A 71,465-nucleotide genomic window follows, 5' to 3' on the forward strand; every position below is an offset into this window, starting at 1 on the left:
TGGTCCAGAGAGACGCCTCTTTAAAATTTCCTACCAAAATCCAAGGCGATGTTTTTAGCAGCAGTACCAGTATTATTTTAGCAGTAGTCGAAGTGAATCTCGCATGGCCGTCCATGTTGCTCTAGACACAATTATTGTGTTTTTCGCGCGTAGCACAATCAACGGTTGGAGGTCGTCTCCGCGGGATCGATAAGTGGCCGGAACGTGCGAATGGGCAAAGGCCACGGCCTTTCCTCCTCCGTCTTTTGCTCCCGATCGAGAGGCTACTGCTACCAAGTAGTATACGCACTACGGCGAGCACGGACAGGCACCCCGTCGCGGTCACGCCCGGCTGTCTGCGGTCTCTCAAAAGCGGTCGACACGACGCTCCTCAGAATATATGTCTTCCACCTCTCCGTGCTCGTGTTCGTGCTCGCATCTGCATTGGCTGTACCGTTCCTTTCGTGAGACTAGTGACAACCCGTCGGTAGCCGATGAACGCCCATCCGTGACACGGATCTCACCAACTCGTGTTAGTGCCGGTGCGTGGCGGAGCGCAGCGGCGAACAGAGAAGACGCGCGCGTGTCGCCGCACTGCGGGAAAGGAAAGGAAAAGACACGCGCGCGGTCGGAGCTCGGCGAGAAAGCCGCCGGACACGAGGGGGATGGATGGACAAGCCCTGGCGCGGCGAAGCGTACGCCGCCCTGATCCCCCCCTGTCGCTCGCTGTTCGGGTCCGAACACAACACGCGCAGCCTTGGCCTGCACGTACGGCCACCGCCCCGCTCGGCACCACCACCACCACCACCCCTCCCCGTCGTACGAACCGAGGCGGCCAGAGAGGCCAGAGGGGGGCCGAGTCCTTGCTTGTGCTGTGTCCACTGTCCGTGTCCGGTGTCCACTGCCGCCTTTGTCGTCCTGTTCCGCTTTTCTTTTTTTCCGGCGATGCGCTTTGCCCGGCCGTATTTAGCGCGACAAAGGCAACGGCCGGCAGATCTCTGCTCTCTTTCTCTCTCCCACTCTACCTCTATCCTTTACAGGATCGGATCGGAGGAGCACCGAGAGGGAGGGACAGTGGGATGCATCCGTGCACGCGTTGCGTGGGGGCAGCGGCAGCTGCTCGTCGTGATCACACTACCTGCCACGGCATGGCCGTACAGGTCATGCATCCTCCGGACCGGCCGGCCGCCCTTCCTGTCCTAGCGCTCGCAGATGCATGCCGCTACACCCGGCACACGCGGTGGGCGGCGGCCGTGAGCCGGCCGCGCCACCGCCGCCACATGGCGTCGCCGGCTACGGAGCAGTACAGAAAACACACAACGACCGCCGCCGTTGGTGTGTGTGTGCTTTCCCGGGTCATTAATTGTGGAGGTGTGTTAGATTAGATTCTGCGATTCGGTGGGCGGTTAGATAAGATTAAGCTCAGGTTTACGCAGCCTGGCCATGTGACGACGGTGCGCGAGCTGAGACGACTGACAGCGTCGTCGTCGTCATGGCTGAATCGAATTGAAGAAGCCCTGCTAGGCTGCTACCTCACCAGGCCGGGCGGCCGGCCGCATGTGCCCAAGTTGCGGTTAACATGCACGGACGGCGGGCACGGGCACGCCGGAGCTGGACGGACGGACGGACTATACGGAACGCATGGCAGATATTCCCCTGCCTGCCGCGACGGCGATGCGCGCGCATATGTTAATCGCCCGGTCAGAAAGATAATCCGAGTCAAAGGCAAGATGGATCGATCGGTGAGGGAATTTGCTTGGTCTGGTTGGCTCGCCAGAGATTCGATTCTGCTCCGTCGCCAGCGGAAGGAAGCTTCGATTCACCGACGGCCCCGGCTTGTATATTGCAACATGCTGCAGCGGGGGTTTTGGTTTTCAACCGCTGGCCGGCCGCCTCCCGAGTTTTCCATGCGCGCGCGCGCCGGCGGCTGCTGCGCTGCGGCAGGTGCCGGATTCCTCTTCCTCCGATCCTCCCAGTTAGTTCCTGTGCGCGCGCGGGAGGCGGGATCCGGCACGTTGCACGGACAGCCCCCGGTGCGCCGGCCGCACCGCCCCACGCGCGCGCAGGCGGCGGCCAGCTGCGTGGCATGCGGCCGGCGGTCTGCGCCTGCATCCACAACGCATCGTGCAGTTTGTTCGTGCGATCAGTTCATGAATGCTCGCTCGCTTGGGCGGCTCATGACTTGTCCATTCCATGTGTACTGAATAGTTTGGGGGCATGGCGTGGCATACACAGCATACTGGCGATGCATTATAAATGGTGACCAGTCGCAGGCTATATATATCTGAGCTGCCTTTCTGAGGTGCCGGCGGGTTCATGAATGTGATGCGCAGATGGATCGGTGGAGGGCCACCTTCAAGTGCATACCTGTCGACTCCATGGGCGCTTGCCCCCCTACCTAGCTCGCATTGATTACCTGGAGGTGAGTTCGTTCCATTGTGCCAAGTCTTCTACGAGATATTTTCTGCCAAATAATCCGGTATATACTTTTCCGGACCTCATATTCCTTTCTTTCTACAACTTCTCATTTTATATTTTCGTGGCACAAATATCCGAATCTAGATACGTGAGAGTTAGACGTCATGCACGCCCGTTCTCAGTCCAAAATGAACACCTCATTTTTACTTTGCAACCTTCAGCATTTGAATTGAACCATTGTAGTTGTACGTCACTCTTTAGTGAGGATTAAATGGAACTTTGTGATGGTTTTCCAACCAATCATGGACGTCATAGTATTATCCGCTACTTTTCCACTGTAATTACTAAACTTACATATTTTTTTATTACCTACTACCTACGTTTCGAAAAATTGCAATTCTAAGTATATACTTGGAATTGCTTTCTTTTTGGACGGAGGGAGTATAGAGGGACATGCATGTAACAATTCTCTTTTTACCTTAAATCGAAACAAAGTGCACGGACTATATTTTCTGCCAAATAATCCGACATACTTTTTCGGACCTCTTATTCTTTTTTTCTCTACAACTATCATTATCTTTTCGTGGCACAAATATCTGAATGTAGATACGTGAGAGTTAGACGTCACGTACTTCCGTTCTCAATCCAAATGAACATCACCTCATTTTTACTTTGCAACCTTCAGCATTTGAATTGAACCATTGTAATTGTACATAAGTCTTTAGTGAGGAGTAAATAGAACTTTGTGGCGGTTTTCCAACGAACTACGAAACTTGGACGTCATAGTATTATCCGTTACTTTTCCACTTTAGTTACTAAAGTACATGTTTTTTATTACCTATAGAGAGGAAAATGTAACAGGTTTTTTTTACCTTAAATCGAAACGAAGTGCACCTATATATGTATAGTATGTAGTTTTGAACTTGAATTGAAGAGGCGCGGCAAGGTGCCTCATGATCCCAATATCCATACGCGCATATATGATTGGTGCAGCTAGTCTGTCCGACACTGCCACACTGGACAGGGGGCAACCCCTGACCGTCCGGCGGGCAGTGCCAGTGCCCACCCTACCGCTACGGCGCTACGGCCACGACGCCGGCCGCGGCCGCCCCAGGCACTGGACCGGCGGTCTGTCTGCTCATCATCTGCGGCGCCGCTGCCGCTGCCGCTCGCACGCATCATTTTGCCCATCCCTACCGGCTCGTCAACAGTCCCACTGTTTCCACACAGGCACCGAACAGCAGCAGCTGCATCCGCATTGCATGCACGTACTACGTACGTACCAACGGCTCGGGGGCCCGCGTTTCTCTTCTCTTTGCGTATATAGTGGTGTAACAGGACAGGCCCTGTACAGCATCACTGCATGCTGCTATAGCTGCAGTTTTGCCGCCATCATTTCCTGTGTCGGCACGACCAATCATTTTATCATTGAACCGCCGGTGATGGCTGGTGATGATGATGATGGTAGCTACGAACGGCCGGATGGCGCTACTAGTGATTAGTGAACTCTTGGAATAATTGTACGAGTACATAGAGCAGAGGCGCTACAACTTTAGTACTTTACAGTCTGTCTAGTTTTACCTCAGCTGTGCAGTATGTATCATCACTACTTATGTTGTAATAATTCTTGGGATTTAAGGGTGAAAAAATACATCTTTTTTGGAAAGGTGGACAGCACATAACACCCCCTCTCTAACCCTTATTACCTTTGGGCAGATTTTCGTTTATTAAATATGATTAAATATGTCATCAGTTATCTAGGATTGTTCAAAGCATAAATCACATTTCAGGGCATATCCTTTTTGTTAGTAACGTCCCTATTGGCTATTGCTTAGTGCCTGTTTGGCTCACTAGTGTTAAAGTTTAACACCCATCACATCGGATGTTTGAATGCTAATTAGGAGTACTAAACATAAGCTAATTACAAAACTAATTGCACAGATGGAGTGTAATTCACGAGATGAATCTATTAAACCTAATTAGTCCATGATTTGACAATGTGGTGCTACAGTAACCATTTGCTAATGATGGATTAATTAGGCTTAATAGACTCGTCTCGCAAATTAGCATAGGGTTCTGCAATTAGTTTTATAATTAGCTCATATTTAGTTCTCCTAATTAGCATCCGAACATTCGATGTGACACTATTAAAGTTTAACACCTTAGTCAGTCCCTTTCACTTGCCACCATTTCCCAAATCACTGTAGGCGCTTGTGAAGTGGCAGTGGTTTGCTGCACCCAAAATTGCACATGGAAAGAAATGCAGATTAGACTAGACACATATGGGCCGCACTAAGTTAATCTGTCCTACCACCGTCAGATCAATGGTGCTCTGCCATGTTACACAACGACTCCAGAGACATGTTTCGCCGGTGACTAATATATAGGCAAATCCATTTTAGCACGCATGTTTGTTTGCCTCCCCTCTATGCATCCAACCTGAAAGATTCAGTGTACTACCACTACCAGTTCAGCATCAGGCCTAGTGATGCTGTTGCACTTTTGTCGCATATGTGCAAATAATCCACTTAAGCACAACAATCCACTTAAGAACGCGTGTTTGCCATTTAAGAATATGTGCAGTGACATGCTAATCAGTACTAATAACATGTGGAATAATGTGTCAGCTACTATGGCCAATGGAAAGACCTTCCAGGCTAAAGTTTGGTAATCATAGGCAAAATTTGCTAGAACATCAAAATTTTAGCCTGTCAAGCTTAGACACTTTAATAAGGTACCCAAACCAAACAAATTTTTGGCGTTTGCAAATCTGTACCTCTGGCTAGTCGTGCATCACACCGTATACCGCCATCGTTGTGGTACAATATTTTCTATACCTACGTACATTATTGATCACTTCGCAGTTCACAAACCTGGAGTCTGTAACCTGACACTCCGTATAGTCCATTCTACAACATTTTTTGACGTGCAAGTAGTGCTCCGATGTGAGAGACACAAGTACTAGTACCTGCAGCCCCCTACCAGGAAGCTTCACCCCTTGCCGGTAAACTTTGGGACACAAAGTCTGGCCTTGGGAGTTCGGACCACCATGTGAACCAAAAGGACTTCCAAAGAGGATTTCACCGCTTTGCAGTTACTGATCGAATACTTTATGTGTTATCCATCCCTGATTTGCAGCATCATGTATGGCTGTCATTATTTGTCGCTTATTACGGCTCCGTAAAGCTCAAAACTTCTCACGTGGCTCGCATGCATATTTTATCTACTTAATTACTTGTTTTCTCCTGTCATCGATCAAGTTTCAACACTATGGACCACACGTGTAGTGGAACATTATAGCCAGATCAGGCCATGTAATAAGAAAGTAAATAAATATGTAAAGCATAGTTGAATAGAGGGTACAGGATTTCACCACTAAATAACAATTTAAAAAGAACAATTTGATATTTCTGTTTCATCTTGAAAACCAACTCTCAATTTTTTTTAAATCATAATTTAAAATGGTTAACAAAAACTTTATAGAATAATATATTTTACAGTCACCGTAACCACTGTTATAAAGTTGACAATTTACAAGCTGTACATAAATAAATATGTCCCAGAAGATGGACATCTATTATATATCATTTTAAATAGTTGGAGTAGTGTATACCCATGAATCAATAATTTTGACACAAATGTTTTGCAATTAATAGTTTCAACAAAATATACATGTAAAATTACAAATTTCAACATTTTTTTACAGTTAATATATAGTGAAAAGAATGGTCAAAACAAATATTTATCTAACTATAAGCATAAATGAAGAGATTATCCTAATGTTTTCTGAAATATTTTCATGTTTACAACATTAGGACTTTAAAGTTTAGAATTACAATGCGAACTGAGCGTAGCTCAGCTAGAAAGGTTCCTTGTGGTGGAACGTGACCACTAGGGTTCGAGTCCTCGACTCAGTACTGGTGCTCATATTTTCCTGGATTTATTTTAGGATTTAAGTGGTGCTATTCTTTTAGTGGTGGTGCTCATATTTTCCTAGATTTATTCTAGGATTTAAGTGGCGCTATTCTTTAAGTGGTAGGCGACGTGCCCGTTGATAGCGAGGCGCAATCTTAAGGATTTGCTGGCTTAGTTGCGTGCGTGTATTCGTAGGGACGAGTGTGCGTGTGTGTATGCGAGCGTTTGTACCGTGTGATTCGAAAAAAAAGTTTAGAATTAAAATGATGCAGTAGATATCGCTTTCTTGCTACTATCGATACAAATGTACTCCCTCCATCCCATATTAATATTCATTTTGGAGTATATATGTACTGGTATCGCAATCTTGAGGATTTGCTGGCTTAGTTTTTGAAGGTGCTCATAGGGGTAGGGTTGCGTGCGTGTATTCGTAGGGATGAGTGTGCGCGTGTGTATGTGAGCGTCTGTACTGTATGATTCGCAAATAAAGTTTAGAATTACAATGATGCAGTAGATATCGCTTTTCTGCTACTGTTGATACTAATGTACTCCCTCCGTCCCAAATTAATATTTATTTTGGAGTATATATGTACTGGTATCGGTTCCCCCGCTGTAGATTTGATTTGGTCATATCTTTGGAGAACTTTGTAGTGCGTTATATCTAGCATGCATTACTGCTAATAAGCATCTTAGCAGTATCTGCTTAGAGAGAGATTTTCAGAGGATCGGATAAGCATCTTATTAGTATCTTTGCATGGTGGTACGTAATTTAGACCGCAATCTTTCTGCTTGTAGAGGAAGCGCAGATACCGCATCCGTATAGAAAACGGCGAGATAGAGTAATCAATCACCGATTGCCACGTACGGCTGTTGTTAATATGGCCGATAGCTCAAAGAAGAAGTAACGTTACATCGAGCTGTGTAAGTACGACGCATAAAGGACACGCGAGCTTGCACTTGAAAATGTCAATTTGGCAAGCAAAGCCCTGACACCAGCATGGTATTTTACTTTGGGCGTGCCAAGAAGTAGAGACGGTGATGTAGTCGTCGTCTGGCCGGCCGGTTCGTGTCATGACGTCGCGTGTGTGCCTATGTGCAAGACAAGAGTTAGGTACTGGTTTTTAGTATGTGCTATATCCTTGTTTAGGTCACCGATATCCCTTCAAAATTTTCACACGTCGACATACAGGCCTTGCGTGGATAATGTATTAATCTTAAATTAGGTCGATGGACACTGTTCGTCAACATGGTTAATATGATATGCTGCAGGTCAACAACTAACCACAGTTCATAAACAAGATATCATATACTTTGATGGCATCATCACTCGACAAGGAAGCTTGCAAGATGAATATTGTTGGTGCAGCAGTTATTGACGGCCACGGGATGCATCATGCATGCGTGGAGCATGCGTCGACAGAACCACACCGATCACTTGTTTGAGGTGACACACGTGATGGAATGGAATCCGTTGCACGATCATCCTCACAGTGCAGAACATTACCTCTGCTATGCTCGCCCAGTATGTAATAAGTGGTGCGGTCAATTATTCTGCACAACAAGCGATGATGTGTCATCTGCGTTTGACAATGGAAACACATACCGCCCTCGATGGATCGATCATCGGTGCATTGCATGTGGATGGATATGTGCCTACCTATTTTGCTGCTTCTACCTACTTCATCCGAGTCTCCGAGATGCCTTCAGCCATCTCATCGTCATGGGCGCGCACTAACTTTTTATCTCCTTTTTATTTTTTTACTTTTGTTAAGTTTTTTTTTCCTTCTACGCTGTGAAAAGTGAAAACGACGCACGAGTCGCCATGCCTGCCTGCCGGCCTGCCACCGTGTCGGTCGACAGCAGGCTCGCTCCTTTGCTCACCGATGTAAGTGGCCGATCGTATACATATAGTATACGCATGTTGGAATGTGTAGGGTCGGTGGCAGTGAATGTTGGTGAACAGAAAGAAAGGTGATTTGATGCCCACCACCTTTAGACCTGGAATCAGTTGGAATAATGTGGATATGGAGAGATATAGGTATATATGGGCCTACAAGGGATTGGAATCGAGCTACCTAGCTACTAGCTTGCTACTTGCACGATTTTTCAATCGCATGGGTGTTTTTATTAACTGTCAGTTGCTTTGGTGGTGTGCTTAGTTCAGCTGACGAAGATGATGCACAGGCAGTCTTTTTCAGTCAGCTTGTAGCTCCTTCAAATCTGCAGTGCAGGATGAACGCCATTTGGCTACTTAATTTGGATGAGCTGAGAGCACGCAAACGCACTCCGATCCTCTAGAAAAATCGGAGGGCTGCTGACCACGTAAGAACTGAAGTTTGAAAGGATTCAGAAATAATTGAACTGGTCTATCCCGGCGAGTCATGCATGCACACGCTACCGGGACTTGTCGTAGCCATCCCGTGAAACGGACGATTATTCCTGCAACCTCTCCTTGATCCCTTGTGCTCGATCTGTGACCCTTGTGATGTGATGTGTGTAAGATATGGGCATGTTCCGTGTGCATGGACACCGGCGCATGGCCACTCGTGATCTTTTGCATTATATCGATCGATCCCTACCGCTTTGCTTATTGAAACCAATGCAAGGAGTGAGAGAGTGGGGTGAAAGCACGCAGCTTTTCTCGTGGCTCGCCACGTGAAAAGGGAGAAAGAAACAACAACATGCGCCACACAGTGTGTCAGTGTGTCACCGTGTGCGTGCGTGCATGCATGCAGAAAGATAGGTTAACTGGGCAAGCTAGCCAACAATGAGTTGCATTGAAAGAAAAAACCCAGACACGCCACATGCAGCAACGCTTTCTGCCATCACGTACTGGCACTGGTCCTGCGTTTTAGGGTTCTTCATTCTTGCCTCTCATTATCACTTCTCCGCCGGTTCTCCCCGACACCACTGTATTCATATGCAAAGTTGCCGGCTGGCCGGCCCGGGGTCCTATACTCTAGGGTTCTTCGTTCTTGCCTCTCATTATTCGTGTCATCGTGTGTCTGTCTGTCCGCGTATCCCAGACGGCCTGGCTGGTCTCTGGGAAAAGCAACGGGCCAGTCTCTGATTTACTATACCTCATTACCTCGTGGTCTCGTGGACGATCATGGGTGGCGCGCGCAGTGCTGTGTCTAGCAGAATCCTGCGACATGATCACGAGTAACTAGCTGAGATGAGTGAAGTCTCTTTTGGCTAAAATTATCAGTGCATGCTTATTTGTTTTTGTACGAGCACGTCGATCTCTTTTCTTAACAATGACAACCTTCTGTATCTTGTACAACAGTACAAGCTACATAGGCATGGCAAGCTCTTCACATATCACAACCCCAGCTCATTTAAGTGCATACTTTGAATATGTGGCAGTAAGCCAATAACACGCATATGACTTGAAACCATGGGGGGGAAAAAGGATGATTTCCCAAGGAACACGTGGACCTTATTGCGAGATGCCAAGATGCGTCGTGCGAGATTACTGGATATAGTGATATACAGGGTCAAGTTGGCCTTGACTTGCCCACGTTCTCACTTCTCAGTGCTAGATCTAAGACTAAAACTCACAAAAAGTGAAGAAGCTGAACTGTTTAACCTTTTGCCTTTATGTGAGGGTGAGTGGCAACAGATTTGCCACTATGTGAGAGGGGTTAATTGCACTCCTCACTTAGTGGCAAAAAATTAAATGCCCGAAGAAGCTGCTTAACAGTAGTTGTGGATCTATAAATGTTCATTGACATCGGTTGATACAGCCGGGCTGGTTGTCATCCTCCTAACCAAACACCCCCATGTAATTACCCTCAACTCTACGTTTAGGTTCATTTTGAATGGGTTTGGAGTTGGGAAAGAAGTGCTCCAAGAAAATGAACTAGAGCTCCACCAACTCCATGGAGTTGGGCTGCTTCAAAAATTGATGAAGTTGAGATGTTTGGTTGGGTTCACTCAAGTCAAGTTGGAGTTTGGAGTTAGAGTCATGCGAAACAGTGCCTTATAAATCTTTTTTTTAAGGACATTGACATCCGTTAATCTGGCTGGTTGGCAGGCTTATAATTCCGGAGAAATCAGGCCCAAGGCCGCCAACGCTTGCTTGAATGGACCGCGAGCTCACAAATATTGGGCCGTGAGTTTGTAATTGCTGGGAACTCGGCGGTGAACTCATGAGATCTGGCAAGTAAGGCCCATGTGAGATCAGGAGGCCAAGAGTAAATCTATATCAAGAGTGGACGTTATGAAGACCAAATGTGTTTTCCCCGTAGGTATATCTATATGGTTTTCATAAATAAAGAGTGGACATTATTAAGATCCAAATGTGTTTTCTCCATATGTATATCTATATGTTTTCATAAATAAGAACAAAGAATTACTTCGTCCTTCCTAAATTACTATTCGTTTTAGCTTTTCTACTGCATACATAACTTTTGCTACGTATCTGAATCTGAATGTAATATAAAAGCTACGTACCTTAAAAACTAAAATGAATAAAATGAATAGTAATTTAGGATGGATGGAGTAAAATTTAGATGTTAATTAATCTTTTGCCAAGGATGACCCGGCTCTTCATCAATAGCAACTGCTCCTTGCTTTTTGTGAGCAATGCACTAGCTAATAGGGCGTGACACACACACATATATATACACGCCGGACGTAGGACAAGGACAAGATGACGGACGGCATTGATCTATCGGAAGGATCTTATGTACGCCAGCAGGCGTGACACACATATATATACGCCGGACGTAGGACAAGGACAAGACGACGTTGATCTATCGGAAGAATATTACGTACGCCAGCAGGCGTGACACACACACACACACATATACGCCGGATGTAGGACAAGGACAGGACGACGTTGATCTATCCGAAGGATCTTACGTACGCCAGCAGCCTCCTGCATGCTATAGCTAGCGTAGGTCGTTTTAGCTTTTTTAGTTACATAATTTTTCTACGCATTTAGATATAATGTACGTTTAGATTCATAACAAAATTTATAAATCTATAAAAGTTAAAAAAACCTATAATTTGAAATGGAGGGAGTATCTATTTCTAGTGACATCGAAAGATTGAAAAAAAAAACAGAGAAGGGAATTCATGAGACGACGCGGCTCCAACTTTTGTTCTCCACCAACACGTACGCACGTGATGGATTATTAGAAACTTGGAGGCCAAGGTTGCCAAAACTAACAATATAATTGTGCCAACGACGACTTCGATCGACGAAATCACAAATCAATACAATAAAGCAAAAGGCGGTGGATCTCATATGTAACCTTGTGAACCAAGCAATTGAAAGCTAACTGGGATCGCAGCAGCGACACAAGTCTACAGCCAGCAGCAGCAGAACGAAGAACCACGTCTCGTCAACACTCGTCGTGCACATGCCGTCACCCCTCATGGCCTCATGATCTGCTCGCTGACGCGAGAAGCATGTACGCGCGAGCTACGAGCTGAGGTATGCAAGCGTCTTCGATCTGGATCTTCGCCACGATCTTCTTCTCTAATAGCCCTAGCATGTTAAGTGGATGCATGGACACGATAGTCTTGTGTTTTACTGTAGATGACTTCACGTCACTGACATTAGTTTCACACAGGATTATAAGTAGAATAATGGAACAAAAGACTACTGCACTGCATGCGACGACAAGCACACTCTCGCGACTCTCAAAGGACATGGTGAACCCAGAGTCACAGACAGTGACTACACCAGCTACTCCGAAACAGGGACGTACTCAGTAAACTATTGAGTCAAGGTGAATTTAGATACTTTAGTTTCTCGATCGGGAGGAATCAAAGTGCAAGTTCGCAATCGGATTTGTGGCGGCAATTTACAACCACGCTAATCTTCACAAGATTTGGTAGTTGTATGTAGTTAACGAAGCTTCCGGGTCACCTGCTGTGGCAGCTCCAAGCTGCTAGGATTTTCATGTACGCGTTGTCCAGATTTTTAGCTGACTCTGATAAACCCGTGGGTTCAAAACAAAACGCCATGCGCCAAGGGGCCATTTACAAAAACCCTGATCATTTTAAAAGAAATTAATTCTTAAGACCAATAACAATCGGCCATTTATTACGATAAAAAGGTACTCGTGAGATATTTCGATATTTCGTGAGATAACAATCGGCCACGAGTACTAGCAGTGCAGGTAAATTTACCAGAATCGTTAAACTCTCTGTACTCTCTCCTGGGATTATATTTCCAACGCTTGTCACATTTTCTTCTACATTATCTTACGAGATTCCTTTTGAAGCCTCCATGTGAAAGTCACTTAGAATCGTAGGTGAACGCTCTAGAAAAAGAGAGAAATACTAGAAATTCTCAAAAAAAGCAAAACATCTAGTCATCAATTAATAGACTCAAATCATCATAACCATTAGATTTATATGTTATCCAAAAAATTACTCACCTATGCCATTATGAAAATAGCATAAAGTAACCCCCTAAATCTATATCTAAATTACCCACCTCTGTCATTATGTAAAATAAACTAAAGTAACAGTCTAATCTTTATCTAAATTACCCACTTATGCCATTATAGAATTTTTTTTTCAAATAACCCCCTAAATTTGCAACTAAAGCCCACCAGTAATACTTAAAAAATAACTTAAAATAACCTCTTGATTGGAAGCTCCTTTTAAAGCCTCCAGGTGAAGCCACTTAGGATCCTAGGTGGACACTCTAAAAAAAGAGAGAAATACTAGAAATTCTCACAAAAAGAAAGAAAAACATCTGGCCATCAATCATTAGACTCAAATCATCATAATCATTGAATCTATTATGTTTTCTAAAAAATTACCCACCTATGCCATTATAAAAATAGCATAAAGTAACCCTCTAAATCTATATCTAAATTACCCACATCTGTCATTATATAAAATAAACTAAAGTAACCCCCTAATCTTCATCTAAATTATCCACTTATGCCATAATATAAAATAATTTAAAATAACCCCTAATTTTGCAACTAAATTGGCTACCACTAATACCTCCAAAAATAATCCCTTAAATTTGCATCTATATTACCCACGTATGCCATTATTTCAAATAACATGAGGTAACTCTAATTTGAACCCAAACCACCTTCATTAAAAATATACCCCAATATATACCAACATGTGATTCTAAATTGTCTATTTTTTACACTATTGGTATATGATATAATAATTAAGGTATATACGTGTGATGTGTGTCACATTTATAAAGATATAGAAGTGATGAGAACATAGATTTCTATGTTAAATTTATAGCTAAAACTTAGGATCCATTAAATAAATTCAAGCGCATACATATGATGTTAAGTGAAAGGTTAAATATTATAAATGTGGATGACAACGTTAGAGAGTAAGTACTATTGGATTTAATGACTGGCAGTCCACCAGGGGGTTACCCAGGTGGTAGATTTGTAGATGGGGGAGATGGCAGGACCAAGAGCTCGAATGGTAACACAAGGGCGCAAGGTTTAGACAGGTTCGGACCTTCGGAGAGTAATACCCTACGTCCTGTGTTCTAGTGGGTTGTATTGCTGGTATGAGATGCGAAGAGTTGATGTACCCTTGGGGGAGCGTCCCTAGCCATCTTATATAGGCTCGCGACCTAGGGTTACAATCAGATAGGATCTAATCCTAGTCAGTTGTTACATGGAATGCAATCTGAATCGGTTTACAACAAGTTTCCAGTGATATCTGGGCAGAATTCGTTCGCCCGACCTCCTGGCTTGTGCTCCACGCGTTTTCATGCCTTGGCCCCCACGGCATGGTCGTGCAGGCCCACTTGCTAGGGCCGACCAGTATCTTGATCGGTGGGGACCCGTGGTACTAATTAAAATCTATCACAATCGGAGATAGCTCAAGGTAATAGCTTTGTAGCAATGTAGTCTCATTTTTTTTCCATTGGAGACTCAGCATTAGTTCTCACGAGACACACTAGAAAAAAAGAAAATCCTAAAATTCTCACAAAAATCAGAAACATCAAACATCAATCATGTAAACTCTAATAATCATAGCATTGGTTTATTATAGTTTCTAATAATTTATCCACAACTGTCATTATGAAAATATTCTAAAATAAACCCCTAAACCTATGTCTAATTTCCCGAGATCTGCCATTATAAAAAATAATCTAAAGTAACCTCACAATCCTCATCCAATTTATCCATACATATCATTATAAAATATAACTTAAAATACCATTCTAAATTTGTATCTAAGTTACCACGTATTCCGTTATTAAAAATAACTTAAAGTAAACACTTAAATCTTAATCTAATTATCTTCATGTTCCTCATCTGGAAATATCCAAAAGTAAACTAATACGTGATTCTAAATTACTTATATATGTCTTTGATAGTATAGAAATAATGAGTTAAGGTATATATGAATGATGAGTGTCACCATATAGGCTATTTATATAAGTATGTGAGGAAGATGAACTTTATGCTAAACACAATGTATGAATGGATGATACAAAATGAAAAAAGTGTGAATGTGGATGTAAAAGTGTATAGAGTAAGTACTAATTAAAAATCAATCACAATTGTACAATATATGAGCATTATGTTTCGGTCAAAATATATGAGTATTATGTTGAAATTTTAAAAAATGATGGAGTAGTAGGTAAATAATTTTGATTATTAGCTAGGAGTCTAATTCTAAATAATTTTCAAATATAATAGCTCTTAAAGGAGCACGAGTTGATGGACTATTTTACCCAATGCTAGTAGAATTTTCGCGCCCCTTTTCCCCGTAGTCTTCTTGACGCGTGTGAAAAGATGATACTGAAAATGACCGACTCTCGTTGCCAAGCGATGGACGGCAACTCTGGCAGTTCTTCCTTCCTTCCAAGTTCCAACTGTGCCTAAGAGCTAGTACCTACTACGTCACGAACATGTGTGCACGCGTGTTACCCTCCACTATATAAGGCCCGGGCTACCGTGCCGGCCGCAAAGACGCAGTAGCAAGTGTAGGAACACACGAGCAAGTGCCAACGACCATTTCACTGGGAGAGATCGATCAGAGTCAGAGATGATGGACGCCCTCGCCGCGTACTCGTGGTTCGGGCAGGTCTCGGTGGTGATCAGCTTGGTGGCGGTGTGCTGGACCATGGTGTGGCGGAACCTGGAGCACATCCGCCTGCAGCAGTTCTTCGCGCGCAACTTCAACCGCCGCGCGCGGCGGCTCGCGGCCATCGTCGACCCCTACCTCTCCGTCACCTTCGAGGAGTACGAGGGCGGGCGCATCAAGAGCAGCGACGCCTTCAAGGAGGTCCGGTCCTTCCTCACCACCGCCAGCACCCGCGACGTGCGCCACCTCCGAGCCGAGTCCGGCGGCGGCGGGGACAAGAAGCTCGTGCTCAGCATGGCCAAGGGCGAGGAGGTGGCCGACGCCTTCCGCGGCGCCACGGTCTGGTGGTCCGCCGACTCCGTCCCGCCGCCGCGCGACGCCGTGCCCAACTGGAGCCGCGCGTCCCGCTCCGAGCGCCGCTTCTACCGGCTCGAGTTCCACGAGAGCCACCGCGACCTCGTGCTCAACGAATACATCCCGCACGTCCGCAGCCGGGGCCGCGACATCATGGTCCAGAACCGCGAGCGCCGGCTCTACACCAACATCCACCGCGAAGGCTTCGACGACGGGTAAGCAATTTAGCATAAGAATTTTTTTTAACACTGCAAAGAAGGTACTCATGTGAGTTCACCTGTGTCACTGCAGTTGGTACGAAGAAGTCTGGACCCACGTCCCGTTCGACCACCCCAAGACGTTCGACAAGCTGGCCATGGACCCGGCGAAGAAGAAGGAGATCATCGACGACCTCGACATGTTCAGGAACGGCAAGGAGTACCACAACCGCGTCGGCAAGCCGTGGAAGCGAGGGTACCTCCTCTACGGCCCGCCGGGCACCGGCAAGTCAACCATGGTCGCGGCCATGGCCAACTACCTCGACTACGACGTCTACGACTTCGAGCTCACGTCCGTGAAGACCAACACCGAGCTCCGGAAGCTACTCATCGAGACCAAGAGCAAGTCCATCATGGTGTTCGAGGACATCGACTGCTCGCTCGCCGTGACCGGCAGGCGCAATAGCAAGGAGGAGGAGGACAAGGACGACGACGACGAGGACAAAGACGCCGACCCGCGCCGCCAGAACAAGAAGGACGCCAAGAGCAAGGTCACCCTGTCCGGCCTGCTCAACTTCATCGACGGGCTCTGGTCGGCGTGCGGCGAGGAGCGGCTCATCGTCTTCACCACCAACCACGTCGAGAAGCTGGACCCGGCGCTGATCCGGACGGGGCGGATGGACAAGAGGATCGAGATGTCCTACTGCGACTTCGAGTCCTTTAGATTCCTGGCGAAGATGCACCTCGACGAGGACGTCGAGGGCCACGAGCTGTTGGGCGTCGTCAGGGCGCTGCTCGAGGAGGTGAACATGGTGCCCGTCGACGTCGGCGAGCACCTGACGCGGAAGAGCGTCGATGACGATGCCGGAAAGTGCCTCGCGAGGCTGGTGACGGCGTTAGCGAAGGCCAAGGAGGAAGCCGCGAAGCCGGAGGCGGCACAGGATGAAGAAGAAGATGGGAAGAAGGGGATCGTTGTGCAAGCTAAGGATGCTAATTAGGATGCTGCTGGCTCCGTCATGTTTGTCGTCTCCTGACTCTCCTGTGTGTACGCATAGATTTCTTCTCGGTCTCAGGTACTTGGAATAACTGAATAAGACTAAGCGAGCTATATAGTCACTCGCTGGCTAAAGTAAGGCTTGTTTCAATGCGCTTATATTCAGTCTAGTTATGTAATTAGTATTCCCTCCATCCCAAATTACTATTGTTTTGATTGTTTCTAGATACATTAGTTTTGATATGTATGTAGACATAGTACATATCTAGGTGCATACCAAAAAGGCTAAAACAAATAGTAATTTGAGTTGGAGGAAATACTATTGGTATGGGCAGTTGTAGCTGTAAGCATGTATTTATGTAAATTTGATACTTGTAATGAGTTGGTGCTGGTCACCTTGTACTAATTACAAAATGTAATTGAAGAATGTAGGTCTTCCTAGGATGTTGGTTACAAATTAGCATTGAGGATCTTAGCTGCCGAGAATAAGTAAAATGAGGTTTTAGAAGGGAGAGATGTCCTAGGAGTATTCTTTTAGCAATAGCAAATACCAAATAAGTACGACGCCATACCAGGAAAAATTAGAAGTGCAAAACACAGTGCATTGTTTTATCGAGTACAATATACTTTTCTTTTTAGAAGAATGTAGAACCATGGAAGAGTGTGGAACCAAGGGTTGTGTCTTCCTATCTAGCACTATGAATAGAGGGCCATGACTCCTTTCCCTGATATACCAGAAAGAGGCATGGTAGAGTGAGAGTAAGGTAAAAGAGTTGGAGCCAGGTGATAGGTGAGAGTGTGAAAAAGAGTATGCTATCATAGCCACTAAAAGTATATGCCATGTGTAACAGTTGTGTTGTTGCAATTAAGAAAGATTCCGTAAAGTGTAGGTCCTCACATTAGTGGGTATTAGGTCCACCCTATTTTCAACACAATCTATGTAATTAGCTTTGTTTCTTAATTAGTTCTACTCTAATAGGAGTACTTATGTTACTCTAGGTTATCAAGACTATATGTCTTTTGTTTGTTGAGACTTGTTGTACAACTTGCTCATGCATCCAAATTTGAGTCTTGGACCTTATATTTTTTTAGTCATTCGTTTAGTTCTAGACTATGTGTCTTGTAGATAGCAAAGTGTTTGTGGTAATGTCGTCAATCTTAAAATGTCGCGATAGTCTGTCCAATGTGTTGAAAAGAACAACATCAGTGTTTGTGTGTGTACGTGACATCTACATCTATACTATATGAGAATTGAGATCCTCCTTATCAAATCAACATGACCCTATTAGATCAAGTATATCTTTTTTGAGTGAATCGGCAGGGGAGTTTCCTACCTACTTTTTTCACATATATATAAAAATAGGATATGTACAAAGAATTACAGAGCTCACAGGCTCAAGAGAAAAGGAGGGAGAGAAAGTTTATAAACTATTACTAATATAATCCAATTATCTAAAGCAAGCTTGACCGTCGATCTCGCTCTAAGAGTAACTAGAGCCAATTCACTTCTGTTTTCTAGGGAGGAAGCAGTGAGCGAGAAGAACTTCTTTGTTGTTGAAGCCCCCAAACCAGCGGTCAATGAGAAAAAAAGCAGACCAAGGAGGAATGATGCACCGAACTTCGAGCTTGCTACTGGTGTGAATGTTCGAAGTAAAAGGAAATCAACGGATGCAAAGGTGATGCAGGTTGGAAGTTCAATGCGGCCTGCTCCTAGTTTCAGAGCCCCTCGGAAGCAACCGGGCGGGAACCAGTTGCAGAAAAGATGGGTTACGTAGATATAGATGGTGTATGAGTCTGAGTACCATTGTCATTGAACTGCTTTTAAAGTAGCTTTATATAGATTATAATGTGAGATAACATAGAATAAATGCGATTGGATGTAAGGTTGCTCAATTCTCAATTTTCTAAGACCAAGGGCCTTTACAGGTTGTGTATTTCTTTTATTTCTTTTTCATTGTATTAGATCATGAATACTACGGAGAAAATGAGAGTACAAGGTTTTGAAAATATTTAGGAACTACTATTTCTTGAAAAATGGTAGTTTAAGAATGTTATACTACAATCTTTACACATGCAAAAGTAAGTTTAAGATAATTTGAAAGTATTCATGCAAAATTTTGAAAATCCAAATAAACTAACTAAGCAAGACAATAAAAAGTACAAATCAATGTTATCTTGATCTCGCGTTAGTTATTATTTGCAATTAGAATTGCGCCGGGGCAAATTTGGGTGAGTGAATATGAGGTCAATCTATTGATCAATAAAAGTATGCCACAACATAATTTCAATGTGTGTGACATATATAATTTATGGTGTTTTGTCAAAACATAATGGATGATCAAAAGGTAGGTGCATATGATTTTATGCATCTCTAATGTAGTTTCAATTACCGATTCTTATGTGGATGTAAGTAACTCTTAGTGGGCCTAATAACAAGAAAATGTTGTCAATCAAGAGAGTGAAAACTTATGACCATGAGGATATTGTTGCTGTGGTGTATCATATCTTGTTCCGAAGAAACCGGCGTTCAGCCAGCAGATCGTCCCTCTGGGCCAAAGTTCATAGCACACACAAACGCAAAATAGGAAGGATATAGGAGGCTTCCACATATGGGCTCAAGCATTCAATCTCCCTTTATCTAGACAGTAAACCTCAAACCTCGCTCGAAATAATAAATTTAGAGTTTTGCTATTTATCTGATGACAAATATTTTATCTAAAATCTATCAAATTTCTGGATGTTGGATGTGCTTTCGATTTTTTGCTTTGCTTAGATTGTTGAGAAGTTTAGGAAAAGGTGTAGCTATAGCCTGTAATGACTGATGACTCTTTGTCTCTAGGTTTGTCTCCCACGCTCGTGGCTCCTTTCACTCCTCATGTTTACTCATCTCTCCTACTCACTAATTCCCCGTCACACACTGACACACCAGCTCTATTAGTTTTATATATATTATAATTAAAGTTAAAAATTCTATTTAAATTTGAATTATAACATTTTTTTTGTTTTTTATGGCTTCCTTTTGGATTCATAGTCTTTTCTTTGGCCTTTGTGATTGCAGTCGGTATTCCAATCGATCCCTAAAATGTGGTTCCACGCAGGATCACCAAAACAACAAAGAAAAACTAGCTCTATTAATATTTGCCCACAACTTGGTGTGATGCAACAGGAAGTCGGCGACAATTGCAAGGATAATCTTTAGATCATTCATTTGAGTGGCTGAAGACGATGATGAGTTTGCAAATTGGAGATCCATGGTTGTAGTGAGAGAGCCCGGGAAGCACGAGATACGAGGAGAGGAAAGGGCAATCGAGATCAAGTGATCAAGAGATGAACGGAAGGGGAGCGCAAGGAGAACATAGAAGTAGCTGCCGGTGGAAAGACCGAAAGAGACGAGGTAGATGTAAGATGATAACCCGACATGTGGGATCGGGTGGGAGAGGAAATTTGCCTGGTGAGTGAGGTAGCTCGTCTACTCCATATGAGCGAGGCACGAAGTGGAGGCAAGGCTGCATGCCCGCCTGAGCCACGCACAGATCTCGAAAAATTTCATCAACAGGGAAAAGATCCCTGCCCGGGTCGGTGCTGGTGGGGAACTATTCCCGTGATTGTATGATGAACTTCATTTTAGTTGCATGTGTTTGTTCATGTTATCTACAGTAATTGAGTTTGTCAAAATTACAATTTATGTAGTTTCTACTCCTTTTTCATATAGTGATTTTATTATACAGCATCTTACCATTGCTATCTCAGTTAAAAATCATCCCAATTATAGTTATCTTCAATTGTATTTGTAGTACGTTTGTCTTGTAAATTTCTTAATTCTAGCTATAAGTAATAATCTAATTAATGTTCATACTAGCTTTACAGCAGCTTGTCAGCTTTGTATTTTATACAAGTACTAGTTCACGCAATTAGGAGACCAGCTTGCAATCAGTGTAAAGTATCAAACCAAAAACTATTTGTGGTTTGGAATGATGATACTAATATATTTTTACGCAAAGGATGACAATAATATATGAGAAAAGCAACATTGGTGATTTGGGGAAGGTGATTATTGATGATAATATAAGGTATTTTGGTTTGGTCTAAATCAAACTATTATAAATTTGATCAAGTTTATAGAGAAGAGCAATAATAATATCTATAATATCAAATGTGCATAATAAGTCCATTATACTATATCTTTATAATGTACTTGATGTTAATACTCTTCTCTATAAATTTTATTAAAATTCGAATAGTTTAACTTAAAACAAATCAAATAATTTTATATTTTAGGATGGAGGGAGCATGAAAAAATCATGCAAGGCATGGTCATGTCTTCCGCTAACACCATAGTATATGTGTTCCAACTTCCGACGGCGCAAATCAGCGTCCGCATCCGCTACCACCTCGGTTCTCGTGGATTGTCATACCATGATGGAAAGAAAGGAGAGGATACGAGAAACTTGTAATTTTAGGACTCCAAACAACGAAGAAAGGAGAGGATACGAGAAACTTGCAATTTTAGGACTCCAAACAATGTGCTTCACTATCATAGGACTCTAAACGTCGATATCGCTAAAATGACCCTCGAAATGTTGGCACTTTGTTATACATGACATTGGGTGTTTTTAATCACTTTTCTCAACTAAAATACACATATTTTGTCATGAGAAGACCGTATTGCCCTTCTGCCTAATATCCTGATCGATCTGATCGATCTCCTCGCGCCCGACGTTTCCTATCCCTCGCGACGCGCCGTCCGTTCGTCGCGACGCACGCCGCCGTTCCTCGCGCGTCTGAAGCTTGTGGCGCGCCGTTCGTTCCTTGCGACGCACACCGTTCGTTCCAATATCTAGCCCTAGCCAAAACATTGCTGCCCATGCTTTATTTCATGACAGCACCAAAAAAGATGACTCCAAAAAGGAAGCTACACATTGGATGAATTATTTTAGTTGTGATGAGATGTAAACACATGCTTTATTTCATATAACTTGGATCTCGTTTGGAACTAAATTATGATCTTCTGAGATGAACTTGTTTACGCTAGAATCATGGTTTTATGAGATGACCTCATTTGTGCTATCTAGTGTTTCCATGTAACCCAACCAGTGTCAAAATGCAGGCTGAAGCTTTGCTCAAATTGAACCGTGGATTCAAATTTGTAATTCTGGTGGAAGTAGATCTGACACTCCAATGTTCATGGAAACAATGCTACAGATGTGCATGAACGTCTCTGTCTTTAATTTCTTTGTGTTAACCATCAACCTTCCTTTTTTTCTCTCTCCAAAAATTTTAAATACAGGAGCTCGTATTGCTTGTTTCTGTGGCTGTACAACTGTTGCTAGCAAAGTTGAAAACGTCTGTAGAATCTACGCTTCAGACGCGCGAGGAACGGTGGCGTGCATCGCGAGGAACGGACGGCGCGTTGCGAGCTTCAGACGCGCGAGGAACGGCAGCGTGCGTGGCGAGGAACGGACGGCGTGTCACGAGGGATAGGAAACGTCGGGCGTGAGGAGATCGATCAGGATATTGGGCAGAAGGGTAATACGGTCTTCTCATGACAAAATACATGTATTTCAGTTGAGAAAAGTGATTAAAAACACTAAATATCATGTATAACAAAGTACCAACGTTTCGAGGATCATTTTAGCGAAGTTGACGTTTGGAGCCTGTAATAGCGAAGCGTATTGTTTGGAGTCCTAAAATTGCAATTTTCTCAGAGGATACAGGAGGAAAAAGAGGAATTCATGCGGCACTGCCCATGGTTTCCGATCTGTTCTAAGCACCCTCATCGGCATGTGATCTTTGTTTACTTGGAGCAGGTAGCCAGCTACCCTGTTGCCCCAGTCATATTAGTAACAGGTAGTCTCAGCACTGTTGCAGCAACAAACACAAACCAGCCTCTAGCTCCTAGGTCCGGTTCATTGCTTGCGATAGATTGCAAATCCCTGTGTCACTGCAACTACTGCTCTCCAGGTCTCTGGAGTAGCCCGGCACTTGGTTGTGGACGTTGACGAGGCGCGTCTCCTAGCCGCCCGCTGCTCTGTGGCCATCACGCCTCCACAATCCAAACCTCAGTTCCGCGCCATAAACCGCACCAAACCAAACACGTCAGAGACTACGACACGAGCCATACTCGCCCCTCTCGCCATCGCCTTCACAAGACCACAAACACGTACGCGCGCGGTGCACCGGGAACCCGTCCAACGCTACCAACAGCCCATGGATGACGTGTGGCCGTGGCTGGCCTCCCTGCCCGCTCCTCCTCCCGCGGCCGAGCCCGACGCACCGCCTCCGCCGCCGCCGTGGTCACTCCAGCTCGCCTCCTCGCCCGACGGCCCCTCCATCGTCCTGCAGGCGGACGCTGCTACTACTGTCGACGGCGATGACGGCAGCGAGCCCGCGCCACTCGTCGCTTTCTCCCTCGCCATCAACGGCGCCGGCGCGGCGAGCGCGCTGTGGACGTCCGACGGCTTCGCGGTGTCGTCGCCGGTGCCGGTGCGGCTGCAGCTGCTGGTCCAGCTGCTTAACGACGTGCTTGATCGCTCGCCGTACGTGCCTTGCCTGGGCGCGAACGCCGTTGAGTTCGCCGGCGTGGACGCGTCGTCCGAGGCCAGGGTGGACGCGGAGGTCGTCTCCGCCGTCATGGGGGCGGCGGGCACCGACGCCTTCGCGGCCTTCTTCTCGCTGGCTCTCCTGTTGCGGCTCTTCTGGCTGTGCGCGCTCGACGCCCCCGCGGACGCCGGCTACCTCTTCTTCCGGGACCTCGGCGCCGGGATCGAGCGCGCCCTCGGCGCGTGCCGCCCGGCGCTCGCCGCGTTCCTTTGCTTCGTCGGCCCGGACGTCGAGGAGCGGTTCATGCGCTCGCTCGGCTACATGCTCGCCAAGTGGTGCCTGCTGCGGGAGATGCAGGCCGCCACCGGGTCAGCGGCCAAGGCGGAGGTGCCGCGCCGCCGTCGCGCGCTCCCCGCCGCGTGCCTGTCGTACGCTGCCGAGGCGCACGGGCTCTGGGTCCTCAAGGGCTACGCGCCCGTGCTCGCCATGGCGCGCGTCACGGCTGCTGCGTCCACGTCCATCACCGCCTCGCCGCACGAGGTGCCCGAGGAGCCGGCGCTGCGGTACGGCCTCGTGCACCAGCAGCTGGAGGCCGTGGTGCAGCTGGAGTACGCGGTGCGGGTGCGCGACGGGAGGTTCCTCGCCGTCTCCGTGCGCGTCGACAACGTCCGGGTGCGCGTCGCGCGGCTCGCGTTCCGGAAGGACGACGAGGACGCGGGCGGCGGCGCCACCGACGACGACGCCGAGGACGCCGGCGACGACGTCATGGACGGCGAGCGCCATTTCCCGTCACGCATCCGGCTCTGGGTCGGCCCGCGGTTCGGCGCGTCCTACGCCACCGGTCCGAGCCTCGGTCGCTCCACGGGGAACCCGGAACGCGACGTCGAGATGACGCGCACCATCAAGGGCGCCTTCTCCGGCGCCACCAAGCTCGCCAACGGCAACGTCAACGCGCCGAGAATGAAGGCCAAGATGCGGTCGTCGGCGCGGACGCGCAGCCGGAGCTGGCGGTGGGAGCAGGAGGCCGAGGGCAGCGCCGGTTTGTTCGAGGGCGTGCTGTACGACCCGGTCACCGGGACGGAGGTGTCGGCGTGGCGCCCGGGCACTGGCGGCAGCCGAGCAGCCGACCCACGGAACGGCATGCGGCGGCGGTACGGCGGTCCCGGGCGGGCGTTCAGCAAGATGCGGGGGCTGGTGGTGGCCGGCGACGAGCTGCCGGAGGAGATGACGTGGAGGGTGGGGAGGGAAGAGGAAGGCAGGACCCTGCGGTGGCGCCTCGGGCTCAAGGCGTGGGTGAGCTACCTGCCCAACGAGGTGAGGAGCCGCCACTTCGAGACCAGGTGCGCCGAGTGGGCGCACGAGGTGGAGCTGCCGCTTGTCCCCATTAATGGCGACGAGAGCTGAGGATTGATCGGACTTTCACCTCTCCGGTCGCTTGTTAGCAATGTAGCAGAGACTGTAGAGTAGATACGTATACTGTAACAATGAATCCCTCCGACTTACTCATGTCCGCATACAGACAGAGGTCGATGGATAAAAATTCAAAAGATAAAATGATAATATACAGTGTATGGCTTTTTATAAGAACGAAGCCGCATACTTTTCAGCTGAAACTTTTGGTGCAACCTTTTCACTTTATTTTTTTTTTCTAGGCTGTGATTTCCGGGTGGAATTGAGACCTTTCGAGGAAAACTCTTCGCCATGTGTTTCAACTCACTAGTTAAGACTTTAGAGAATGTAATGGAGATCAGCTCTCGCAAATACATGGAATCGGACGCCATTTTGTTTCGTGATGGGTGGCCCGGTTTTATGTTCATCAGATGAACGATCAGGCTCACGGAGCTTGGGCAAGAGCAACGTAGTCACGTCAGCTCTCCATCGTAGCAGGTGCTAAAACTGCAAAGAAGTTATTCTCTATCCCTCCATCATCACTTCAGCAGTATATGGCTGCTGCAGGCCCACTCATTGAGGATTGCTGGACATAGTTTGTTGGGCCGTTTCCAAATTAGTCCCTTTGTCGTTGCTGGGCCCGACCCCATAAGCCAACCCCAGAAATTTTATACTCCATCATTACTGTTCTAGTGAACTAGTGTCTGGTGATGTCTTTTGATTGGACATATTTTTTTTTTGAAAGGAAAAGGGCACGAGATTGTGCCTATTTCATTGATAAAGATGGGTTACAGCCGGCTAGCCGGTTCGGGAAAAGGATAAATGAAAAAGGAAAAAAAGGAAAAAAAGGTAATGAGGCCCCCCCGCGTGTGTGACATCTATGGAAGGATCGTCGCTAAGGCTTTGGCTCCTGCTGTTACCCACATGTTGGCTGAGAGTTTGATTTTTGCCATTAGCGATGTTGTCGGGGAACCCTGGTGGCGGAAGATGCGCGAATTTCGTTCGTTCCATATTTCCCACATAATCAAGAGAGTGAGACTTCGAGACGCTTTTCGCGGGATTCCTGTCGTTGAAGTGATGTTTGTCCACCACTCGATGGCCGTTGTGCTGTGTTTCCATTGATTTGGTTTCAGATCCTCTTGTGACAGCCATTGCGCTACTAGGTTCCAGATCTGCTTTGTGTATCTGCAGTCAGCTAAGAGATGGTGAGCAGTCTCCATCGTGCATCTGCACAGGGTGCAAGTTGGGGTGTGGTCCCAGCCCCGTTTCGCTAATCTGTCCGAAGTCCAGACCCTATTTTGAAGAATAAGCCAGGCGAAAACTTTGCATTTTGCTGGTGCCCAGGATTGCCACACTGTTGCTAGATCGGGCGTCTTCATGGTGCCGAGGAGCTGGGCCTTATATGCTGAAGCAGCAGTGTACTGGCCGCTCCGTGTGAAATTCCATGTAATGGCGTCCTCCTGGGTCGGGTTTAAACTGAATTGTTGGATTAGAAGCCAGAGAGCTATGAATTCGTTCACGAGCGTGTTTGTAAGATCCGATGTGAGTTGGAGATCTCTGATCCAGTTATTGTTGTCGAGGGCCGCTCGCACTGACTTCTTCTTCCCTTTGGTTTTTGCGTAGAGTCGTGGGGCAATGTCTTTCGGTCGTCGGCCTGCAACCCACGCGTCTTGCCAGAAAAGAGTCTTGTCCCCGTTGCCGAGTTGTATCGTCGTGCATGCAGCGAAGAGCAGTCTGTCACGGTCGTCACATGGAGTTGTGGTTCCGACCCAGGTCTTGTCTGGGGAAGCCCATTCCTGCCAGAGCCATCTGAGGCGGAGTGCTCTTGCGAATTTGTGAAGGTCGAGGATGCCCACGCCGCCATTCTCTTTCAGTAAAGTTGTCCTTGTCCAGTTGATCTTGCATTTTCCCCCGGTGAGTTCGTTGTCTCCCGCCTGATTGGACATATTAGTTAGTTAGGACCTCTCGTTTCAAAATGTAAATTGTTTTAGATTTTATGCATGCATTGATTTTGCTTGCAGTACATCTAAATATAGGGTTATGTCTAAATACATAGCACAATCTATGTATGCAGAAAACTAAAATAACTTACATTTTAAAACGAAAGGAGCAGGTAGGAGTAGCTTCTCAGCTGTTAAAATGCAATTGTCGGTTTCCGCACCCTGCTTCCAGTAAAAAGGAAACAAAAAATGGGCGGGGACTCAATTGAGCCGAGGTGCGCCAGCGGGGAGCTTGACAGTATTTGCTTATTTGGAAGCGGTGTGGTTGCAACATTTGTCAGCACCAGACGCAAAGGTCACTCCGGCAACTCATTTTTCTATAGCAATCCTTAACCATCATATGGATAACACAAAGACAAGATCATCTGGCAGACAAGGGGCAAGAGTCCAAACCTAAGCGGCACTGCAATCCGTTAAACGCCACGGGCAGTTGGCGTTCGGCTGGGGACACGGTGAAATGCCAGCACCCCCTGGAATTGACAGGTTTGTTAGCATAAACGCGTCGCCGTCGGCCGTCGCGGATCGCAGTAGGGTTTGGCGCGCGCCGGACGGACACTTGTGGACCACGGAGCGCTGCGGCGCGCGGCCACGGTGCGACCCCAGGCGCCAAGCGTCCCAGACGCTGCTCCCGCGGTCGCCGCGAGGCCGCGAGGGGACCCCGAATTCACCCGGATGGAGCTCCCGTGCGGGGGCTGCCGGACTGGGGGACGGACAGCGACCCAACACCAGAAGTCAGAAGAGATCAAGATAGAAAGGATGATCAAACTAGAGGGAAAGCCCCTTGCGCTTTGGCCAAAATGAACAGCAAGGCACTCGGTGCTTCGCGAGCTCTTCTACGTACCTTCCTTCACTAATCTTGATCCAACGGATCAAATAGGTGCCAAAAAATACGGCATGTAGCGATGTGATGCTTTTGTAGGGTGATGGACCAAGTACTGCCGTACTAGTAGTACACTGAAGCTGCACTGTAGGGTGATGGAAATATGACGTTGTACGTAGGCAAAGATGTGAGACACACGGTAGGAAAAAAAAGGAATTAAGAAATTGATAGAGGAAAAAAAGTGACAAAATGGATGTTAGAGATGTGTAATGTTGTACTGGCGTGCTACATGGAAACTACTGGTAACTTTCAGGAAACGTTCACAGACAAAGCAGCAAGCAGGGCCTGCATTGAACTCGTCGTCTCGGAAGCGGGTGGGTAGGCGAGGCGAGCCGAATCCGCGGGGGGACACGTCGGCGCGGCCGCAGCCGCGCAAAAACTACTGGGCACCGGCGCACGAACGCCGCGCGCTCCCCCACCACCACCTCCCTCCCCCTCCCTCCAAACTCCAAAGCCCTCAACCAATCCCCTCTCTGCTCAGCGCAGCCTCCGCTCCCCCCAATCCGAATCCCACTCCGACTCCCTCGCCTCCCCCCAATGGCGTCGCCGGGCGCCGCCTTCTCCGCCGCGCTCGCCGCCGAGGACTTCCCATGGGTGCGTTGCTCGTGCCGGTTCCGCTGCGGGCCGAATTTTGCTGCTGCTGCTGAGTGCTGACCTGCTGCCGTGGCGGTTTGCCGTGCAGGTGGAGAGCCAGGAGGAGATGGGGATGGCACCGGACAAGTACCGCGAGGTGTTTGACCTCGCGCAGCACGGCACGCAGGCCTTCAGGGACGGCCACTTCGACGAGGTATGCCTTGCTCATCCCTCTGGTCTTACGTTCGTGGCGGTGTCAGTCAGTGTATGACTGTATTCCGAGCGGGGATGTTCGCGTTTAGCTTGCGGACCATTTGGGCGTTTGATCGGATAATGCTTCAGTAGTCGGAGAAGGATGGGAATTGGCTCCGAGTTGAGTCTGGGTAACACAGGTACCCCCCTTGAGGCGTGGATGCGAGTCAGTGTACCCTGGGCAGCCTGATAATCGGCTTTGGTAGATGATGTAGTGACTGTCTTTTGTTTTTTATTATTCTCACGAGATAGGATTAACGCCAATATAAATAGAATAGTCTGAATTGGCACAATGGAGTTGAATTGGTTCCTGTGATCAACGGGAACTCATTTCCTGAAGAGATTCTCCAGCACATGCAGCGGCACCCTGGTACCAGCCACTGCAATTTTGCAGACAGTTTTCAGAAGTGAGGAAAACAGTCATTGTATGATTGTATCAAGTTATCAGCTGTCGGCTTGTTGCTTTCTCTGGTTCTACCTCTGATAACATGATGCAGGCCATGTGGCGTGCTGAGTACCTTTTCACATACAGTTTCAGAGTTTTTTTTCTTTCATGCCAATTTTGCAAAGGAAAAAAACTTGGTTTTAGTTTAACACTCCTGCGACTGGAATTTTACCTCAACAATGCTTGCTGATATTGCCAGACATTCTTTAATCCCAAATGAGGTGTATCGCTTGGATAAATAGGAAGAAAGAAATTCATTTCTGGTCTAGCATGTCCTATCTATTCAGTTTCAACATTAACTACTCATACAGTGGTAGCCTAACGCATTTGACATTGATGGCTTTCTACTTTTCACAAACCACCAAATGTTTATTTTTATTTAATATCAAACTGCTGTGAAATGTGGTTGAAGTAATTTCTTCTTTTCGTGTTCAATGTTTCTGATTTTTTTTTGTTCCATTCTGTCTATGTTGTACAACTTACTGATTTATAGATTTTTTGGGATCTTTAAGTATGCTTCTTAATTATTCATAGTATTTTCTTGTTTCTGTTGAATTTTTTCACATCCTCCCTAAATACTTTGTGGGCATAACACAAGGTTTATTATTCTAGTGATTCCCACCTAAAGGAAAGCCCAAACTAGTTAACAAGATGGGCCTGCCAGCAATAGTGGAATATAGTGCTGTCTGAACCTACTTATGCAGGCACCATCCTAATCCTACTATTCTTACTTATGTAGCATTGGTGCTAATTTACCACTTTGTCTTGTTTGTTTAATTGTTCTTCTTTTAGGTGATCGTCACATGTACAAATGTATTTTGTTGACCTTAATGCATGCGATACTTGACATGATTCTTTTTCAGGCAATATCCTTCTACTCTAAAGTTCTAAATTTGAGACCAGGAGATCAAATTATACTTAGCAACCGAAGTTTGGCTTTTTGTCGGTGAGTTTCCTGGTAATATTTTTGCATAATTTTGCTGTACGGATCTCATTTGTATTATATAGATATGTTTGCTCTGGATTCACACTATAGTGTGGCTACCATTATGACAGGATAAGTCAACTGTTGAGGGAGAGATCAGCAGCTGACTCTGAATATCAGCCCTTGAATGGCCTTGATCCTACAACACATGCGGAGGTATGAGTATTTTACCCAATTGTTGGATCCTAATGTTAATTAAGCGAATTTGCATCACATTAGGCTTTCTTTCTTTCAAAGAAAAAACCTTTTTATATTTGATTCATTATTACAGTTAGCTCTGAAGGATGCAGAGAAGATCATGTCTATCAACAGTAATTCCCCTAGACCATATCTTCTCAAGGCATATGCGCTAATTCTGGTAACATTTTGTAACTTGAGCACATTAGAAGACCTTAGATCCAATATTCTTTTATTAGGGTGAATATTTTAAATATTTTTCCCTCGATATGATTACACTCAATTTGGACCACTAGGATTAATGTTTGGTAGACCTTTTTATTAACTGTGGTCTTTTGGTCTTGTCACATTTAAACATTGAGAATATAGGATGAGTAATACCTGTACTTTTGCAAATTTCCAGTTGAACTTCATGTGATGTAATAACCACTTCTATTTCTCATTTTATTTCACATGGCTTTAATGTTCACCTGATCCAAAAATATTATGCGCTACATGTCAATATGCAAAATTTGGAACTACAAGTAGCACATTGTCAAGTCTCAGCACAATTTGGGTGATTAGCCAAAAGAAATACAAATTCACTATTTGAAAGAAAATCTAAAAAAAACATGGATGTAGTAATGTATGACTACCAAATTTCATGGTAAAATTCACCAATACCGTGGGTACAGAAAAAAGAAAAGTAATTGTTCGTACACTGCTTGTCAATTTTTGTTTCCTTTCTACATGATTGAATTGGAGCACGAAATTTTGCATGTGTTCATAAGGCTACATGTAATTACTATTTACTAATACCCTTCTCAGCAATAAGCCTTCCTACTGTCATTTTGCTTATCCTTCTTTTTATTATTATGCTCTGTTTAGACCATCAAGAAAACCATTCACAAGCTGCTCTTTTAATAGAATCTGTTGGGACCATCATGTACTGTGTACATGTTATATTGGAGTTCATTTTCCCTTGAATGCTTGTTTATCTAATTGGAATAACTCGTTGATATGAAGCTGGAGCATTATCATGAGGCACGTGAGGCCCTTCTTGCTGGTCTTCAAGTTGACCCCCTCAGGTATAATTATTGGTGCATAATGATACTCATAATTGATTTCATTGCTCGCAGATATCTGTTACGCTATAATGATCCTCTGGCACATTTTATAACACCAATTTCCTATTATACAGCCATGTCTTGCAAACCTGTCTGAGTGATCTGGATAGGAATACAAATATTGCAGCTGGGGCAAGGCGTGCAAGGTTAGATAGGACTGATGATTTTGAGTGCACATTATGCTTTAAGCTATTGTATGAACCTGTCACTACACCATGTGGGCATTCATTTTGTCGTTCTTGTCTACATCAGTCAATGGATCATGGTGAGCTTAAAAAATATCACATGCACAATTATCTATTTTTGTTTAAATCTGAACTTCCTGCTATATGCTATTTCCAATAGGAAATAAGTGCCCCATGTGTCGGACAGTTCTATTTATTGGTCCAAGAACATATCCTATAAGGTAACTGAAGATGCTGAAAAGCTACATTTCTTTACTTTGAATTATCATTTCATCCAAACGTTCATATTTGACACCTCTGATGGCAATCATGGTTAAATGATGCAGTGTAACATTGAGCAACATAATTCAGAGAAATTTCCCAGAAGAATATGCTGAGAGGAGGTCAGAACATGAGACTATGACATATGCTGGTGTTGATTTGATGCCTCTCTTTGTTATGGATGTTGTACTTCCATGCCAAAAGATGGCACTGAACATATTTGAACCTCGCTACAGACTAATGGTACGGCTATCACAGAATTTAGATATGTTTTGTCAGACGCATCTGTTGATAATATCTCTTCTCTATATCAAGAAGATCACAAACACATTCATATCCAGCTTGCAGATATAACCTTGCAATTTGTATGATTTAAAATCTTGCTTAACCAAGTTCTTTTCTCAAATGATGCATTAGTACTCCAGTCCAATCTAAACATGTTCAAGCAGTATTTCCATCTTTAATATTTGTATAAGTCCTAAAATTACTTTGATGTTTTACTTCAAAGCATGGAAAGCTAAGTATCATCTTGGTTGTAGTGAATAGAAAACAGTGTAAGACCTTTCTTTTTATCACTTTTTGCAGTTGATGCATGGCTAGTCTGAAATTTATTTTTCTGTTGGATTCTGCATTCATTAGTCATGCACCTTGATAACGCTAGGAAGAACGCATGGATCATTCTTTTTTTTTTTGCTTTGAGACATGTAATTAAGTGTTCGTTTGCCCTATTTATTCCTGCATTATCTTTTGATGCTTTTCATTTGAAATAGGTAAGGAGGATAATGGAAGGGAACCATCGAATGGGAATGGTTAGGAACTCATATCAAAGCATTTTTGTTTATTTTGAAAGAGTTATTTCGTTCATTATTTGCTTAAATACTGTAGGTTGCTATTGATTCGGCAACGGGTACTGTAGCTGATTGTGGCTGTGAGGTGGAAATTTTGGAGTGAGTTCAGTCTTTAATTATTTTCCTTTAAAATTTCTGACAGTGTTTTTGAGTTTTATTTTTCAAATCTCTTCATAAATTTCTAGGTGTGAACCACTTCCAGATGGGCGTTTTTATTTAGAGGTAAATTGTGTCTATTACCAGATTTTTAAATAACAGTGTACTTACATTCTATATTAGTTTTCAAACTGCTTTCTATTGAGCAACTGCACAATCTGCATCCCTGTGACTGTGAGGCTGTGAGCCTAGCGATCCTTGATTGTGTTGCTGCAGAAATCAAATATTATATTTCTTAGCATTGACCTGTCTAAACCAATTGTAGTTTATGCTTTTAGATTCAACATTGTATTGGAACTTAGAAGATTATAAGTACTATTTTCAAATGTTTTGGACTATTTTTGTTTGTTTCGCGAACTGAATCCTTAATTCTTGTTACGTTGAAAGAAATTTCATCTACAGAGGACAACAGAACTTAAAGACAGTATCTTTTTGGTCAGTTGCACCAAGATTGCCTTGCACAGTATCACTCCTCTTGTAGTTTTGTCCATCTTTTCTTTTTTTTTTGCCTGCAGCCACCATTATTTAGTGCAAAGGAGTGCACTCCCAAATTATGCGTAGATTTGATGACTTTTTAGTTTTTATATTGAACCAGTATAACGAATTAAATTGTGAAATTCTGGAGTTATTTTCAGATGACAAAAAATAATACTTTTCGTCATAGGTGGAAGGCTCTCGTCGGTTTCGTATCTTACGATCATGGGATCAAGATGGGTGAGTCTGGCATGCTTCACTATAGAATCTATCTTGGAGAGAATGTCAGATCAGTATTTTTCATAAAATTCTTTTTTTTATAAATTGTAGATATAGAGTTGCTGAAGTTGAATGGTTGCAAGATATGCCTCTGCCAGAAGGATCACAAGAGAGAAGAGAAGTAAAGTCTTCATACCTTTTTATGTTTTGTTTAACTCTGATAATAGTTATGTCCAAATGCATCAAATATTTTAATTAGTAGATCCAATTGAAATGTTTATAACAAAGTATGCACATCTCCTTGCTTATGCTTTTATCCATGCTGCGTATTAATTATATTGGCTAAGTGAAAATTAAATGAGATGTGTTACGTCACATCAGAATTGTAATGCATCTCCGTCACTTGTCTTTATTAAATTTGTATGTCTGTTGGTTTAATTCTTTGCAGCTAATCGAACTTGCCAATGGAGCTTCAGAACTAGCCAGGGCATATATTAGGCGTGCTAGAGAAACCGTACGGACTGGTATGCTCATTTTCAGTTTTTCAAGTACCTCACGTTTTGAATTTGCTATTATGTATGGTGAAAACCACATTGTTTTAGAAATGGTTATAGAAAAGTAAAATCGTGTATGCATATTTTCAGTATGATGCATGAATCATTGGCCCTGTAAATTGGTTTAGGAATTACATAGTAAATAAAACTCAAATTACATAGGAACATAGTATGGTTTGATTTGATTTGAAGCCTTGCGCTGACAAAGTTTGGTCATGTCAACTGTATTTGGACACGTAAAATCTAGAAATGAACGAATCAAGTCCTTAAGATCGGTTGGTGTATCAGGAGTTCAGGACCTGAACAAGGACTGTCTGGGATGCTAGTTTTTTGGGATTATATGCTTCTGCATAGCATTTCATGTTAACATTCATTGAATGCAGCAAGGCGAACAAGGCATTTGGATCTTGAGAGCATGCCTGGACCACAGGATCCTGAAAAATTTAGCTTCTGGGTATGCAGCATGTCCGCATTTGCTAAATTTAAAACTTCGTTGGTGCTAGATTTAATTTATTGTTACGTTTTTTGCAGTTAGTCAACTTGATAAGTTTGAGGCCCTCTGATAGATTAGATCTGTTACGCCTCCGTGACACTCGGGAGGTAAGCTCTTAGGACCAGCTTCTGTTTTTACGGCAGAGACCAGGTTTTAAGGTTGCATTGTTGTCGCCTCTGCAGAGAATTTCTAGTAGCATCAGGTTGCTGAGTGATGCCGCCGAGCAAGGTTGCCATGTACAGTAACAGAACAATAGCACCAAGAATTGTTTCCACAGGCCAATTTATTCATCTAGGGGTATATACTGAGCAGCTCCTATGTAAATCGTTTTACAGTATAGATTTATCATATTTGTTATTTAATTGATTCTGGGCGGTATAATTTCCTCATGTACGAACTGTCAATGAAAAAGGTATATCGTAAACTTCCTTATTCTTGTACCATTATGTCCTTACTCTTTGTGTCAATCCGTTTCGCTTAATGCCATTTAAGAATTTAGGTTACAAAAGGGAACTATATCGAGTTGGTGTGTTCTTGTGAGTGGAACTTGGGGAGTCTGCTAGGGCTCTTGTGTGTGCTACTGTTGGTATTCTTTGCTAGGTTTTCACCGAGAATGCATTTTACCTGGTTCATCTTACATGTAATGCCTGTCTTGATTTCGGACCGTTGCGGCCAAAATAGCCATGCACGGATGCACTGCCCGAGCTGGAAGGATTTCCGGTCAGAGATTTGGGCACTGCAGGTGCACAGAGAGCAGAGTTGCTGTATGCAAATAGTTGCATCGAAATGGACGAGGCAGGTTGCCAGGTTCTTGCTCTGCTCTATCACGGACAGGATATCACTTATCAGTTGATGGTGTACGTTTACCTGGAATAAGTTTTACTTCGACATTCCTTCCTCTCGATGGTGGTTGGCGACGCGGCCATAGGAGGCATCAACCCTGGGCGTCTCTGCTTTCCAGTGCAATTCATTCTGTTTTTTTTGAAAGCGCAATTCATTCTGTTGGTCTCAAAATAGTCATTGACGTTTCAGTCTCTGATTGGGCGAGGTGATTGTGGATTTCGGTATCCTATATACTAGAACTAGTCCATATGATCTTGATGTATTTCTAACAGATTCAACTGTGATGGTGCGTTAAGCCTTAGAAACAAAGAATTTCACACAATTTTTCATCATGACAGTAGGCTGCTTTGGATTACGTCTCCGTATGCTTATTTATTTTAGCACGAGTTTATTTACTATTATATACGTTATAACTCTGAGGCCAGGATATTTAAACTATTCCTTTATCTAAAAAGATAAGTTATAAGTTATTATATAATCTTTTTTTTGCAATTAGATCAATCTAGTTGTCGTCCATATGACCCTTTAGATATTGAATAGTCAAAATTACAACAACAATCTTATATAAATTATTCCCGCAAAAAAATCTTATATAAATTATCACATTTATTAGGATTTAGGAATTAGGACCACGCAGGTCGTAACTCATTTTAGTGGGCTGCAGCCCATCCTAGAGACCTGGACCAATCTCATTGGAGACAAAACCCGATCCAACCAAGTTGAAGACAGACCGAGACAGGGCACGTCATTCCTTTCCCAGTGTTGTTATTGATTTTTTATGTTGGCAATTTTGACCACCACTACTTTTATAAAAAAAATATATTCCTCGCAAAATTATAATCCAAAAATAATTTATTAGTGCGTTGAATGTCGCTTTCGTTCTCATTACGAGTCATGTGGGCAATGGACTATATGAGACTGCCAAGATATTAAAACTGCAGCATGGTTTAGAGCAAAGAATTCCCTGCTTCATTGCATCTTTGTATTTTCTGCGTTGCATTATTAAAATTTAGTAAGTTTTATGATTTTTTTCTGTTGAAGTTAAAGTTTTAAAAGTCTGACTTCTGAAAAACCCATATATTGTGAACAGAGAGAGAGTGTTGTTTGAGATGAAAATGTAAATAGTACAGTAGGTAGAAATTGCGGCAATAAGTCGTATGTATCCCCACACTATTTTATTTTTATTGTGATTATTCAAATTCCTTGACAGATTCGATCGAATATTATCTCTTTTGAAATCCATAATCAAGCATATTTCAATAAAATGGATTTTTGCAAATTTTGTCATGGAAATCAGGGGTGGAGGTGGAGATGAGAGCTTTTTTTCCTTCCTCTGGTCTGCATGGGCAGTTTGGGGAAGGCAAAGCTGCATTCAGTAGAGCAGCTGCTCCTATGCTACTGTAGGGGGCAACCATTCCATTCAATGCAGAATTGCAGAGAAGCAAAGTTTTTATATGCTCACCAATGGACAATGGTCCCTCTCTCTCTCTCACACACACACACACGCGCGCGCGCGCACACACATCTCATCATCTCAGTAAAAGTACACAATGGGAATTTTCACCTTTCGGTGCAACCTTCATGACTTTTCTCTGCTCTTCAGGTCAAGGACCAGACAGGTGGGAGAATTTTAGGAAGTTTTAGTCTGTACACTGTGCAGTCCATTGATGTCTTTGTAAAAGGAGACTAGTGGATTACTACTCGGCCGTTACGCACGTACTCTTGCTCTAGAAAAATAATCATGCCATTATGCAGTTCACCACCATTTGGTGCCCCAATAGAAAAAAGACAGTCAACACAACACTGACGGCTTGTGACAACTGGCGAAATAGCCAAATAGGCAGCGAGAGGAGTACACCTTTTTACATGCACTGCATTGTCCTCATTTTAATTGCAAGGTTTGCCCCGAGAGAGTGAAAAGATTCTCAGCAAATCCCTAGGTGGCTTCAGTACATTGATGGAGATGGGCTAATCTATGAGCTGACTCTAGGCTACAACCTACAAGGCAAGGTAGAATTGTAGAAGGGGGGCCGCCGCATAAGCACAAAGCGGGGGCAAGCTCAAAGAGGATTTCATCATTCGAACGGCACGCACCTTTCCTTTTCTTTGTAAAAGGTTTGGAGGACGCAATAAAAAAAAGGCGTCGTTTTCGCACCCAAAATTTACCTGCACATCTCTAATTTAGTCTGTTCTAGAATGTGTGTGCAATAAACATTTTATCCGTTTTCAAAAAAAATCAAACATTGAACTCTTGCTATCAATTACTACCAATATGCAAAACTCTATCTAGATTCACTACATTTTCATGTAATAATATTACAAAAGAGTGATCCTATATCACAAAACAGAGGCAATATGATTAAGTGAAGTAGCTACTGTAGAAAGGTCAATTCACACACTACAAAGTGACATGACATATTTTTAAAATTTGTTGAAATAAATCGAAAGGTTGCTTTCCAATGCGTTCAAAATTAGGACTTATTGATTATAGATAGTTCATTGTGGATACCAAAAGGTTTGCTTATGACATACATATACGAGTGCATGAATCGAAAGCTTAAATTTGCATTTTTCAATCTACACAAGGAAAAAAAATATTTTCCAAGTTAAAATGAACTTTTTAGAAATAATATTAGAAGACATATCTAAACTCCACTTTTTATGAGCTGATTGTCCCGATGGACCCAATAATGAGCGGGGATGTTTCATAACTGGATTTGCTAATGACTTATTACATCTTGAAATATATAAGTTACCCAACACTCGAAAAGATCTATAGAGTTTGAGGTCGAGGAGGATTTTGAAGTCAAAATGTGTATCAATCTTGGTGGCTGGATCGCTAGGGTGGATGGGCGGTGAGGCGGCAAGGTGCCACTTTCCACGATGGAGGAGGATTGTCATTAGACGGTGATGGCTGTAGGGCATCATATCCTGCTATGGTTAGTGTGGTGGCATGTAAGGTTGGATCGCTAGGGTGGATGGGCGGTGAGGCGGCAAGGTGCCACTTTCCACGATGGAGGAGGATTGTCATTAGACGGTGATGGCTGTAGGGCATCATATCCTGCTATGGTTAGTGTGGTGGCATGTAAGGTTAATGGAGGTTTCACGAGAGTTTCATGGTATTAAATCCAATGCCACATCAGCAAAATTGCTGATTTGGCAAGGTAATTAATAGAGGAGGTTTCATTGGACGAGAGAGGAGTTTCATCCTCATGACACTCATCTGGTATAGTTACCTAGTTCTTAGTCTAGGTAACTGTATAATGAAACTGTACACTGAGGCTGACCTAACAAATAAGTTGCTGGTGGAGATAGAGGAGGATGAGAGGAGGACCTTACCGGAGTTTAATGGTGTGCGAATGATACTGAGGTAGGAGGTGCGTCGGAAGGAGCAATGCTGATAGGCCTTGCTAGTGCTGATATGACAGCTGAAAATGTCACTTTCAATCTTAAAACTATAAATCTAAAACTATAAATTTAGAAATGTCAAAACGATATATGATTTGGGACGGTGAGTATTAGAATTGAGAATGTAGGAAAGTTCCCAATAGAGCGATGAAATGACATAGTAAAAACATATGGATTAGACAACCACTTAGGCTCCATTTGGATACACATGCTAAAATTTAGCACCTATCACATCGGATGTTTGGATGGTAATTAGAAGTATTAAACATATGCTAATTATAAAACTAATTGTATAGATGGAGTCTAATTCGCAAGATGAATCTATTAAGTCTAATTAGTCCATAATTTGACAATGTGGTGCTACAGTAACCATTTACTAATGATGGATTAATTAGGCTTAATAGATTCGTCTCACGAATTAGCACAGGGGTTCTGCAATTAGTTTTATAATTAGCTTATGTTTAATCCTCATAATTAGCATCCGAACATCCGATGTGACACTGCTAAAATTTAGCATCTAGTATCGAAACACCCCCGACCCCTCATGTGGCTTTAAAGGGAATTAAAAATTGCAAAAAAAACATATGGCGTAATTTCCCAACATAAAGCCATAAAGTTAGCGATGAAATGCATTTTTTGACCGAATGTGGCTTTAAAGGGATCACATGAATAGTTTATTCTTAAATTTTTCCTACATTTAACACAACTCGTCCCACGTACCATGAGGAGGTGCCAGAGATGCTCTATACATGAAAAATGATGCCAGAACTTGTACTAGTAGGAGAATCATGTAACAACACGATTGCACCTAGATCAAGTAAAATGGGACCAATCTAAGTGGTGAATAAAAGCAAATCACCCGAAGGCTATACGGCAACTTGCTTGCACAGTCAGTGGGCACAAGGGGCATTTCAAAACATACCAGACTTGCAGGTGTTAGAACATAAAAAAGTGAATAACAGGTGGCTATTTGAAAACCTCCTTAGCTTGCTGGTGACTGTGAGCTTGTGTAGTTTTCTATTTAGGGCCTTGTTTAGTTGCCCAAAGTTTGGAGGTGCAAAATTACTGTTATAGCACTATAGCACACTGTAACGTTTCGTTTGTATTTGTGAATTATTATCCAAATATTGACTAATTAGGCTCAAAAGATTCGTCGTGCAAAGTACAACAAAACTGTGCAATTAGTTTTTGATTTCGTCTACATTTAGTACTCCATGCATGTACCACAAGTTTGATGTGATGGGGAATCTTCTTTTTGCATAGTGTCAAAGTTGGGAGTTTTGAGGGAACTAAACATGGCCCTAGTTCTTTCGACAAAATATGCACTTTGGTCTCTGAACTTTGCATGGAGGGTCAATTTCATCCCTCAACTTTAAGATTGGCCAATTTAGTCCCTCAACTTTCATTTTTATCAAACTCGTCCTTGTGTTGATGTGTGATCTATGTTAGCATAAAATTAATGCAAAAAGTCCGTTTTACTCTTGGCTCATCTAGGTCAAACGAGTATATGCTCATACTCCCTTAATACATACACATAATAATATATTTTTTAAATTGACACAAAATATGGTTTCTAAAAAGTGTATCTACCCGTGCTCTTCAAAGTCAATCATGCATGTGCTCATACGAATTTGATAAGTATTTACTCATATTCTTTTGGTATATATACAACTCAATATGTGTAGACATGTTCTAAAATCAACATGTGCTCACATACTCGTGGTACGTTATACATGCTCCATGTATGTATTCATACTCCCTCGGCAAATATATGCATCCTCATATTTATTTTGGATCATACGTTATTATAATTCTAAAGGTAAAAATTGAAAAGAGAAAATAACTAAGGGTAAAATGGACCTTTTATATTAGTTTCATACTAATTTGGAGCCACATATCAGTACAAGGATGAGTTTAACCCAGAAACGAAAGTTGAGGGACTAAATTGGTCAATCTAAAAGTTGAGGGATGAAATTGATCCTCTGTGTAAAGTCCAAGGACTAACATGCCTATTTTGCCATTTCTTTCAAAACTAACGTGGATTGAACCATGGTGTGTTTGCTGGTGTCTGGTGAGCCATTGGAGGAATTTTACAGGGCGGTCAATCTTTTGTTTCAGAGAGCCACCTAATAAAAGATTTATGATCGAAACAATACGAAGATCCCCCTATAAATCCTATCATCGAGCCTGAGACCCTACCCATATTTTCCGGTTACCAACCAGCAAGAAGAGAAACGAATACGAGGAGAGGTAGTGGAGCGGTAGAGCCCTGTCTTTAGTGCAGCCATAAATTATCCCCTCTCCCGCATTGAGAATTTGGGAAGACGGGGCAGCAGGGGCGCAGCAGCAATGCAGAAAGGAGGAAGAAACTTTTAAAGCGGCAGCAAGCAGCGAGAGAGGAAGAGGAGCATGGATGGCATGGCTCAGCTCAGGCAACAGGCCACAGCCACAGCCGCGGCCACAGCGTTGGCGTAGATGCTCATGCTCCTCTTCCCTCGGCTTCTCTCCTGTCCCCCACCTCTGCGCCTGCCAACCCATTAATACCTCCCTCCCCCCCCCCCCTCTCTCTCCTCAGTCCTCACGCTCTCTCTCCAGAGGCAGAGGCAGCCACCCCCTTCCGCCCCACTCTTCCCCTCCCCAGCTTCCTCCTTTTTGCCCCCCTACCTTCCAACCATCCAAGAAACCCCCACAAAGCCAGCCCACGCCCACGCCGCGCCACGCCACGCCAAAAGGAACCCAAGAAGCTGCGATCCTGCTGCCCCCGGAAGAAGCTGCGTACCAGTACTGAGTACGAACAAATTGGATTGGGTTGGTGCTCGCGTCTGCTGCCCGGCGGTGGTGCTAGCTTGGCCATGGAGGGGGAGGCGGTGGCCAAGAACGAGGGGAAGGTGCGAGGCGGCGGCGGGGTTAGCAATGGCGGCGGCGGCGGCGTGAACGGGAGGAGGAGGTGGAAAGGCGGCGGCGGCGGCAGGCAGCACCCGATCGTCCAGGCCTACCCGGCGCTCCTGCCGCTGCCGATACACGCCGCCCACGCGCGCCGCAACGGCGCCGTCGCGCTGCCGCTGCCGCCGCCCGTGCTGGTCTACCTGCACCAGCCGCCGCCGCCGCTGCTGTTCCCCAAGGCGGCGGCGTGCTACAGGAAGCCCAGCGGCGCCCCGCCGCAGAGGGGCGCCTCGTGGAGATCGAGGAAGCCGCCGCCGCCGCCGCACGCCGTCACGGCCGCTCTGCTGCCGCTCCCGCACGGTAAAGCACTCTCCTTTCCTCCTTTCCTTGCTTGATTGCTTCCTCCCGTCCTGGCTACACCAGTCTCAACGTGTGTTTTTATATGCTTAATGCCACTACATGCTACTACTTGTTAGTGCTGTTGCTTTCTTGATCAATGTGTCTATAGCTCTCATCTTTTTCCCCCCTTCTGATGGTGATGTACTTAGATACTAGCAAAGAATATAGTTTTTGCTCTATGTTTGGTGCCTAATGGCTTGTCATGCCAAGGTAGCGCGGTACAGTAACTTTAGGTGCAATTCTACTGTACCGGCTGGGCAAAGAAGTTCATGGTTCTCTGTCATTTTGTTCCCTGTTGAAGTGTTGAGGCTTGTGATTTCATGGATTGATGCTTAGGATTATGTACTTTTTTCTCTTCCACTTCTTTTTTTGGCCGCAAATTTGGACTGATCAGCTGTTCTTGAGAAAAGGAGGTACAAGAATGTTTAATTTGAGACACAGACAAAGTTCTATTTGTGGTACTGTGGATGACGCCTTTCTTGTTTTGACGGTTAGTCCCCTTTCCCCCACATCAAAAAGGGGCCAAATGGCTATCTTTTTGGGAGGATTTGTGTTCAACTAATGCGCCAGTCAGTGGTATCCTTTTCTTCTTTTGTCTTTGGGACAATGATGTTCCATAATCTTGATGTTTGTGCTATATACTTTCTGCATTACCTCACTTGTTCTCAAGCGTGATAAATTACAGGGAAAACATGTACCTTCATTTTGACCTTTTTGATTTGCAATATTTTTATTTACACGGTCGTGATCACTATTGACCGTAGCTGGTTAGATTTGTCCTTTTCTTTACATGGCTTACATTATCAATTTATTAACAGATACCGAGCTGCTTCAGCACAAAAGGTGCTTCATTCGTGAGAACCAAACGTCTGACATGAAAGCAAATCATGTGAGCACCAATCAGGATTCATCCATCACCATGCATGGAGTTACCATTGCACCTAGACCTGATGGTGGTGGAGTTAAGGGGACTGTAATACCTCTCTACGCAAACCATTTCCTTGTGCGTTTTGATCCCGGAAAGAAGATTTTTCATTATGATGTTGACATATCCCCACACCCTTCGAAAGAAACAGCAAGAATGATCAAGAACAAGCTAGTTGAAGAAAATTCAAGTGTCCTCTCAGGGGCCCTGCCAGCCTTTGATGGCCGCAAGAATCTGTTTAGTCCCATTGAGTTTAAACAGGACAGGCTTGAGTTCTTTGTTAGTCTTCCAGCAGCTGCATCGACACGATTTATAGCAGCTAAACAGAATGGCCACATGCTTGGGAAGCAGAATCATAAGGTTTTCAGGGTGAACCTTCGATTGGTTTCGAAGTTAAGTGGTGAGGACTTGAACAAGTACTTGAATGAAGAGAAGGATGGTATCCCTCTTCCTCAAGATTACCTTCATGCATTGGATGTCATCCTCCGGGAAGGTGCTATGGAAAATTCTATTCCCATAGGCCGGTCTTTGTATTCACACTCCATGGGAGAAGCAAAGGACATTGGTGGTGGGGCTGTTGTATTACGAGGTTTCTTCCAGAGCTTGAGGCCAACAAAGCAAGGTCTTGCCCTCAATGTTGACCTCTCCCTTACAGCTTTCCATGAAAGCATTGGCATACTTGCCTACTTGCAGAAGTGCTGTGACTTCATGAAGGACCTTTCACAGATGAAGACTAGGGCTTTGGCAGAAGATGAGAGGAGGGAGGTGGAGAAAGCACTGAAGAATATTCGAGTTTTTGTGTGCCATCGTGAAACTGACCAAAGGTACCATGTGCATGGCTTGACTGAGGAGACAACAGAGAACCTCAAGTTTCGAGATCGCAGTGGGAAGGATTATATGGTACTGGATTACTTCAAGGAGCACTACAACCATGATATCAAATTCAGGAAGCTGCCCTGCTTGCAGATCGGTAAGAGCAAGCCGTGCTATGTGCCAATGGAGCTTTGCATGGTTTGTGAGGGCCAGAAGTTTCTTGGGAAGCTCTCAGATGAACAGACCTCCAAGATGCTCAAGATGGGTTGCCAAAGACCAAGTGAAAGAAAGGGACTCATAAAGGGTGTTGTTGAAGGAGCATTTGCTGCAAGAAGGTATGATTTACTGGTCATGTTTATGTTTTGTAGTAGTTGTAAACTTTAAAGTTTGCCTGATTCAATTCAAAATTAGTTTGGATCATACATGTGTGATCATAGCTACATTATTTTCTTTCAGCAATTCATATGCTGATCAATTCAGCCTGCAAGTGTCCAAGGACATGACACAGCTCTCAGGAAGGGTTCTCTTGCCACCAAAACTGAAGCTCGGCAATGGAGGGCGCATCAAGGACATAACACCAGACAGATATGATCGGCAATGGAATTTGATGGACAGCCATGTTGCTGAGGGTTCCAAGATCAAGAGCTGGGCTTTGATAAGCTTTGGTGGCAGCCCAGAGCATCAATCATTTGTTCCAAAGTTTATCAACCAGCTATCAAGCCGATGTGAGCAACTTGGGATTCTACTCAACAAGAAAACTGTCCTTAGCCCTTTGTTTGAGCGGATTCATCTCCTGAACAATGTTGGCATTTTGGAGAACAAGCTGAAGAAAATTCAGGAAGCTGCCTCGGGCAATTTACAGCTGCTAATCTGTGTCATGGAGCGGAAGCATCGGGGCTATGCTGATTTGAAGCGCATTGCAGAAACATCCATTGGTGTTGTGACACAGTGTTGCCTGTACTCCAACTTATGCAAGCTGAGCTTTCAGTTCTTGGCCAATCTAGCACTGAAGATAAATGCCAAGCTCGGGGGATGCAATGTTGCCCTCTACAACAGCTTGCCATGCCAAATTCCTAGAATATTTTCGGACAAGGAGCCAGTGATGTTCATGGGTGCTGATGTGACGCACCCACATCCCCTAGATGACTCGAGTCCATCAGTGGTTGCCGTAGTTGCAAGCATGAATTGGCCTTCAGCAAACAAGTACACCTCCAGGATGAGGTCGCAGACGCACCGCAAAGAAATCATTGAGCACCTAGATGTGATGACTGGTGAGCTGCTTGAGGAGTTTGTGAAAGAAGTCGGCAAGCTCCCAAGTAGAATCATATTCTTTAGAGACGGTGTGAGTGAGACGCAGTTCTACAAGGTGCTGTCAGAGGAGTTGCAGGCAGTGCGGTTGACATGTTCAAGGTACCCAGGTTACAAGCCATCGATCACGTTCGTCGTGGTTCAGAAGAGGCATCACACCAGGCTCTTCCACAGGGAGAAGAATGGTGGCTCGACACACTACTCCGACCAGAATGTGCCACCAGGGACAGTGGTCGACACCGTGATCACACACCCAAGGGAGTTCGATTTCTACCTGTGCAGTCATTGGGGCACAAAGGGGACGAGCAGGCCGACGCACTACCGAGTTCTGTGGGACGAGAACAACTTCAAGTCCGACGAGATGCAGCAGCTGATACACAACCTTTGCTACACCTTCGCGAGGTGCACCAAGCCTGTCTCTCTCGTGCCACCGGCCTACTACGCGCACCTCGCCGCGTACAGAGGAAGGCTGTATCTCGAGAGATCGGACTCGTCGGACACCAGCCGGACAACCCTGTACAGATCCACGCCATTGCAGACTGCGCCGCTCCCCAAGCTCAGAGATAGTGTGAAGGGGCTCATGTTCTACTGCTGATCTTCTTCTGATTTACCGTGGTTATAAATAGTATTTCTCTCATTTTCCTTGTCCATATATTGCCTGCGTTTTATGTAGCGCCATGTGTTATTTTGGAAACATGTGATAGTGTTTCCCGGACAGCAGGCATCTGGTACTTGGTATGCAAAGCTCTGATGCCTAACTGTTAGCGCTCCCATGGGGTGGTGTTGGTAGGGTGGGGCTTCGCATTCTGTACTGCCTGGATGGTGACATTGGTCCTGGAATTGAAGATACTGTTTGCCGTCGTCTTGCAATTCCTGGCTTCATCGTTTTGTTGTGGCAGTAAAGACGACATTCTGATCGTGGCAGAAGGGCTGGACGACTTGTAATTGGTAGAGTTAATGCGCAACCATGATGCCCTCTTGCCTGGCCCATGTATGGAATTCATGTTGCCCAAACCCCCGACCCTTCTTAATCCTGCACGAATGAATAGCATTGTACAGTTATAACAGAGATTCAGAAAAGATTAGAGACCAGCTGGTCAAATTCATGAAGGAGAGGGAATGATTGTCCCCCTTTCACGTCAGGCAGAGCAGAAGAGAATAGAATCAAAACGTCACATGCATGTTGGCATCCTAGGCTGTTAGGATGACAAGGTTAAACCAAACGAGGGGGACAAGCTGTTTGTCCCGGAAAAGATGTGGTTTGATGTGCATGACCTGTACTTTCAAACGCAGCGTCATGTGGGGCAGAGTACAAGTACAGCCCTCTATTTGGTCTCCACTGCAGTGGGGGCCAAATATCAATTCACTGCATGTGTGAACTTCCCCACCATTTTGTTTTCTCGTGGGCTCGTGGCCCCAAAGATACGATGAATGTGAATCTGAGCATGGTGTATTCTGTTTTTTAACATTGTGAATTCTGTTCCAAATAATACGGCAAATCAAGCGGAGGCTAGTTAGGTTTGTATTGTCACGATATGGAAAGACTGTTTGGAGTGGATGGAGGAGAATGGAAAATTGATAGTCAGTTGGAATGTGCAACTCAATATGGAGAGAATTTTTTTTACAAGTTGGCTAGAGAGTCAAATAGAGAGCTAAAAATAGCTATACTGTTGGAGTTGCTCTTAGGTTCGAATCATCGACTCGATACAAGTGTTTCGACTCGATACAAGTGTTTGTATTTTTTTTAAAATTTATTATAGACATTAATAATATCAAAAGTATGACCGTCAACAATTAGGTATATATGGTAACTTAGTCAATCTTAAAATTTACCAACCAAGTATCTTACATTTTCTTTGATGCTAAGGCTGATGAGCATCTTTACTGTACTAACTGGAGACTCCTTTTGAAGTCTACACATGAAGTTATTTAGGATCCTAGGTGAACACTCTAAAAAAATAGAGAAATCCTACAAATTCTCTCAATAAAATAAAATATCTAGCCATCAATCGGTAGACTCAGCTCATTATAGCCATTGAATATATAATATTTTCTAAACAATTATCTGCCTCTGCCATTATGAGAATAGCCTAAAGTAATGCCCTAAATCTATATTTAAATTACCCACCTCTGTCATTATATAAAATAAACTAAATTAACCCCATAATCTTCATCTAAATTACCCGCTTATGCTATTATACAAAATAATTAAAAATAATCCCCTAAATTTGCATCTGAATTTTCCAACACTAACATTATAAAAATAACTTAAAGTTACCCCTTAAATTTGCATCTAAGATACCCACATATGTCATTCTTAAAAATAATCCCAAATTTGAATCCAAATCACCTTCATTAAAAATATACCCCAAAGTATGCCAATATGTGATTCTAAAATCTCTATTTCATAACTATTAGTATAGAAAATATTAATTAAGGTATATAGACGTGATGTGTGTCACCATTTATAAATATATAAAGGACATGATCAAAATATATATTTCTATGTTAATACTTAGCTCGGACTTAGGGTCCATTAAACAAATTCAAGTATATACATGCTATGCATACTAAAAAAAGATTATAAATGTGAAATAAAATATCATAGAGTAATTACTAACTAAAGCCTATCACAATTGGATGAAGATAATAAGTATATGTCTATATAAGTATATTGTTCGAATATTTAACAAATGAGAGAGAGCTCAAGGTAATAGTTTTGATTATTAGCTATGTGCTCTTTTTTCAATTGGATACTCTGCATTAATTCTCATAAGGCGGCTAAGAAAAAGACAAATTCTAGAAATTCTCATAAAAATTAGAAATATCTGGTCATCTATTCTGTAGACTCTAATAATATCTATTATGTTTTCTAGAAAAAATAACCACCACTATTATTATGAAAAATGTTATAAAGTAAACCCCTATCTCTGCTATTATAAAAATAATTAAAAAATAATCTAAATTAACCGATAATCTTCATCTAAATTACCTATACTATTATTATAAAACATAACTTAAAATATATTTTTAACTTTGTATCTAAATATCACATATATTATTAAAAATTAGCTAAAGTAAACACATAAATCTTAATCTAATTATCTGTGTATATTCATTATATAGGGATGTCCAACATTATTATAAATAACATATGGTGGTATACCAGCCGCCAGTTGTGGAACTTCCTGTTTATGTCATTGTTAATATAGAAATACTAAGTTAAGGTGTATATGAATGATGAGTGTTACCATATAAATCATTTATACATTAATACATGTATAGGAGGAAGCGATGAGAAATAATAATTTTTAAGATAAGTATACATCTATATGAATATTATGTTATAATATTAAATAAATAAGAGAGTAGTAGGTAAATAAATTCTTAGTTGGGGGGGGTCTAATTTTTAAATAACTTTCCAGTGCAACAGCTTTTAAAATTATTAGTCAATGCGGAAGCAGGGTTGAAGTGCAAGCGAATGGTGTTAAAAAAACATGCTTGTGATGATGTTTAAGGTATTTTCGAGACAAAAAGTTCTATTATTACATTTGCTATTTTAGCTTCAAGCTCTTTTACAGTGGTTTAAAAGTACCTATTGGTACTTCAAGATACTTCCTCTTATCTGAAAAAATAATTTCAAAAAGGACTTTGTTACAATGATTGTTAAGTACCAGTGGGTACTTCCCAGGTACTTTTTTCTTTAAATTTTATATGACCGTTGATCTGAGGAATGTAATTAAAAATTAAATTAAATTAGTATTGATCCCACTGTTTTTGTACTTGGTCTTTCGGTACCTCTTGGTAGTTCCTATCTTTTCACCACATGATTTCTCTAGATGGATGGCTCTCATTTTTTTCAATTATTATAAAAATCCTAAAAAATAAATTTAAAGACTATTTTTGGTACTTGGTCTCACCAATTTGGTAGTCCTTTGTACTTCTCTTTAGGTACTTCAAATTATTTCCTTTGTTTCCACCGTTTAATTCTTATTTTTTCCAACCGTTCTAAAATTTCTTTCCAGCTTACACTTTCCATCTTCTCTGATAGTTCCAATATTACCCTCACTTTGATCTATTGGCACCCATAATGTTCTTGACCTCTTGGCTAAGTTGGCTTCTTCGACCCTTTCCCACATGTCAACGGCCACCCCTCCCTGGCTGCCTTCGCCTCTTCCAGACCGTTTGTCCGCCTCTACGACCACGTGACATCTGAAAACATCTGCCTCCTCTTGTCGATAAACATGTTACGCGTTGGAAATTGGAATCCATTGGATTCCTAGAGATTCCATCGCCAATGTGGTTAGAATTTTATCACTTTTCCGCCCATCGTGCTGGTCAAACTATCAAGCAATGGATGCAGTGATGCACTATATACAATCATTTCTTATCTTGAACAGGGTCTATGGTCCATCCATGTTCTCAGGGTTTCGAATGGATCTTTGGGACTTCGGGAGGGTGACTGCTGACCATGAAGAGTTCGTGCAGGGTGGATAAAATGGGTTGGTCCATAGATTCTTCCCCTATTTGTTATAAAATCTAGTTGTCGTGGAAAATCTTCTTAAACTAGACTTTCTTTCCTTTTTTCTTGAGAATTACTACAATGTCATTGTTGGAATATATGGGCTTGGCCCAAATATTTACTCAATTAAAAGAATTAAAAGTCCACTAATAAATGCTAGAGAGTTAAGTGCTTAGTTCCACATGGAAATTTGAGGAGGATCTTTCCTGACTTAAATGGTGGACTTTGAGTACACCTATTGCAAAGTCAATAAAAGAGATTGGCGTGCCACGCGCGCGCTCGCTCGCCGCGCCAGGGCGTGGGCGTAACGGCTAAGGAATAAACTTGAGAATATTCCAACGGTTACTGGTGTTGACAGCAAAACTTGGTTTGATTGCCTGGTTTGATAGCCTTGATTACTGGGCAAATTGATTTCGTTTGATGACTGTGCTGACTACCATATCACGTCTAGGTTCATCCCCCCTGTCTCACCGCTCAGCTATATAATTCTCCCTTTCCCCTCCTGCAGACTCGCACCAAGTACTGCTTTCAGGAGACTTCTCTCTTCTCCCTCTGTCTTTCTGCTACGCTCTTGTATTCCCATCGCTAGCACTGCACGCGCACGTTCTGGCGAGAGCAGAGCCTCCAGAACCTCGCCTTCTGCCAGAGATCCTGCTCGGGATAGGCAGGCGATAAGGTTTTTTGGGAGCGTTGAACGCGACTGCTCACTCCCTTCCTGATCAACTATGTCCTGATGCCCGAGAAGCTGATCGACTACGACGACTACTTCCTGGTGGCCGAGACGCTGATCAACTACGATGACTACTTCCTGGTGGCCGAGACATTGATCGACTACTTCCTCTTCTTCCTGGAGGCCGTTCGAGGGACTGCACTGCAACGACCTCTTCCTGCATCATTATTGTATGACTACATCAACTGAGGCCATCCCACGACTAGTATGACTAGTCCAGATGGTAACGGCGCATCCGGTGCCTCCGGCACTGGCCCCGTCCCAGGGTACATTCTAAATCATCTATGCCTATTTTTGTTCCTGTTTATTAGTTGTTTAAACTTGAACACTGGCACATTTTACATTTTATCTTATCACTGAATCACTCAACATATTCATAATAATATTTTACATGTTTAATTTTGGAATTAAAATATACCGAAATATGCCTAAATTTCTAAAATCCAAAAACCTTATATTGTTGATAGGCTTTCGGTATCTAGTTTTGCTACGTCTATAAAATTGAATGTATTTGATGGTTCCAATTATAAGCGTTGGTGTGAGAGGCTTACGTTGTGGTTGACAGCCATGAACGTTATGCATGTCGTAGTTGGAAAGCCCGAGGGCAAACGTCAGAGGATCCAAGTGCCTTTGATCGTGCTGATAGCTTTTTCCATGGCGCCATCATAAGCGTTCTAGCTGAAAATCTTATTGACACGTACCTCACACTGCCAACTGGTAAAGAGATGTGGGAAACTCTTGAGGCTCAGTTTGGAGTTTCTGATGCTGGCAGTGAGTTGTATCTCATGGAGGAGTTCCTTGACTACAAGATGGTTGAAGACCGTCCCGTAGTAGAACAAGCCCATGAAATTCACGCGCTATCAAAAGATTTCAAAGACTGTAACAAAGAGATTCCTTGTGTGTTGCTCGACAAGTTTGTGGCCGGAGCTATTATCTCTAAGCTGCCACTTTCTTGGAGGGATTTTGCTACTTCCCTGAAACACAAGAGAAAAGAGTTCAGTATCTCTGATCTCATTGGGACTCTTGATGTTGAAGAGAAGGCGAGAGCAAAAGACACACGAGTAAAAGGAATTGTTGGAGCTTCAAGTGCCAACTTTGTTCAGAAGAACAATTCCAATTCCCAAAAGAAGAGAAAAAAGCCACTGCAAAACCAAGGAAAGACTAAACAAACAATTGCACCGGTTAAGAAGAAGAAGAAGGGATTCTGCTTTGTGTGCGAGAGTCCGGACCACTTTGCTTAACAGTGTTCAAATCACAAAGGCAGGAAGTCTGCCAACATGGTTATAAGCGAGGCTAGAGGAACATCGGGGTACGGTAATTTATTACCTACAGTTCTTTTAGTATGCTACTCACCCGAGTGGTGGATTAACACCGGGGCTAATATCCCCATGTGTGTGCTGATATCTCTTTATTTTCCTCTTACCAGATCGAAGGGACTGGCTCCTTGTTAATGGGAAACGGATCACATGCGCGTGTTCTTCGTGGTGGTACGGTCAATCTGAAGCTTACTTCGAGAAAGACCGTGCAATTGAAGAACGTGCAACATGTCCCCACTATCAAGAAGAGTCTAGTCAGCGGATCTCTACTGTGTAAGGATGGTTATAAGTTAGTCTTTGAGTCCAATAAATGTATTATGTCTAAGTTTGGTACTTTTACTGGAAAATGTTATGATAGTGAAGGCTTGTTCCGATTTTCTTTGTCTGATGATTGTAATAAAGTTGTGAACAACGTTGTTAATGTTGATGAATCAAATGTTTGGCATTTGAGGCTTTGTCACATTAATTTTGGTTGTATGACGCGCTTATCTAATTTGAGTTTAATTCCAAAATTTACCTCCGTCAAAAATTCTAAGTTTCATGTTTGTGTTGAATCAAAACAAACTCGCAAGCCTCACAAGGCTGCAGAGTCGAGAAACTCGGCACCTTTAGAATTAATTTATTCCAATCTGTGCGAAATAAATGGTGTGTTGATAAAAGGTGGTAAAAAATATTTCATGACTTTGATAGATGACTGCACTAGATTTTGTTACATTTATTTGTTGAAGTCAAAAGATGATGCATTGCATTACTTTAAAATCTATAAAGCTGAAGTAGAAAACTAACTAGAGAGAAAGATCAAAAAAATTAGGTCGGATCGTGGTGGCGAGTACTTCTCAAATGTTTTCACTTCATTCTGCGAGGAACATGGTATTATTCATGAGAGGATGCCTCCCTATTCACCTCAGTCAAATGGGGTTGCCGAAAGGAAGAACCTCACTCTAACTGATTTGGTTAACGCCATGTTAGATACAACGGGACTTTCTAAGGAATGGTGGGGTGAGGCTATATTGACTGCTTGTCATGTCCTAAATCGTGTTCCTACAAAGAATAAAGAAATAATACCATTCGAGGAATGGGAGAAGAAGAGGCTAACACTTTCTTCCTTACGTACTTGGGGATGTGTGGCGGATCCACTACGGATTAGCTTGCTTAAACATGGTTAAGTCGCCTAACACGCGACTCTCATGCCTAAGCCAAGTTAACACGAAATGCCGTCGGATTTCCTCCGATTTAACCACTTGAACAGGACCGAGTTAGCAAACTCACACGAAGGTGAGCGGTTCCAGAGAATACAACAAGTCCACCGAGTTAACCAACTTAACTATTTAGTTCGGCCATAAAACAAACATTAGAGTTTTACAAGGTTCAAAAGAAAACAACAGAAGGCAAAAATGAGCGGAAGCTACTTCGCCGGGGTCGGACATCCTTGGTGAGGCCAGCCAAGACGTCAGTGATCCCTCTCCTCGCCGTCCGAGGAGGGATCCCACTCGACCGTGCAACCCGGAGGGAGCTGGGGCGGCCAAGTGCCAACAGAAGAAGGCTCGAGAGTAGCAACTTCACCTGAAAAAGAAAAGCCACAACAAGGCTGAGCTACTAAGCTCAACAAGGCTTAACCGACAGGAGTAAAGCTACTCCACCTCTTCTAGGCATGCAAGGCTCTTTGGCTGAGGGGTTTGGTTGCCAAAAAGCACTATGTAGATCCCTGTTTTCAAGTTTTAGCTCAGATTCTAGGTTCATTAACCGGTCTAAATGAGCACTTACTCTAAGCAAACATAGAACCATCCAAAAGGTATCTATATAATCATCAAGACCATGTCATCATCAGATTTCTTTATTACTCAGGGTAGCATAGCGATCAAGCAGTCTCAAACTGTGAGAGGCAGATGAATCGATTCGATTTCTTTAACCATGCATGGTGAATCTAACCTCATGACATCCGCGCACCACCGAGGGTCGCTTCCTGCGTCGGCCTTCCCCATCAATCCCCTAACCCGTGTCGGGCCCATTTCCTTTGGTGCAATGTTCCACAGATCCGGCCTCTGCCGTTCTGTGACCACACTTGCCACCACGTGCGGCCGCAAGGGAACTCCGTTCCAAGGACAATGGGGCGACCGCTCACGTCTAGGTTCAATCCGGTACTCGGCTTCCTCATCCCATAATAAGTATGAGGTTAGTACTTTCAAACACTTGATCACGAACACCACCACTGTCGGGCCTTAACAAGTTTCATAGACAGACGGGGCGATCAGCCGACCACCAAAGAGTTAAACAAAACCCTGCCCCGTCCATCGTCCTTATAGTTGTAACAGAAAGGAAACAACCAACTCCTTACAACTCGCGAGTGACAGGAAATCACTCGGCTTTTACCGTTTCCTATTTAAGCATGGCAACTACTCGGTCCAACAGCTAGTGTTCAGATCAGGGAACTAAGTCATGTTTCTACGGTTTCAAGAAACTCCTATACGTAAATGCACAAACAAGGAACAGAAGGCATGCGCAAGTTTGGAAAAACTGGGTTCATGCTCCGGGGCTTGCCTTCAAACGAGGAGGAAGGGATGGGGTCTTCTGCGAAGGCGGCTTCGGCTTCTGGAAGCAGGAGCTCTGCTGTAACTTCGTCTTCTAGCGCCGGGTACAACTCGTAGAAGCCGTCGGCGAGACGCAGCTCTACACGAATGCAATGCAAGAGTTAGCATTTAGACGGTTATTTCAACAGCAACACTTGCAAGTTCTAGCTCCGAAACTTTGTAGCATGGCTACGGAAAAAGGTGGGGAAGTTGGCTTGAGTTGGAGAAGAACAAGGTAAAAGGGTCGGATGGAAAGAAGCTTATGATCTAACTCTTAGACTAGAGGAATAGATGTGTTGGGGGTCCTCAGACTTAACGCTGACAAGTCTCCACATCTTTACACATATACCCTCGGGTCTAGGAAAAGGATACAGCCGAGCCCTCGGGCGAGGCGGAGAAAGGGTCGGCGAAATAGATAGGGTCGGGCGAGATGGAACAGGGGTCGGGTGGATAGAAGGGGTCGGACGAGGCGGAAAAAGGGTCGGCAGCCTACCTTCGTCTTACAGGTGAAGCTTGGGGTCAGGAAGAAGCAGACTTGGGCGGAAGGATTAAGGCTTTGGATAGCGGCGAGGTCCGGCGGTGCTCCGGCGGCGGCGGTGCTTCTTGTGGACCACAAGCAAGCTCTTGCGCAGCACGGAGGAGCAAGCGAATGGGTGGATTGGGGATGATGGTGTGGAGCGGAGCGGAGAGTTCCTCCGGGACTTAGGTGGTAGCGCTGCGAGCACGAAGCAGAGAGCAAGACGGAAGGGCAGCGATGGCGAAGGGACCTCCGGCGGAGCTCTGGCATTGCCTTTTATAGCTGCGCGGAAGAGTGAGAGGGTTGGAGCGGCGCGAAGACCGGGAAGAAGCGATCGAGTGCTCTGCCGGGGCGGAGATTGAGCAGCGGTGCAGCGGAGCAGGGCTTCGGGGATGACACCGGCGGTCATTGGGCACCAGAGATGGGGCGGCGCAGGCGCGATTTTGCCGGTGGTTGAGATTTGGCGGAGGCGGGCGTCGTCGTGCGGTGGATCTGATGGAAGTGATCGGGGGAACGGCGCTGGAAGCGAGGGCGCACAGGTGAGAAGACAGGCGGCTGCGGTCGCGCGGGCGAGCGCGGAGCAACAGATTGTCGGGGGCGTAGCTCTGACAGGGCGGAAAAGGAGCTGTCGCGGCCGTGGTCTGGGTTGGCGGAGAAGGAATCGTCGCGTAGCGCAGTCCGGGCGGCGCGACTGTGGAGGGGCGGCGGAAAAGGCGGGAGGCATCGGGCTCCGCAGCCGGGGGTCCGGCGGGGTGATGATGGGCGCGGGCGGCGAGGTGCTGCAGAAAGGGTTGCAGAGGGCTTCTACTGCGATTGGGGAAGGGGGCGCGGATATCCATCTGGTCGCGGCCGGCGACGAGGCGGAGCGACGGGTGTCGGAGAAGTTGAGCCACGCGGCGGAGAAGCTCTGAGGCGGGCATGCTACTGGAGTGCGTCTGCCGCGGGAGATGTGGGAGAAAGATTTTGTGGGTCCACCGGTCAGTCTCGATTGGTCCACTTCTCAGATTGAGAGAGAGATGTTGCGGGAAGACTTAGAAGGATCCTGCGGTTGAGTTGGGGTCGGCGGGGTCGGAACGGGGAGCCAGCGGAGAGGGGTCGGATCTCAGGGGTCGGGACCGGACTGGAGGTTGAGCACTTCACTCGGGAAGCTGAGGTAGGGGGATGGGAAACTCGGATTAAGATTAACTCATGAGAATTGGGGTCGGTCGTCACAGGATGTTTGGTAAAAGTCAGTGTGCCAATAACTAAGAAGCGTAAGCTTGGACCTAAAACTGTGGATTATGTGTTTCTGGGTTATGCTATTCACAACATTGGTTATAGATTTTTAGTAGTAAAATCTGAAGTACCTGACTTGCATGTTGGTACTATCATGGAGTTTAAAGATGCTACATTTTTTGAGAATATTTTTCCAATGAGAGATGAAATAAGTGAATCTAGGCAAGAGTTTATCGAGAAGGATATCTCTACCAATGTGATAGAACACAATGAACCTACACTTGTTGAAAATTCTGAGGAGGATAACAATGAAGCTCCCAGAAAGAACAAGAGACGAAGGATTGAAAAGTCTTTCGGTGATGATTTCATTGTATACCTCCTGGATGACACTCCTAGAACCATTGAAGAGGCATATTCATCCCCTGATGCTGACTATTGGAAGGAAGCAGTAAGGAGTGAAATGAATTCTATTATGTCTAATGGAACTTGGGAAGTCATTGAACGTCCTTATGGGTGCAAACCTGTAGGGTGCAAGTAGGTGTTCAAGAAGAAGCTTAGGCCTGATGGTACTATTGAAAAGTACAAGGCAAGGCTTGTGGCTAAGGGCTATACTCAGAAAGAAGGAGTAGACTTCTTTGGCACTTATTCACTTGTTGCTAATTGACCACAATTCGAGTGTTACTTTCCCTAGCAACCTCTTATGGTCTTCTCGTCCATCAAATGGATGTTAAGACAGCTTTCGTAAATGGAGAGTTGAAGGAGGAGATCTATGTGGATTAGCTAGAAGGGTTTGTAGCAAAAAGTCAAGAAGGAATAGTGTGTAAGTTGTTAAAATCTTTGTATGGTCTCAAGCAAGCTCCTAAGCAGTAGCTGGCTTTGTTGTGAACAAAGCTGACAAATATGTGTACTATCACTTTGGTGGGGGTGAAGGAGTGATACTGTGCTTATATGTCGATGACATATTATTTTTTGGGACAAGCCTTAATGTGATTAAGGAAGTGAAGGACTTTTTATCTCAAAACTTTGAGATGAAAGATTTAGGAGAGGCTGATGTTATCCTTAATATAAAACTAGTAAGAGAAGGTGATGGTGGGGTTACACTGTTGCAATCCCATTATGTGGAAAAGGTTCTAAGTCGCTTTGGTTATAGTGATTGCAAACCTGTTTCAACATCTTATGATGCTAGTGTAATTCTAAGGAAAAATAAAAGGATAATAAGAGATCAGCTGAGATACTCTTAAATTATTGGTTCATTTATGTACTTGGCTAGTGCTACGAGGCCTGACATCTCGTTTGCTGTGACCAAACTAAGCCGGTTTGTTTCAAACCCAGGAGATGATCATTGGAATGCTCTGGAGAGAGTAATGCGCTATCTAAAAGATATTGTGAACTATGGGATTCACTATGCTGGGCACTTAAGGGTACTTGAAGGTTATATTGTCTCAAATTTGATCTCTATGCTGATGAGATAAAAGCCACAAGTGGATATGTATTCACACTTGGAGGTGATGCTGTTTCCTGGAAGTCTTGCAAGCATACCATCTTAACGAGGTCAACAATGGAAGCAGAACTCCCAGCATTAGACACCACCACTGTTGACGCTGAGTGGCTTCATGAGCTCCTAATGGACTTACCGATAGTTGAAAAAATGATACCAGCAATTCTAATGAACTGTGACAACCAAACTATGATTGTCAAGGTGAACAGTCTTAAGGATAACATGAAGTCATCAAGGCATGTCAAGAGGCGGTTGAAATCTGTCAGGAAATTGAGAAACTCCGGAGTTATAGCTTTGGACTATGTTCAAACAGCTAAGAATCTGACAGATCAATTTACAAAGGGTCTTTCACAAAATGTGATAGACAATATAGTTATGGAATTGGGCTTGAGACCCACGTGAGTTACTCTATAGTGGTAACCTGTTCTATGTGATCGGAGATCCCATGAAGTAGGATGGTGAAACAAGCTATAGTTTAACTGAGAGAAGAGAACCTTTGAATAGACTCATTCCAGTGAAAATGCATTTCTCTTCAATATTGTATGGCAGGTTGGTTTATACCTTAATGCATTCCAAGTAGCCTCTTTGAAACAAGGGAGTTGTTTCTTTGAAGCAAAGATGTTGTCCTAAGAACATCTTTTGAGGAATGCACCTATATGGGTCTGACTACTGATCATAGTCTATGAGATGTGGGTGATCTCTATAAACTCATGAAAGGTCTGGAGTATGACTTATAAGCTCCAAACCGCAGGGATGCTTTCACAGCTTAGTATCAGTGAAGGGCTCTGGTCAAACTTGTTTGCACACGACTGTCAATTCAAGGTATAGTCCATTGTACAGTTGTGAATAAGTGTAGCCTTAGTTCTAGATGGAAGTTCAACTTAATAGCCTCCATCAAATACTAGTATATCAAAGATTACAGTGGATCTGAGAGCATTTCTAGTGTGGCTTGAAATTATTGGTGGGGATTGTTGGAATATATGGGCTTGGCCCAAATATTTACTCAATTAAAAGAATTAAAAGCCCACTAATAATTGCTAGAGAGTTAAGTGCTTAGTTCCACATGGGAATTTGAGGAGGATCTTTACTGACTTCAATGGTGGACTTGGAGTACACCTATTGCGAAGTCAATAAAAGAGATTGGCGTGCCACACGAGCGCGCTCGCCTTGCCTCGCCTCGCCGGGTCGGGCTGGGCCGTGGGCGTGGGCGTAGGCGGGGCGTGGCGTGCCGAGCCGAGCGACGCGACGAGCCGACCGAGCAAAGCAACGTGATGTGTTGCGGTGTGGTGAACCTTTTGCTGGTCATCAGAGTCATCAATTGAGTCAATACAGTAACGGCTAAGGAATAAACTCAGGAATATTTCAACGGTTACTGGTTTGATAGCCTTGATTACTGGGCGAATTGATTTCGTTTGATGACTGTGCTGACTACCAGATCACGTCTAGGTTCATCCCCCCTCTCTCACCTCTTCTCCCTCTGTCTTTCTGCTGCGCTCTTGTATTCCCATCACCAGCACTGCGCGCACACGTTCTGGCAAGAGCAGAGCCTCCAAAACACGTCCAGGTTCATCCCCCCTCTCTCACTGCTCGGCTGTATAAGGATCCCTTTCCCCTGTTGCCAGACTCGCACCAAGTAGTTCTTTCAGGAGACTTCTCTTTTCTCCCTCTGTCTTTTTGCTGCGCTCTTGTATTCCTATCGCTAGCACTGCACGCACATGTTCTGGCGAGAGCAGAGACTCCAGAACCTCACCTTCTGCCAAATATCCTGCTCGGGATAGGCAGGCGATAAGTTTTTGGGAGCGTTGAACGCGACTGCTCACTCCCTTCCTGATCCATTAATTCCTGGTGCCTGAGACGTTGATCGACTACGACGACTACTTCCTGGTGGCCGAGACATTGATCCACTACTTCCTCTTCTTCCTGGAGGCCTTTCGAGGGAATGCACTGCAACGACCTCTTCTTGCATCATTATTGTACGACTACATTGACTGAGGCCATCCCACGACTAGTATGACTAGTCCAGCTGGTAACGGCGCATCCGGTGCCTCCGAAACTGGCCCCGCCCCAGGGTACATTCTAAATCATCTGTGCTTATTTTTGTTCCTGTTTATTAGTTGATTAAACTTGAACACTGGCACATTTTATCTTGTCAACGAATCACTCAACGTATTCATGATAATATTTTACATGTTTAATTTTGGAATTAAAATATACTGAAATATGACTAAATTTCTAACCGTCATAGGGCCAATCTCCTTGACAATAATTAGCTTATCCTTCTGTCTTATTTTCCAGCCGCATTGGTCATTGATCCGGAGAGTCATCCTCTGAGTGATCCACATGTAGTTTTGCACAATTGCACTTTGTACCGTGGCTCCGTACAAATGCACGACATCATGTTGTTATTCAACTAGTTAGGAATGACATCTATTTGAAGACCGAAGTAGTATATCCATTTGGACCAAGTCATGGCATCAAAGATAAAGCAAAACAATTTATCACGGCCATCGTCATTTCAAAGTATATAGAAACGTTTTTCAAAAAAAAGTATATCCAGACGTTACGTCAAGATAAAATTAATTTATGTCTCTATCTTCGTATAAATAAATTTATGTGTACTAGTGTTCGAAAAGAACTAGTTCAAGAACTAAGTATAAAAACATTCGATGGTCAAGCTTAATTTTATACTACCGAAAACTTCATTTGTGGTATGGCTAGTATACATAAGTAGTATAGGTAGTATAAGGATATCTTGGTAAAAGGACACAAAATGGCATCACTATACTATTTTCTTGACACTAGCATAAAGTCTATAAGATCATTCAATTTGGAATCTCATTTTTTACAATGTAATAATAATTACTAAACTATGCATAATAATGGATGGTTAGATCTTCTTTATACTATATACCACTAAGTGGTAGTATTGTGTGCCATAAAAGAGCTCGTGAATTTAAGGTTTCTTTGTTGGAATTTGCCCATCTAAGTTTGAGTTCTCAATTCAGAGGAGTGTTCGCACTGAATTTTTTTCCCCAACGTAACAGGTGCTATTGCCATCTATGAGGCTCAGTACAATCGTTTAATGATCCTAGTATATTTACCTTCACGTGTAAAGTATAGAACCGGCACGATTTGAGCTGGCCAGCTCGCAATGGAGATCATCCAAGATCTGGATGGATAATCCTTCTCAAGGAGTTGCACACCCATAAACTAGTTTTGTGGTGTACGTCCTCGATATATGGATCAGACAAGATGAGTTTTTCTTATCAAGTTTTGTCTCTTTTTACGGATCATGGATCAGTTTGCATCACTCTGTCCATCCGCCAACGGCGCCATAGTTGCGAATAGCACTACCTTAGCCAATTCGAGTACAGTCGTCACGCTGGACTACTGTCACCATGTCCACGCCATCATCGACGGTTGCCGGCTGTACAGTTGGTGGCTTCACCCATGTTCCTCTCTCTTTGCTACACTAGCAATCACTAGGATGAACAGCGCGCTTTGCCGCGCCCGTATTCAGTGCGCGTTGATTTGTTTCTTTTTCATATTCAGCATTCCGTTTGTCCTATACATAGATGGAGGAAAAGAAATAAAGATATCTACAACAGATCCTCGTAATATAAAAGTATGGCACGGGAAGCAACGGCACGGGGAAGGGGGTGGAGCCATCCACCGAGAGTGCGTCCATGGCCTCCGTCGCCCGCCACGGCCCCTCTGAGATTGCACTTGCTGATGCTCTCTGGGCTCAAGAACGCTGGAAACACCCGCCATGACCCCTTTGAGATTGCCCATGTTGATGCTCTTTGGACTTGAGAACGCGGAAACACCGACGACTGCAGGCCGCGGTTGTTGCTGTGAGGAAGCGGGGCGTCATGCTCACCCAGGTGCTGTCATGCATCAGCTTGGGGTTCTTGGCCATGAGTCCCATGGGAATCGTGCTCAAAATCACCCGATCACCATGGTTAGGGAGGTAGCAGCTGACGATATGGTCGTAGATAAGTGCTTGCTCTTCTTGGATCCACAATCGATCGGGTCATTGTGACGGGTTCCTATACTAGAGGTACCCTGAGGAAGAGACTTAGGGAAACTAAGCGCAAAAAGAGTCAAAGGCCCAACAGCAAGAGGCGTACCGGAGGGGTCCAGATGATACCGCGGCCCATCACCCGACCTCCCTTAGGTCGGGAGCAGAGAGCCGTAACTCATCGGTTCAGCCAGGTCGGAGGTGGGCCCGCAAGGGGCCCACAGCTCCCTACCAACTCCTTGACTAAGGGACGATCAGTGCCGTACCGAGAGCATTAAATGTGGAGCATGGCCCCCCTGATTGCCCCACGCCAGGGACATGACCTGGCGTGGGGACCCGACCTTTAGCCATGGGTCCAAGGGTGAGGCTACACCCCTCGGACCCCCCAGGACGACCTACAGAGTGAGACCACGCACGGTCGTACGTGCCCACGCGCCTCGACGTCGTCATCACCCTCGCCGCTAGGGTGACCCATCAAGATCAAGACTCTACCCCACACCGGGCCTCGTACGGGCTCGTAGGCAAGGTGGGACCCAGCGTAGGGCGTAACAGCGTGGGGAGGCTGTGAGCGTACTAAGGAGGTCTGGGAAAGCTGGGACAGGCAGCACGCCCCGTCTAGGCCGCTAACCAAGGCTCGCCACTCATCTCCGATACGGACGTCAGTGATAGCTTCCGTCCCGTTCACTGCCACAGGGTTGGCAGACGGGACGAGGCACGCTGCAGAGCAAGCCAGGCTATGCATAAGCTGCCCACGCTGCACAGGAGCTACCGTACAGGGCATGCGAAGCCCACGACCGGCCAAGAAGACAGGACAAGAGGGACTCTTGGCACAAGGCCGCCCCGACCACGCTACAACCCCCGACCTCTGAGGTCAGGAACCCCCTCCATTTCGCAACATTGTCACCCAGCCCCTGGCCTATATAAAGGGAATCAGGCCTTCATTCTCTCTATCGCATTCATTCATACACGCACACACCCTCGCATCACGCTAACGCTTTCTTGCAAGCACCACGTTGTAAGCCCAGTGCACTTGATCCAAGGAACACGACTCCTGCCGAAACTGGACGTAGAGATCTTCCCAAACCAGTATAACCCCTTGTCTCTTGTGTGCTAGCCATTGGAAGTGAAGAGAGCAGGCGTACAATCACTAGTCGACGGTACGAAACACTGACAGTTGGCGTGCCAGGTAGGGGTAGTCACGCATTCCTCGCTAAATTTTGATGGCTTCTTTTGGTTTCAACGCCTGCGGTGGCGCCACCCTAGGCAACACCATTTGCTTTGGGAGCCTTGAGTTGGTCATCAATGCTGGGGGCGAGCTACAACCCATTCCCAGCTTCCTCCCAGCCTAGGCTTTCCACTTCGGGAGCCTAGACTTCATCGCTGACTAACTAGATCAGCTGCACCTCCTTGAGGAGGGGTTCCCCATCCAGCCTGAGTTGGTGGAGGAGCCTCCCATCGTGACCCTACCATTCTGCCCATCGACGGCGACACCGTAGCGCGTCAGATCGACGCCCACCTCGGGGCGAACCTCAAGCTGGAGGCCTGCCAGCGCACCTTCTATGTAGTGGCCAATGCCTTCAACCAACTCTCGGGGGAGGCCCCGCTTCCCCCAAAGAATGAGTTCTGGGACCCTACAGTTCAGCTATCGTATGGTCTCCGGGATGCTGCCCAGCTTTTCCAGCTGGACCTCGAGCACCGGCTCTGCCCCACCACCGTGAACCTTGTGTTCGTGGGACGGCAGAGTATGCACCGGCATCGTTCCACGATCTGATGGAGGCTCGCTTCGCGAGTAGTTCATCATCGGAGGTAGAGATCATGCACCGCGACAATTTGTCATGGGAGTGCTTCATGCCGGAGCTCGCTGCCCACACCCTGCCTGGGGATCAGCACCCCCAACCGTACCAGCTCACCACCCTGGGCGACACCGTTCGCTTTGAGAGCCTTGAGTTCGTCATCGATGCTGGGGGCGAGCTACAACCTGTTCCCAGCTTCCTCCCGGCCCAGGCTTTCTGCTTTAGGAGCCTAGACTTCATCGCTAAATAGCTAGATCAGCTGCACCTCCTTGAGGAAGGGTTCCCCATCCAGCCTGAGTTGGCAGGGGAGCCTCCTCCTCCCCCCCCCCCCCCGCCCCCATCGCGACCCTGCCATTCTGCCCATCAACGGTGATGCCCTAGCGTGTCAGATCGATGCCCACCTCGGGGCTAACCCTAAGCCGGAGGCCTACCAGCGCACCTTCTATGCAATGGCCAACGTCTTCACCCAGCTCTCGGGGGAGGCCCCGCTTTCCCCAGAGAATGAGTTTTGGGACCCTACAGTTCAGCTATCATATGGTCTCCGGGATGCTGCTCAGCTCTTCCAGCTGGACCTCGAGCGCCGGCTTTGCCCCACCCCCATGAACCCTGCGTTCGTGGGAGCGGCAGAGTATGCACCGGCATCCTTCCACGACCTGATGGAGGCTCGCTCCGTGAGCAGTTCATCATCGGAGGTAGAGATCGTGCACTGTGACAACTTGTCGCAGGAGTGCTTCTTGCCAGAGCTCACTGCCCACACTCTGCCTGGGGATCAGCACCCCCAGCCGCACCAGCTCACCACCCTGGGCGACACTATTTGCTTTAGGAGCCTTGAGTTCGTCATCAACGCTGGGGTGAGCTACAACCCATTCCTAGCTTCCTCCTGGCCCAGGCTTTCCGCTTCTGGAGCCTAGAATTTGTTGCTGACTAGCTAGATTAGCTGCACCTCCTCGTGGAGGGGTTCCCCATCCAGCCTGAGTTGGCGGAGGAGCCCCCCTCCCCTCGTCGCGACCTTGCCATTCTACCCGTCGACGGCGACGTGCTAGCGCATCAGATCAACGCCCAGCTCTTGGCGACCCCAAGCCGGAGGCCTGCCAGCGCACCTTCTATGCAGTGGCCAACGTCTTCACCCAGCACTTGGTTGAGGCCTCGCTTCCCCCAGAGAATGAATTCTGGGACCCTACAGTTTAGCTGTCGTATGGTCTCTGAGACGCTGCCCAGCTCTTTTAGCTGGACCTCGAGCATCGGCTCTGCCCCACCCCTACGAACCCTGCGTTCGTGGGAGTGGCAGAGTATGCCCTAGCATCCTTCCACGATCTGATGGAGGCTCGCTCCGCGAGCTGTTCATCATCGCAGGTAGAGATCATGCACCGCAACAACTTGTCGCGGGAATGCTTCATGGCGGAGCTCACTGCCCACACCTTGCTTGGCGATCAGCACCCCCAGCCGCACTAGCTCACTGCCGAGCAGCAAGAGGCTTACCTCCGCGAGAAAGTGGAACGCCTTGCTGCAGAGGTGGCAGAGCTGGACGACCACTGTGTGCAGCTGGAGCACAATCATGCCGAGCTGAGCAAACAGCGAGGCGAGCAAGCGGACGGTGTGGCCCACGACCGCTCACGTTGCGTGCATGAGCAAATCATGCGCGACGAGGATGGTGTCCACCACTTCGCGCGGGCCAGCCAAAACGTGGCTACCGCGGAGATGATCCTACGCTCGATCCTTGAGCTGCAGGACCCCGAGGGCTTGCATATTCATCGCGAGCTCAAGGAGTTGCTTGAGACTGCAACGGTCCAACAGGCGGAGAGCTTCCTCCAGTGGAGGCAGGAGGCGAGCAGCAGCCACCGCTCATAAAGCGCGGGTGGCCCCCAGGCTTCCTGTGCACCAGACGCTGCCGCAGTAGGACGCCAAGGAGCTAGCTAGCCCGAGGAACGGGCGAGGGTGCCATGGCGACCCGCCGCTCAACGCACAGCCGCCTAGGCGATGCCCATGACGCGCAATGCACAATACAAGCACGGCGCCACGAACGAGCGGAGTCCGACTATCAGTGTCACCACGACCGCGACGACCACCGCGGCCGCCGCAACTGCTACTACAAGCGCTCGCGCTCCCCGACCTTGGATGGCCCGGGCCTGAAGGCGTTCAGGAGAAGAATACGCTCTGTGCCCTTCCCCAAGCACTTTCGCACTCCAACCAGCAAGTACGTTGAGGACACGAAACCCAGCGTCTGGCATGAGGACTACCGGCTCGCTTGCCGAGCCGGCGGTGCCAACGATGATGACCTCATCATCCGGTACCTGCCAATCTTCCTCGCAGATTCGGCGTGCGCGTGGTTGGAGTACTTCTAGCCGGAATGCATCCACAGCTAGTCTGACCTCCGCCGGATCTTCATCGACAACTTTCAGGGTACGTACACCCGACCCAACAGCTCTTGGCTCCCAAATGTCGATCAGCTCCCGCACCCACGGCGAAATCTCGTGGTCGGGGAGGCTTTTCGAGCGTTCCCAGGAGTTGTCCATCACCCCGGTGTACTCGAAGAAGGTGTGGGCCCTCTTCTTGAGTGGCTGCATCCTCCGCTCGATGAAGGTTTAGACGACCCCCACGCCGGTCACTCTAGCTCGCACCCGTCCCTCCAGCACCTCAATGATGCGATCGACCTTGCCCTTGTGCTCATCTGGGCAGCCCACCTCCATGAGTCCTGCCATACAGGGCGGCTGTCGATGAACGCTAGCAACTTCCCGATGCCCTCCGCAACGCTGGCAACTTCACCCTCGCAACCCCTTCTCCTTTCTCTCTCTCCCCTTTCTCTCTCTCTCCTAGCTGCTCGCGCGCGGCTACTAGGCAACGGCCGGGGGAAGGGTAGGCAAGCAAATAGAATGGGGAGGAGAGGGGAGGCAGCGGATTTAAGGGCGCAGCCCTAGGAAGGCCAACCGTCCCCTTCGAGCAACTGCACGAGGTGGTGGGCCCAACCCCTGCGGCGGCGTTGGAAACACGCACACCAAAAGCACGACATGCGCGCGTGGCCTACGCCATCAAGGTGCGATAAGACGTGATAGGGCAGCTGCCAGGCGACGCCTCTACTCCTGTGCGGCGACCCCTCAGCTGCTCTGCCTTGGTGGCTAGGCCAAGCCCGGGCAACAGGCCATGATGCGAAGGTCAGCCCAACAAATGGGCTCACGACCGTCCTGAGGCCTGGCTAAACCTAGAGCTAGGGATGAATGGGCTGGGAGAGTCCCAGCGACTGCAAGTTGGAACGCCACGTAGCCCCCGACCTCTCCCGACCGTATCTGAGTCCTGGTTACGAGTTCGCCCAGGATATTCCTGATGAGATAAGGCAACGAGCCCTCCGACCTCCCACGCAGGAGGTCGGGGACCAAACAGGCAGGCGACTAGGATTAACGGGAAGTCTCCCAACGAAACATAGCAGAACTCCCCGCAATCGGGAGGCGATCGGGTCCCACTCAGATTTCCCAGTAATGCTCGAACGAGCGTACTTGCCCGACCTGCCTAGTAGGCATGAAACCGCTCCCCGTGAAGGGACCGCACGGGGCACATCCCCAACCACACGAATGCACTCCCCAGGAGCAGCGCGCCCGAGGGCTCGGGGTGACCAGCCCCCAAGGTAAAGCGAGCCATTTGCAACACACACCAAGAATAAAAATTCTCATTCCATGAAACAAACATTACAAGAAGGGTGCTCGAGGCACCGGGTACAGATACAAAAAACGTTGGCTTTGCCAAGCAAGGCAACACATGGGGCCCACAGGGCATGCTGCTACAAGGGCAGCATGAAGCAATGGATGCTCACGTCATTAAGGTTCGTGTAGCATCAACACCTCAGGGGTTGCTTGTGTGGAGGTGGTATCGAGGACGAGAGCACTTTCTGCTCCAGCAAGTGATGACACCATGTCCCCAGGCGAGAGAGCAAACCACAGACACTCTCAAATCCTCCCATCAGAGGCAAGAGGGGGCCATAGTTGTACCCAATAGGCTCAGGAGCAGTGTCATGGCGACCTTTGTCGAGCCCGCTGGTCCGCCAAGGATCGAATGGGGGCTCAGAGGCTCCCAAATGATTTCAGAAGTACCTAGGGGCTGTTATTGCCAGTTACCGATTCCTCCCGCCGAATCCGCGAGAATCTTGGAGCAGGATCGGCAACAGGAACGGAGGTGCCTCAGACCCCCTGTGGTACGCCCAGCCGCTCGCTGAGATTCTTCTAGCACCAGGGGCAGGCTACAGAGCAGCCAACCCGAAAGAATCAAAGACGCCCCCTCATCGGCCTCATCCCTCACCCGCACATGGAAGAATTTGGGGAGTAAAGTCTGCAGCCCTAGGCAGTGCTCGGCGCAGGCTTTATAGCACGGGTGCGGGGCTAAGCCACCTGAAATCACGAGGGCGCTAGCTAGAAAGGGACATCGCAAGCCTCAATGCATCAGCAGACCCACGTGAACGGCAGCAGGGCGGGACGGAGCCCTAAGCAGGGCCTCAGGATTCCGCATCATGCGAACCACCTAGCGGACCGGTTGTGACGACCGACCCCAAATCTCCCGAGTTAATCTTAATCCGAGTCCCTAATCCCCATCTCAGCTTTTACCGAGTTTAAGTGCTCAACCTCCAGTCCGGTTCCGACCCCTGAGATCCGACCCCTCTCCGGCGTTCCCCAGTTCCGACCCTGCCGACCCCAACTCACCCCGCCGGATCCTTCTAAGTCTTCCCACAGTGTCTCTTTTCAATCTGAGCAGTGGACTGTAACACCCAGTGTTATTAAAGGCCTAAGAAGGTAATTTAGAGGTTAATGATGAATTTGGATGCAATAGAGGTATTATGGACCAAAGTCAAATTTGGGTCAAATTTGACCAAAGATTCGAATTCAAGTTTCAACATTTAAAAATTTCAAAGGACTCCCACAACCAAGAGTTTGGTGACAACTTGAGAAATGGAATTTTTAATCTATGGTTAACCATTCCAGAAGTTTTTAGCCCAAGAAACATGAATTTAAATTCCCGAATTAGAACTCAAAGAGGAGAAAAAGAGAGTTGGGCCGTGGGCCGGTGCCAGTCCGGGAAAAGATTAAGAAAAAGAAAAATGGCCCGGGAGCCCATCAGAGGAAAGGGTAGGCCGGCGGGTGAGATGAATAGGAGAAGGGGTGGGTCCGAGCCGCGGGCCCAGCGTAAGAGAGAGGGGGTAGAGTAGAGTCGCGTGAGAAAAGTAGCCGGGGGTGTTTTTCGGGAAAAGATAGATTTCCTTTATAGAATAATTAGTTTAAATCCGAATCTCACCATTTAAATCACAAAAATTTCTAGGAGTGCCCAAACTTAGTGAAACCAATTTTGTTAGGCTTATTTTATTTTCCTTTATGCATTAAAATTTTTATACCCTAGAAAAATAATAAAAATTTGGGTATTTATTTAATGCCTTTCTTTTAAGGTATTTAAATAAATACTTAATCTTTATTAAATGCATAAAATATGGAATAACATTTTCATAATCACAAATTATTATTAACTCATAGGGAATTAGATTTTAAGACTAGAAATAATTATAACATTTTCTAAAAAATAAAAGAAAAGGCCCTAGGTAAGGTTAATTAAGGAAATAAAATTGTGGGCTAATCTTTTCGGGTTTTTTTGTGTTGGCTTCCAACTTTATCATGATAAATTGTATAGTTCTTGTTGGCTTGCAACTTTATCATGAAGGAAAAGTTGTATAGTCTTGTATTCAAAAGTCCGCATCTCTAACTCCAGCATATACTAAATCGTAGACGTCGAAGCTCCTGAAGTGGGATTCGTGGAATTCAGCTGAAGATGGACAGCATCCACGAAATGTTGAAGTACCTCTTTTACTAAAGGGGTTTTCCGAAGAACTAACATTTGTTGATCCCAGGCAAGCCCCGGTGCATTTATACCTATCTATTTTGGAGTTATTATTTCATGTGTCCAATTATTGGTTAATTTCAATATGATTGCATTAAGTCTAGCACTTGTATGAAACCCATTCTTGTGCATGACCTTACTTGTTTTAAGGACATCTTTGCCACTTGTTCAAACAATTAGTAAGTAACCCAAGTTTAGAAATGCTTAGATGCTTAAAGTAACTTGGTTACCGAACCTTAAGGTGAAATATTGGGTCATACATGTTAATTCTGGAAAGGTAGCTTGGAAGTTTGAAAAGCAGATAGAAGCTAGAGATGTTAGTTCTGTCTGCTAGGTTAATTTGGTTAAGGCCCGATCGTTGTCTTAACCTTTGATCAAGTGTTTGTCACCTGGTTGCTTACTGGGTATGGGACCAGTAAAGCCCGGTAGGTTAGTAAACTCGCTGATCGGGAATATTTCGTACCCGTGCTTGACGTGTTGGAGATTGGCAGGGGTGTAGCCTGAAACTCACATGGAGATCAGGCCAGACGTGGGGTCCCATGTGGGGGTGCGTCCCTGGGTTCGGGTAGTCTTATTCCAATCCTTGGGTTTGCTAATCGAAAGGTCGTTACGTACGACCCGTACAGTCGTACATAGCTGGTGATCAGGGTGCTCTCCTGCAGGATGTAATTTGATCCGGATCGCCGCAATTCTCGGTTATGAATGCACTTGATCACTGTTGAGCATCGTAGCATAAATTCATGAATGCTATATCTTTCTACTAATGTTTGGTGTATGACTTAATACCTTGTTGTTTACAAATAGTCTTTTGTCATCACCTAGAATGGGTAGGTAATGACTTAATCCAAATAAAAGATAAAACTAAGATCTCACTTTTAGTAAGCTTTTTTGGCAAAAATGTGTCAGCCAAGTACACCGAAAAAGCTATCATGTACTTCCAAGGGAAACTATTATACTGGTTAGTCGGGTAAGCCTTGCTGAGTACCTCGTACTCAGGGTTATCCCTTGTGGCTATTTTTCAGAGGCACCGCAGGAATCCACCGAGGAGGAAGCCCCGAAAAACTAGGGTATTGTTATGAGTCTCACAATACCCTTAGAAGAAATCTTAAATGCTCATCTCCACCTGAACCGTTTATGTTTAAAATCCTAGAACTTCGGTCTAACTTGCACTGTTAAGTTTGTTTCAAACTATGTCTTGTAATAACTCGTACCTCGTGTATGTATGTAAAAATGTAATATTTGTTGATGCTATCTCATCGCGGATACAATCCTAATGTATGGCTATGAGAACGACGTGGATCTTTCGAGGAGTTCTAGGGACACTCGACGGACGACCGGACTTATACTGTTTTAAGTGCATTTCGGATAATTGCTGCATCGGCAGCGATTAGGCGCATTTAAACCAGTTTAAGTTGGACGGTTCCGCCACATGGACCAACCGAGACTGACCGGTGGACCCACAAAATCTTTCCGCCAGATCTCCCGAGACAGACGCACTTGAGTGGCATGCCCGCTTCAGAGCTTCTCCGCCGCATGGCTCGTTTCTTCCGACCCCCGCCGCTCCGTCCCGTCGTCGGCCGCGACCGAATGGATATCCGCGCCCCTTTCCCCAATCGTAGCGGAAGCCCTCTGCAACCCTTTCTGCAGCGCCTCGCAGCTCGTGTCCATCATCACCTCGCCGGACCCCCGGCTGCAGAGCCCGATGCCTCCCGGCTTTTCCGCCGCCCCTCCACAGTCGCGCCGTCCCGGTCTGCGCTACGCGACGATTCCCCCTTCGCCAACCCCGACCCCGGCAGCGACAGCTCCTTTTCGCCTTGCCAGAGCTGCGCCCCGACAGACTGTTGCTTCGCGCTCGCCCGCGCGACCGCAGCCCGCCTGTCTTCTCACCTGAGCAACCTCGCTTCTAGCGCCGTTCCCCCGGTCACATCCATCAGATCCATCGCATGACGACGCCCGCCTCCGCCAAACCTCAACTACCGGCAAAACCGCTCCTGCGCCGCCCTGTCTCCGGTGCCCAATGGCCGACGGTGTCATCCCCGAAGTCCTGCTCCGCCACCCCGCTGCTCAATCTCCGCCCCGGCAGTGCACTCCATCGCTTCTTCCCGGTCTTCGTGCCGCTCCAACCCTCTCTCTTTCGTGCAGTTATAAAAGGGAATGCCAGAGCCCCACCGGAGTCCCCTTCGCCATCGCTGCCCTCCCGCCTTGCTCCCCGTTTCGTGCTCGAGCACTACCGCCTAAGTTCCTGAGGAACTCTCCTCTCTGCTCCACGCCGCCCTTTCCAATCCACCCAGCCGCTCGCTCCTCCGCGCTGCGCAAGAGCTTGATTGTGGTCCACAAGAAGCATCGCCGCTGCCAGAGCACCCCCGGACATTGTCGCCTGCCCAAGCCTTAGTGCTTCCC

At 45.7% G+C, this 71,465-nt stretch overlaps 4 protein-coding genes and 1 pseudogene across 4 annotated transcripts; all 5 read left to right on the forward strand.

Moving 5' to 3' along the window:
• The first annotated feature begins 15,247 nt into the window (after positions 1-15,247).
• On the forward strand, positions 15,248-17,300 carry LOC117836908 (AAA-ATPase At3g28580). The gene is made up of 2 exons (XM_034716434.2): positions 15,248-15,929; positions 16,006-17,300. The coding sequence occupies exons 1-2, from the start codon at positions 15,322-15,324 to the stop codon at positions 16,907-16,909; spliced, it is 1,512 nt and encodes a 503-aa protein (XP_034572325.1). The 5' UTR covers positions 15,248-15,321; the 3' UTR covers positions 16,910-17,300.
• Positions 17,301-22,772: 5,472 nt separating this feature from the next.
• LOC117837270 (uncharacterized) lies at positions 22,773-25,058 on the forward strand. The gene has a single exon (XM_034716861.2). The coding sequence runs from the start codon at positions 23,113-23,115 to the stop codon at positions 24,847-24,849; it is 1,737 nt and encodes a 578-aa protein (XP_034572752.1). The 5' UTR covers positions 22,773-23,112; the 3' UTR covers positions 24,850-25,058.
• A 2,965-nt stretch (positions 25,059-28,023) lies between these two features.
• LOC117839885 (uncharacterized) lies at positions 28,024-34,885 on the forward strand. Its single transcript, XM_034720317.2, has 18 exons — positions 28,024-28,308; positions 28,397-28,501; positions 29,848-29,930; positions 30,041-30,125; positions 30,241-30,327; positions 31,152-31,213; positions 31,327-31,517; positions 31,598-31,658; positions 31,764-31,941; positions 32,469-32,507; positions 32,584-32,645; positions 32,732-32,768; positions 33,367-33,416; positions 33,507-33,576; positions 33,844-33,919; positions 34,333-34,403; positions 34,481-34,549; positions 34,625-34,885. The coding sequence occupies exons 1-18, from the start codon at positions 28,252-28,254 to the stop codon at positions 34,685-34,687; spliced, it is 1,446 nt and encodes a 481-aa protein (XP_034576208.1). The 5' UTR covers positions 28,024-28,251; the 3' UTR covers positions 34,688-34,885.
• A 6,049-nt stretch (positions 34,886-40,934) lies between these two features.
• LOC117835080 (protein argonaute 7) lies at positions 40,935-45,891 on the forward strand. Its single transcript, XM_034714439.2, has 3 exons — positions 40,935-41,936; positions 42,794-44,048; positions 44,170-45,891. Exons 1-3 carry the CDS (start codon positions 41,546-41,548, stop codon positions 45,614-45,616), a joined length of 3,093 nt encoding a protein of 1,030 aa, XP_034570330.1. The 5' UTR covers positions 40,935-41,545; the 3' UTR covers positions 45,617-45,891.
• Positions 45,892-50,276: 4,385 nt separating this feature from the next.
• On the forward strand, positions 50,277-51,866 carry LOC117835654 (uncharacterized; annotated as a pseudogene).
• The last annotated feature ends 19,599 nt before the right edge of the window (positions 51,867-71,465 follow it).

The sequence above is a fragment of the Setaria viridis genome, chromosome 9 (genome assembly GCF_005286985.2).
Source record: "Setaria viridis chromosome 9, Setaria_viridis_v4.0, whole genome shotgun sequence".
Taxonomy (NCBI): Eukaryota; Viridiplantae; Streptophyta; class Magnoliopsida; order Poales; family Poaceae; genus Setaria; species Setaria viridis.

Coding starts and splice junctions, on each gene's coding strand:
- LOC117839885 (XM_034720317.2), top strand. CDS start 28,252: ATGGCGTCGCCGGGCGCCGCCTTCTCCGCCGCGCTCGCCGCCGAGGAC. Junction 32,646..32,731: donor TGTGAGGTGGAAATTTTGGA/GTGAGTTCAGTC, acceptor ATAAATTTCTAG/GTGTGAACCACTTCCAGATG. Junction 34,404..34,480: donor CTGAAAAATTTAGCTTCTGG/GTATGCAGCATG, acceptor CGTTTTTTGCAG/TTAGTCAACTTGATAAGTTT.
- LOC117837270 (XM_034716861.2), top strand. CDS start 23,113: ATGGATGACGTGTGGCCGTGGCTGGCCTCCCTGCCCGCTCCTCCTCCC.
- LOC117836908 (XM_034716434.2), top strand. CDS start 15,322: ATGATGGACGCCCTCGCCGCGTACTCGTGGTTCGGGCAGGTCTCGGTG. Junction 15,930..16,005: donor CGCGAAGGCTTCGACGACGG/GTAAGCAATTTA, acceptor GTGTCACTGCAG/TTGGTACGAAGAAGTCTGGA.
- LOC117835080 (XM_034714439.2), top strand. CDS start 41,546: ATGGAGGGGGAGGCGGTGGCCAAGAACGAGGGGAAGGTGCGAGGCGGC. Junction 41,937..42,793: donor TCTGCTGCCGCTCCCGCACG/GTAAAGCACTCT, acceptor ATTTATTAACAG/ATACCGAGCTGCTTCAGCAC. Junction 44,049..44,169: donor GGAGCATTTGCTGCAAGAAG/GTATGATTTACT, acceptor ATTTTCTTTCAG/CAATTCATATGCTGATCAAT.